General features: G+C 41.5%; 1 protein-coding gene across 1 annotated transcript; it reads right to left on the reverse strand.

The window, feature by feature from the left end:
- Positions 1 to 4,516: 4,516 nt before the first annotated feature.
- On the reverse strand, positions 4,517 to 56,908 carry LOC141013546 (GDNF family receptor alpha-4-like). Its single transcript, XM_073487300.1, has 9 exons — positions 56,853 to 56,908; positions 55,584 to 55,894; positions 29,102 to 29,398; positions 24,970 to 25,041; positions 22,981 to 23,335; positions 21,276 to 21,385; positions 14,966 to 15,100; positions 12,344 to 12,480; positions 4,517 to 4,998 (listed from the first exon to the last, which is right to left on the reverse strand). The coding sequence occupies exons 1-9, from the start codon at positions 56,906 to 56,908 to the stop codon at positions 4,780 to 4,782; spliced, it is 1,692 nt and encodes a 563-aa protein (XP_073343401.1). The 3' UTR covers positions 4,517 to 4,779.
- Between the last annotated feature and the right edge of the window lie 6,208 nt (positions 56,909 to 63,116).

A 63,116-nucleotide genomic window follows, 5' to 3' on the forward strand; every position in this document is an offset into this window, starting at 1 on the left:
TTGATGGCAGAGGGTGCCATGCAAGGTGCCAACTGCTCATCAGGAGCAATTTGGGGTTCAGTATCTTGCTCAAGGATACTTCGCCATGCAGCTGGAGGAGCCAGGGATTCGAACCAGCAACCTTCCGATTACTAGACGACCCGCTCTAGCCTACAGTGTGTGTGAGAGACTCACTGTTTTTAATAGTTTCTGAACAACATGAACTCTGGCACAGAGGAAGAAGACACACTGATCAACCACAACATTAAAACCACTGACAGGTGAAGTGATTAACATTGATCGTCTTGCTACAATGCAGTGGTCTCCTGGGAAACCTTGGGTCCTGGCATTCATGTGAATGCTACTTGACACACACCACCCAGCCAACATCAATGTAGACCACGTAAACAGTGGAACCTGCTCAATAAAAGCAGGTGGTGTAAATGTTGTGGCTGATCGGTGTATATCAGGCTTTGATACACACACAATACTTGGAGAGACCTTCACTGTCAACATGTTCTCACTCCTAACTCGTCAAATCCAGCAGCTTGGTCAGTGGCCTTAAGCGTTAAACTATGACGCTCTACCTACCCCTCTAGTGCCACTTTTACACATGAAAGGCTCCAAGGTCAAGTTAGCAATAATACATAACATACAACATCCTGTCTGGTCAAAAGAAAGCTTGCCAACAAACAGTTAATATGACCTATGACTTCTGGACTGTTATCAACGTTGCGGTTTGGTTAGGTTTAGAAAAAGATCATATGTTAGGTTACAAAAACTACATTCAGTCTAACTGCATAAGTTGCATAAGTGGCCTAACTCACGTATGTTATGTCATTAACGTATTTTATCTTATTTACACTATATAAAATAAAAACAAATCACTTCTGGTCGCCAATACGACATGAACCACAGTCTCCAGAGGGAAAGTCATAAAGTCCTGTGAGCAACCCATCCAACGACCCCCTGACTTAGACTTCCCTCCCTCTTTACACTACTGCAGAGGGGCGCTGCAAGAGGTGACACTACAGCCTCAAAGTTAGAAGCCTGGTGCCGCTGACCAGGCTGCTGTAATGTGCTTTGGCAGCGAGAACGGGCTGCATTGTTGGCTTGGATCTTTTAACAGGATTTATTGACAGACTAATAATATAGAATTTCATCTTATCATTTTATGAGGAAAATGACTGAAGACAGATGTTTTCAGGTGATTCTTTAACCTTTACAAGGTTGTCAGGTCCTGCATCTATGCTTCCCTGTGAAGATTTATGAAAACACTTCATGGAATCGTTTGCAATCATTACAATGATTGAATTTTCATTGTAATACAGATTACTGATCCGTAACACTGATTGCTGTTTATGACTCTGAGTGAATGCTTTGTCAGACTCCTGACAGAACCTCCGTTTTTACTGTTCAGCCTGCTACATGTTTAAAGAAGTATCTCAGGTGAGCCAACAGAGCCTTACGCTGCCTCTTATCGCTGCTCACTGATTGACAGATGCTTTGTCTGAGGGGTGTGTTCAAACAGAACGCCCTTTGAGTGTGTGTGTGTGTGTGTGTGTGTGTGTGTGTGTGTGTGTGTGTGTGTGTGTGTGTGTGTGTGTGTGTGTGTGTGTTTCTTAGCAGACGCATGCAGTGCCCGAGGAAAGAGGAAGAGAGGTTAAAGTACACTGCAGACCTGTCACCTGGCTCTATCTCCTTCTTTTATTCCTGTTGTACTTTGTTTCCTCAGTGGCTTCACAAAGCAAACCTCTTCTTCCTCCTTGACTCTTCCTTTTCCTCTCTGCATACCCTCTTCTCTTTCCTTCTCCTTCTTTATTTCTATCTCCAACCCTTCCCCTCATTTTTTCTGCATGTCCCCCTTTTCATCTTCTAACCCTCTTTCCTTCATCCTGTTTTATCTATGCTTCTTTCTGTCTCCATAATCTCTTATCTCCACCTCATCTTCTCTCTTTTCATTCTCTCAGTTGCTTTCATTCCCTTCACTTCCACTTTGTGTCCTTCTATATTTTTCCTTTTTTTCTGATTTCTCCATATCTCCTCTTTCCCGTTTTTTGGTTCTGCCTCTATTCTGTCTCTTTTCGGCTTCCTCTCTTTTGTGCCTTTCCTCCCTTGCTCCCTTCTTCTGCTCTCTTTTCCTGCTTTCTTCACTATTTCCTTCTTTTTTCACCTCTCTTTTCATCTTTCCTCCTCTTCTCACACACTGTATTCTCTCTTTCCTGATCTTTTCCCTCCATTCCCTCTATACCTCCTCTGTCTCCTTGCCCTCCGCCATCACTGGCGCCCCTGCAGATGGAAGTTAATTTTACACGCTCTGAAGAAATAGGAAAGGAATGAGGAAAAAAAATTAGTGTCAGCAAAAGATTTATAAGACATAGAAAATCAAGAGCCGGCGATTCTCTCTGCTATGTTTGTGCTCCAGGGTCCTTTCTGTTCCCGCTATAGCACACTATTTCTATCACCCCACTAACACACGCACACACACACACACACACGCACACTCGCGCGCGCACACACACACACAAACTCCTTCCCCCCAGGAGCCTGTCAGATGATAAAGAGATGTTGTCAGGGACTGATTATCAGCCTCCCAACTAAAAACAAGTAAAACATCAAACGCACAAAGACCACACAGGGACTTGGCCTTATTTTTTTTCTTAATGTTCTCCTCCATACGTCTCTCTCTCCCACTCGTTTTCAAACTCTTTTCATTTTGTCTCTGTGTCGGTGTCAGACGTAGCGTGTGTTTTTCGCCTGCTGGGGAGCTATTTGATTTGTTCTGCCGTTTTAGAGCTCATATTGTTTCTGGTGTGTTGTTTTTATTATGACGGCTTTATTCATATCGGTGCCTGTGGCAGCTCAGGTCCCGGTCCTCAGTCACCGGGGAGGGAGATAGGGACGGGGATAGAGCAATAAAGCAAGAAAGAGCTGCATCGGCTCAAAACATGGCAGGCAGTATGTGTGCAAATGTATTTGTGTGTGTATGTGCGAGTCTATACAGTATGTGTGGTCATGCTGACGTGGGTGGGAACGATGAAGTGCAAGACTCAAATTATAACAAAAAGCTTTTACCCAATTTTCCTTTGCAATCTCTCCGCCTGATCCCTGCATGTGCACGCACAGACACACACATCACACACTTGGCACTTGATGTTCATTAAACAATGAGAGACAAGTGTGTAATTTGTCATTCACCATGGCTGTAGAACAGGGACAGCGGCACGGAGGAGAGGATCACTCCATTCATCACCGTGATAAAGTCTGACTGACGCATCGTATATCAACGCCCCTTCCCCCTTCAGTGATTGTTAGGGTGACCCATAGACAGGTAAGTCGCAACCAGGGGGACAAATTATCATCCATCAACAAGTAAAAAAAAAACAAAACAAAAAAACAACAAGGTCTGACAGCAGCCGTGGGGCATTTCTCTGTATGTCTTCATGTCAAAGCACCCAGTTTGTTATACCACTCACATCCTTTGTCCTGTTTTCTGGCCCTCACTCAACAAACAGTCTTTCAGATGTGCTATCCATTTCTCCACTTTCTTAAAATGAAATTCAAATGAAATCACCATGAGCCAAATGAAAGAGTTTGTGTATCTGGAGCTGCTATTGGTTTACTTTTAGAGTAGCTTTAAATAAAACAAGAAAAGAAGACGATGTTCAGTGTCTGTACACGGTATCATTATCAACTTAACTAGCTAAGTTCATTGGCATGCTAAAAAGCTTGTTTGCACCTTGGAAAACATCACATGGATTAACTTTTTCTGATACTGTTGTAAAGTTTCAGGTCAAATGAAAGACAGCCTATAGCCAGTAAGCTAATTATGCTGCTAGCTCAGGTTTAATCGTCAGCTTGGGACTGTTCATAGGCTATTTTATCCAACCCTTTAAATAAATTAAATTAAATTAAAACTGAAGAAAACGCTAAAATGCCATGTTTGTTAGCATGGTGAAGTATGCTACAGTGAAAAGTATGAGTGAACTGTATGCCACGCAGAATGGTATGGTAATGGTGATGGGAAAGCGCCTCATTGTTATGTCTTGGGACCTTATTCTAAAATGATCAGCCTGCCTCCGCTAGCCTTGTAGGCTCACCAGATAAATGAAAATGTAGCCTAGATATAGTTTATATTGGTACATTTGTAGCATCTTGCTTTTTACAAGTTAAAGCAAACATTAACTGTGTATTGTGAGTATCTTATTTATGTTGAACTACCATCAGTGGTGGCTTTGCACCCATTTTGGCACCAGTTTGTTCATTCTTTTCACCGACTGAGAATGTACTACTGATGATTAAAAATTAGGCTGACACGAACAGTTTTTACGACTCAACTGCTCACAGTTACTGTATCTTCAATATACCTTTAAGCCAATATCCTGCTGACACACCTTGGCTGACTAATATTTGTATGTTTACAACCGAGCAAACCACTCACACTCACAGATTTATTCTGGACCTTAGGACAGGAACAGCTGCATTATGCTCATTGGTTGATGGCAGCATGTGAACATCCTACCATGACTAGCTCTCCTGTGCTTTCAGGTCATTACAACACTGCAGCTGCAGTCAGACCGTGTTGAACAAAGTGCCATTTTTAATGGAGGAAAGGAAGGACAGAAGTGAGGAATCAATGGGATGCTACTGACAAAATGCGAAGTCCATTTCTTCAATATGCTTCCAACAATTTCACAGCCATCAGTCCAGGATTGTAGGTCCATTAAATGTGATTGTGTGCATGTGCATGTGTATGTGTGTGTGTGTGTGTGTGTGTGTGTGTTCTCTTTATTTTCTGTTCTACCCCCAGCTGAGGGAGGCAGACAGAAGCAGAAGGAGCAGTAGGATGGCTTTGGGAGCGCCAGTGGTGAGGGATGCAGCCCCGCCTGTGCCGGGGGAGCCCAGGTTGGAGACGGTGGCCCTCTCTGAGTATAGTGGGATGACATCGAACTGGCCACCTTCATCCTCCTCCTCCATCTCTGTCTGTGTCAGCTCCTCCTCTTCCTCACTCTCCACCACCTGACAGGGAGGAGACAGCATCGGCAGCTTAGATGTTTTTACATTTTATGATGTTTAAAAGCATCAGCATTATTCAACAGTAGGAAGTGTTCACCTAAATTCTCACATGATAACATGAGTTTGATTTGGTGATGAATTATCTTACAGGTCCGCAAATTTCATGTTAAATAGGTGGTAATTACCAAGCAAAGTATTAGAAATATATTTGAATTTACCCTCAAATTACTACAATAATTACTTCCATTACCCCAACATGATTTAATAATAATATTAATTATATATATTATATTAACAAGCAGTTCATAAATAGCTGCTAATTACTTAAATACATTTCCAGGAAACTTCTACTTTCTGCTGAACTTCTGCTGATCAGTAAATTGAAGTAGACGTAAGTAAAAATCAGGTGTTTCGTGGTGCGCTCTACAGACAGGCATCACTGTGTGCTTGTAAATCCCAAAGAAGAAATTGGAAAGTCTTATTTTGTATTTTAGAATTTGAATGTTATTTGTATGTTGGGTTGTGGAGAATGAATGTGATCAAACAGAATTCATTCTTCCATAATCTGAATTTCAAATTGACTTTGATCCAAACACATAATGAAAACATCAATTAATTAAAATGTAGGTGGTGTAAGGCAACTCAAATTCATCTTTCTGAGACACTGCACTGACGGACTTATAAAGAATAAACAAGCACAGAGTCAACCAATTCAGCCTACATTTTTAATACCACATGAAAGCGATGTATGGGGCATAGTCTGAGGCCGTGTTTTATGGCCGTTCACAAGATGTTTGGGGCCATGGGCAGAAAACAAAGACCAGTGATCACTACTAAGCAGTGTAATATTCATGAAAAGTGCATTATGATTCAAGTTAAAGAACCTGTTAAAGACCTTTTGAATTTGTTTGTGGGCCGACATTGAGTTACCTTGTATTTCAAACCATGTCAGATTTTTTGCTACAGCCCAGTCTAGTATAACTTGGCATTATGTTCTTGTTTAAATGATGTTAATATTTGATGATTCCACATGATTGACATGCCAACATTCAGTGCCAATGCAGGAATTGACCATTGACCAGATTTGGTGGAAAAGGCTCAGCTCTGCTGAAGAATCTGAGCAGCTATAAGCTAAAACAAGTTAAATCAACAATACCAAACGTTGAACCTAACTATTAAGTTGTCACTCACATAAAAATTATGTATTTGTCAACACAGATTTAGCAATGTAATTTGGAGGACATGTAGCTGCCATGCACAAATATTCTAAAGAGCCTATTTAAAATAAATAAATAAATAAATAGTATTTTTGAATTTTAGAAATGTCTTTGAATGAAATTTTGGGGTCTGGCACAATTGTCCTTTATTGATGTTCTGTCTGGCAAGAGTGTTGATGTTTAGGGGTGGGATGAGATATTGATACAACAATATATCGTATTGCTTTCTCTTTCAATACACTGTAAATCATTTTGGGCTGTGTCAACTTTACTTTATTTAGGTTGAATACTTTGTTTAACATCTTGTAAGTTTTCTTTTTGTGAAACACAATTTAAAGTTGAACTGAACTTGAGAATACATGTTCTACAAACTTAAGATATTATTATTATTTATAACTTGAATCTACAACAGTTGACATTGACAATCATTAGTCAGTTCTTCATTTCACTCAAAGTGTAGCAGCAGTAACTCCTTTTGAAGTTGACTGTCACAGGATCAGCATAGAGACATTACATGAAGCAACTTGCAGCTGTTTGATGAGAATTGCAAAAGTGTGATGGGCTAAAGACTGAATTCAATACTAACCTCTATCATGGTTAGAATTTTTTTGTTATTGTAAAAAAAAAAGCAACCATTTTTTCCAACCATGATGTATCTTAACACACAGCAAGTTTCCATAACGGATTTTTTCTTTAAACTGTAAAAAAAAGAAGGGTCTCGGGAGAGTTTTACCTCTCAAACAATGCATACTGGGAAGTCTGACAATATGCTGATCATGTTTCTTTACAAACTTGATTTTATGAGTTGATTGAACTCATCAACATTACATTCATCCAACAGTCAAAAGACTTCAAGTTAAAAGAACTCATGTTTATAAGTTTGGAAGTGGTCTGAAAAATATAAACTATAAACTTTAAGCAACTTGAAACAACTAAAACTTACATATTTATGATAAGTTCATTAGAAAAGTTGATTCCACTTAATTCTGAAATGACTTTTTACAGTGTATGATTATCAATACATTGGCACCAAATATTGACAATTTTATTTAAAAAAAGATGCAGGTGCTCTAAACAGATTCCCCTAATAATTTCTGTAAAACTGACACCACAATGCAGTGAACAAATACATAATTCCTACACTTTGGGTATTGAGTATCATTAGATGATCGTCTTACAATGTATTGATTATCGCAGAATTGCAGATACCATGGTTATCGTGGGCAACATATTGTGAATCCAACACATTCTCTCTCCCAATTTGTCAAATACAGCAGCTTGGTCAGTGACCTTAAGCTTCACACTTTGAGCTCTACCTACCCTACCTACCTACCAATAATATGTAATACTTAACGTCCGGTTAGACTTTCAAAATAAAAGCTCCATGGTCAAGTTAGCATATTGAGTTATATACAACGTTCAGTTACACTTTGAATCAAACACACAACACATATTATAACGTATTATAACTTTTGGACTGTTATTAATGTTGTCAAACGGTCGTGGTTTGGTTGCGTCACGCACCAAAACTAAAGTAGATGTAACTCACGTCATGTCCGTACATAACATGATAACGTGAATCAGGTTACAAAAGTGGCGTAAGTCACGTCATTTATGTATGTTAACATTGTTACGTAACATATCTAAAAAAAAAGAAATAACTCTTGACTCTTTGTCACAAATGGGACGCAACCCCTGCTCTCCGGGGAGAAAGTCCAGTGTACAGTAAGACCCATCCAACTCTTTTCTGTGGCTATCTTTGGCTGTAGCTACTAACTGCTGTGAACACTGCTGGATTGGGACTGAACACAGCCTACAAGACTGTACGGATACAGTATGGAGGTGATTTACAGCAGCTCTGACCAGGACTATGACTCTGGGTATCAAAGTACAGCAGTGGGGACAGGAGAGGAATAAAGTGGAGGAGCTTGTGAAAGGCAAACTCATCGCTCACATACATCTCCCAGCTGTAACTACAGGGCTATCACACTATCAACTGTTGAGGTACAAAGTGGTATTAGTAGACAGGAGGGGCCGGGCTAGATCGTTACCAACTTCAGTAGACATCTCTGTAACACAGAACAGAGACGTCTTTGACAGAACGTCCACACTCTTGTTTCTTCACACTTTCTGAAAGTTTTAAATTAAAATTCTGGCCGTATCCTTTACATTAAATATATCATGTGTGTTCTGTGTTCTTCACTTTGATCCAGATAAGTTTTTATTTAAAACTCTAAAGCTGTTGATGAATATGATTCACTGCAGTGTTATTGGTGTTGAGGACACACAGATGTTCATTCTCAATGATATGCACCAACATCTGGGGGAGCCCAAGGCTGATGCTAGGTTATTGTTTTCCTACTGATAATAATGAGCTTCTTTGTCATTCCATTGAAATACTGCCTCGCTTTTGTCATGATGTTCTGATTTTTTTCTGTCAATCTGAACTTTTCATCATGTAATCTGACAGCTGCAGAAGCTGTAAACAAGGCCGTCATCCAGCTCTCCTTCAGGGCACAGAAATGGATCATGGTTAGGTTGTTCTCTCTTTTATAATTCAAATGACAATCATTTTGTTTATTAGTCGTGAAATCGATTCCAAATGTGGACAATCATCAGACGGGATGTGGGAAATATTCAGCCTGACCTGCAGAGAGAGCACCTTCTTTCCAAGCTTGAACTTGTCTGCACAGTTATTCTTAGTCACTGTCTTTCATTGAGAGACTTGTGACATTTCCTTTGATCTGCTGCTTTTATAACACATTGGTGAGGGACAGAAAAAGCCTGAAGAACATTGTTAATATTTCTTTGAAGATAATTGGAGTGAAGACAGCCTTGGGTTCTTTTTAGGACCAGCACGTGTCTAGGGAACATACACATATATTTATTACATACAGTGTTGTTACAGTATGTTTAATATTGCTGCTTGTTGGGAGTTTTCATGTTCAGTTGCTGTTTATTATCGTATGACATTATCGTCCTGATTTCGATCTGTATCTGGATATCTTACATGTATAAACAAGATGCATGTTAATTCAGGTATAAATGCACACAGAACACATTGCAATATGGATGTGCCTGCATCAGACTACATATTGAGACTTCAGCTGTGATCCAATCTCAGTCAGATGTACATGCAGTTTGTACAGTGTGGCCACATTTTTATCCGCTCAACAAGTTGAATGATCACACGGCTTCTCCTCTTACAGCGATCTCAAACTTCCTATCAAAAAGCTACAGATGAGCCTTTTCTCTTGCGTTTTTCTTTTAATTTGGTTAAATGTCTAAATAATATGTATCGTTAATATATATCATACAATACAGTCTGTATCTACTGATAATGACATTTTCCAGAATATTCTTTTGAATGATGACTGGATTTCCCCCTGCCTTACACTCTATACTATACATTGTGTAATGTTCAGATGTTCTCCAGCTGGCTGGAAAGCACACTGTTTACTGACAGCTTTTAGCTTCATCAAATTAAAAAATGAATGTATCTACAAATGAGTAAATCAACAGGCTACTGGTCTTCAAAATCACATTCAAATCCATTTCACTACATATTTGATTGGATTCCTTGTGGAAATGTAACATTTAAAACAAAGAGCAGCAATCTATGTTTCTAACTGTGACATTTTTTCCACTGCTGGAGCAAATACTCAGCTTTTTGAAGTGAAACCTTTCAAATTCTGGAAAAATCACTTTAGAGAAACAAGCTAAAGCTCCTCAGAAAGACAAGACAAGCAGCTGAGTGACGGACAGATGAGGAGATTTGGAGCAGGTATAGATGGAGGGGGGAGGGGTACAGTGAAGGCTGGAGGATGCACGACTGAATAAATGGAGAACAAAAAGAAAAGAGTGAACGAGTAAAACAAAAAAAGGAAGGGTGGAGGAAGTTAAGAAAGGACAGAAGGAAGGAAAGAAGGAGGGAAGAGGGGGATTTGGGGAAGGAAGAGAAAGAAGGGGGAGACATATGGGCATGAATAAATTCATACTAATGAAGCCTGACTGATGCACCGCTTCCACCCAACACCTCATCTAATCCGCTCACTGGGAGAGAGACACAGACGGACACAGAGAGGCAGAGAGAGAGCGAGTGGAGGAGGGCATCTGAGGAGGAGAGAGAGTTGGAATCCCCTCTTGTCTGGCGGCCCAGATTATCTCTGGCAGTGAGGCATGCTGGGAGCCAGGGAGCCACAGCCACAGCATATTGTGGTCTGGCCAAGGTTACAGTAGCCAGGACCGCGATTGAATTGGACCACATTTAATGGTCAGTATTGGACAAGGGCAGCCAGGAGTGGTGAGAGGAGGAACTCTCAGAACATATGTGTTCACAGCACATTTCAGCATGTCTGTGTGTGTCTTACTGTCTGCACATCATGAGCTGGCACACTCACACTTCATCCAACAGGACTGAAATCAAAACACTTCAGGCCAAGACTTGTGCGTGTGCCACAGACTGTGTGAAGCCTGATGGGTTGGGACAGACAAATTAAACGGACACAGTCAGGACAGTTTAAACAATTGTTTGGTTGTAGTTGACAGCCACCTGCTAAGCACCAAATAACAGGAAAATGTATGTTGTGAATAACCCAAAGATATCATTTTTCTATTAGCATTATCTATACAATAAATTAATATATTGCCCTTATAAATTTATACATCCATGGTTACTTGCTCGTCTGACTTTTTAACTAGCGCCATCAGCAGGTCAACGTTTTAATTTATGCGATACTTTGGTTCATGACCAAAAATCTGCAAAACTAATGACAGTCCCATCATTCTCACCGAGCTACTTGCATGAAGTCTTTTGAGGCCAACGTACCTACAACAAAGTTTCACCCTCAGGGCCACCATACACCACCCCAACTGAAAGTCACAAACTGTGAAAATGTCAAAAGTCTTCTATGGTTAATTTAAAAGGAATCTCAGTATAAAAAATTAAAAAACTGACTAACATGATGAACAGGTGTTTGTTGATGTTATGTCAAAGAGGTCTATGTACTGTGTTACAGAGACGTCTACTGAAGTTAGCATCAGCTTATGACACCACCTCGAGAGATGTTGCCCCTGTAGTTTCAGCTGGGAGATAAATACAGAGGCGAGTTTACTACATTTCACAAACTCTTAACTTTTAGTGTTATAAATGACCAAACTAAACTCACAAAGTGTCAAGAAATTAAACACCCTTACCCCTTTTATTCTTACTAAACAGAAAAATACAAGCGTACACTGTCTGAATTCAAATTTGATTCTATAACTAACCTAAGACGAGCTTAATCACCTCGTAAACTCGTCATAAAACACACTTCATTCAAACTGGACATTAACCAAATCAATCTCAACTAAACAGTCTCGGTGTGTCTTTCCACAATCTCTTCAAACTGGCATCTGTCTGTCTCAGAGGCTGTGTTCAGTCCCAGTTCGGTGTCCAGCTGTGTTCACTGGGAGGCTGCTGAACCCGGTCGAGCTGAGCCCCGTCGAGCTGAGCCCCATGGCGGCGACTCTCCGCGTGATTCAGCCAATAGGGCCACTTATTTTCACAGCTTACTGAGCAACTAAGAGCAGCTAGCTACAGCCAAAGACAGCTCAAGCAGTTTGTGGTCCTACTGCCCCCTGGATGTCCGGAGATACCTTTGAAAGGTTGCATTATCTTACAACTTACACCTTTAAAATTTGACCAAACCATTTGTGGATAATCTATCTTTAAATCTCCTCCAATAAGCCTTTTTTTTTTTTTGCATATATATGTATATACAAAAAAAGGTTTTCAAATATCATAGCTAGATTTCATGTGGTAGAATGAATCCACTTATCCTGAAATTGTAAAGATTTGACGACTATGTCTGTAAATATAAAGTCAATCTCATGTTGTCACAATCCAAAAGGAGCGAGGGAATATCAGGTTTAGTGCTTTCAAAAATCACACGGGGAAACAGTAAAAATGATAAAAGAGATAAAAAGCTCCAGCAATGGAGATAAAACAAATACCATAAATAAACAACATAGTGTGTGACAGTGACAGGATGAGCTCAAACCAAAGATAATGGAAAAGGCCTTGGGTTAAAATTCTGAAAGGTAATTTAAAATGTGAAGGCGATGCGTGTGATGAGCTGAAGTGTACTCACGATGTTGTTGTGTTCAGGCAGGTGGTTGTTGCTCAGCAGCTCGTCCTCCTGAACAAGCGGGGAGGGTCTGGGAGCAGGAGGCTTGGTGGTGTCCACAGGCAGGGAGCCGGGACTCCCCATCCAAGTGATAGAGTTACCTGCATGGAGACACAGCCACATCACTGCCTCTGTGTGTGTGTGTGTGTGTGTGTGTGTCTGTGTGTGTGTGTGTGTGTGTGTGTGTTCTCTGGCCTGGCCCGCGTGCTGCGATGCTGCAGCTGAGTGGGCGTGAACCTACATATCTATTTGGCAGCTTTATTGTTTGAGCTGTCGGCAGCTTGATAAATCACCGAGCTTTATGGGAAGAGCATTGATGCATCGATCCAGGCTTTAGTGTTTGGACATACAGGCTCAGTGTGTATCGACAGCCTTATTGACGGCTGCTGTGATTGAGTGACGCCTGGAGGGCTTTACCCTCCGGCTGCAGACGCCTATTGCTGCAGATAGACACTGTAAGACTCTTCTGAATGCTGCGGCTGTAGCATGTGGCTGACATATAAAGAGATAGAGTTCAGTTCATGCTGTGAACATCGCTGTGGGAGTCAGCCACCCAGACAGATTCAGCAGACATCTTCTTCGACATTTTTTTCATTTATTCCCTTTGACTTGTTCCCCAGAGTATCTTTGATGGTGACATATTAATTCTGTTTTCATAATTCGGCTCCTAAGATACATTATTTAAAACAGGATTTCTAAAAACAATCTTTTGAATGTGACTATTTTCCAAACAATGCCCAAGTACTCAAGTGCCTTCTGGGTGAAAAGTTTCTGAAACAGCATCAGAGTCAAGAGACATGTGTCATTAAACCATAAGAAATCATTCCCTTATAGTTTTTAGGACATTTTAATCAGAAAATTAGCTTAAGATATGTCCTTAGGAAATATCTTTAAATAAATAAGATCCTACTTGCAGTGAGGCTCGAAAGAATTCATTTGACCCCATTTCCCAAATGTCCTTAACAGCAAAAATGAGGGAAATATTTTGAATAATTGAGAATAATTCTCTTTCTTTTAAAGAGTGAAGTGAGATGGAAGATTGATACAAATCTCAAGTCTGTGTTAAGTACAGACCTGGAGGACGTAGTTATCTTAGCATAGCTCAGCATAAAGACTGGAGCCTGGCCTGTTCCACAGCCTCCCACAGCTCTAAAGCTTACTGATTAACATCTTTATCTCTTTTGTCTGTATACACAAAGAAATGTCAACAAGCAAACTTTTACTGAAACCATTTATTGACAAACTACAATGGCATTCAGTAGAGCACATACCTCTGCCAAGGCCCAAAAGTGTCCCCTTTAATTCATTCAAGTCGAATCAAATATCAAACTGTATAGCCCTGTTTCACCACCTTAACTGCTGAACCATAACTTAAGATCACCAGATCTAGGATTCCCATCAAATTGTACTCACTCATAGATAGCAGTCACCTAAACGTGCCTGATCCATGCAGTATTCCCATAGAAATGAACAAAAATGTCAGAAAGCATCCTATCTCACAATGTGAAAGAAAGAGAGGACAGATTCCTGGAACCGTCTCTTTATTCGCGTCCACACCAAAAGGTAATGGGGTCTATTCTGGGCTGAGACACATCCTCCATCCAAGTTTAGAAATCTGTTCTGTCACATACAGTAAGTCCCCCTAACATCACAAACTCATTTTCACATTTCAGTCTGAGTACAGACTCAAAATGTTTTTAAAGTTGTAGTATATTTCAGAACTTTGGACAGACCTTCCAGTGTTTATCCTAAGCTAGGCTAACTGCATCCTGACTGCAGCTCTGTACTTGATACACAAACACAAGAGAGACATCAATCTAGTCATTTCTCTATCAGAAATACAATAAAAGAAAAAAGCGTTTTTCTTGAAAATTATTTTCAGGCACCTTAACAGCATGCCATCTCAACTAAGTGTTTTAATTGACAACCAGGATGAAGATGTGTCAGTCTTGTCCAGTATTTCTGGCCACATGTGTTGTTTAAGACCAAAACCTTTCTCTTTCTAATTGTATCTACTGTGTGGCATCTACACCACCTCCTGCGTCCAGTTGGCACTTTCTGTCTGTTTTTCTCCAGACATTTTAATAACCTCACTATGAAAACAACAACAATAACCAGGACTGGGCTAAAATGAGTGAAAGAGCTGAGAGCCTTCACTGGACCTCCATCCTTTATTCTCTATGCGAGTTAGTGTACATGTACATCAAGTGCACTGCATAGAGGTCCTGACACCAGCAGTTCTCTCCTGATATACTACCTGGCTGCAGGTTTGCCAAGTTATTTTGTGGTAATTTGATATTAATGTTAAACATGTTAACTGACACATCCCAACTAGATGCACTATGAACCAAGAGCTCTGGTTGTCCCTGTGGAGCTGGGGCCCTGGGGGTATTTGCCCACTTTGTAACCAAGCTTTGTCGGACTAGAGTAAGGATCTGTTTTACCTGAGTAAGAAAGGTATAATTTCCTTGCTGAGAAGTGAATAAATACATTTCATAAAATGTGTTATGCAGCCAACAATTCAACTCCTAATACTACTGATTGCAAACAAAAAAGTAATAAATTGTGTGAAATGTAGTCACTCACGCAGGCAGGTGTTGTGGGTGAACATGCGCTGCAGTCTCAGACAGTCCTGCCACTGGTTTCCACTGCCTTCACAGTTGCACCACAGTGACACATCTGCAGAGCTGTTACTGATGTAGTTGGGGGTCATGATGGTACCTGCAGGTCAGAGGGGGCAAAGGGGGTGAATATTAGCTTCGGACAAGTCAAGGAACCTACATGTTTTGCTTTAATATAATAAACATACTGTGTATCAATCAGTAACTCACAGATGGAAATACAATCACCAGACACAATATATGCCAAAGAGACTGAAAGCCTCGACTGGCTTCTGCACTGTTTTACTTTGAGCAGTTTGTTGGCACAAAACAGACACAGGACACCGTTCTTGTACTTCAAACAAAGCTAAATAGCCTGTAGAGAAACGTGGTGTAGACTCTTTCGCTTTTCCTACGGGAGCTGAAGCCTGCAGTTAGTGTTTTTTTCTGCTAAATGCCATCTTGGCGATTTTTAGATCCAGAAAGCCAAAATTTTGATAATAAGCTGAGGTAGCAAACGCCACAGCTGCGCGTGTGACACACACTCCCAAAACATACCACCTTTTTATGAACAGGTTGAACACTTCAACAGTGATGCGGTCAACACAGGTTTTTTATACTGCAGGTGACACTTTAAGTTTCTGTCAACAGTAGTACGCTAGCTAATGTTAGCTTCAAGGGCTACAAAGTTTACTGTTGCTTGGCAGCACCATCGGCGGCTCCGGGATGCGTCTCTCATTGGTTGTTGTGGTCCGGCTCAGAAAGCACCAATGTAATCATCCAGATTTTTATTTTGTAAAAATGAAACATGTTTGATATAATTGTTACTACAGCAAGTTGTTGCACCACGCTAATCTCCATTTTGTTTACGTCTGCTTCCCCATGAGATCAATGAGAGGTATCACATGTGATGTCCAGCTTCAGTCTGCAGAGCCATGAAGCCATAGCGCTGAAGCCACGCCCCCACGCCCCCCACTGCTGCACAGTGCACTGTGTCCACTGTTTATTCCAAATGTATTAATATTGCAACAGCAACAAATGTGCCCAGTGTGAAGTAGATAGAGTAGTCAACATTCACCTCATCATCAATGATAGTGAGTCTCATTCTTTTGTGTTAAAATGTGATATGTAATAAAAAGCTCCAGTGCTCTGCACATTGCTTGGTTATACCTAGCAGCTCTCCTTTGGTAATAATGTGGATTCTGCTGGTTGTGCCTTTAAGAACACTTTATAAAAAAGTCATCCATCATTGTCAGAGAGAGCAGAGAGCCACTCAACACTTCTCTATCCACATCTCTTGTCAGCTGTCATACGTCCTCACTTTCTATGTTGCTGCTTCTTGGACTCCTTCTTCTGCTCTGTCTGATCACTTCATTCACACACTCTCCACCTGTCCACCCTTTACTATCCTGTTACAGCCACTTTATTGTGAGATTATATATTATTTGTATTCAACATGTCTTTTAAGTGTGTGTCTACCATGTAGCTGAAACTAATGAGGACAAATTTCGGTTTAACCCCAACTTCATTTTTCTTTTTGCTTCATTTGAGTCCCTCGCTTGGTGCTAGCAGCATGCCTGATGTGTCTTCCAACAACAGTTATTACAGACCACCTGATGGTAAGGGCTTTCATTTATGGAAGTTTAATAATAACAGTGAAAAAAAATCAAGTTTTAATCAGTCTCTCTGTCTCAGTACACTAAATAACAAGTTAACTTTTCATGTTGTACTATTGTATGGAGCCCCTAAAGGGACAAAGTGAAGAAAGTATCTCGTGAGCACGAGAAATGTTTAAGTTTTTTTCTTCACGTGCCCAAATTATGTGCGACAATCAGTGGTATCCCTCAGCCTGCGATATGTTTGAAAATGGAAGTTTGATACATGAACACTATTTATTCATTGAAGTGCAGTTACGGTGAACCTTGCTTTTGATAATAACCAATTAACTGCTTTCACCTTTTTTAAAAATTTTTATTACTATATAAATTGGTCAACAATCTGCCTTTTGTTTGGAAATTTTCTAGCACCATTCATCCTTTTCACTTATTTTTTTCAGATATATTTAGTATTTACTGTGAATCACACCTACATTATTCCACATAAGACAATTTTGGAATCAATTGTGGAATCATCAGGATTCAAGCACTGCACCTAGCTTTTCAAGTGCAGCCCCCCCTTTTACCGCTGCTGCATCACTGCGGTAACGCAGCAGCAAACAGGTCATATGAAAGGAAAAATATCTATATGTAGATGACACTGGACAAACACCACCCATCCAAACACCGTTGTGAAGTACACCCCCTCATGGCCAAGGTACTCACAGATGGCAGTTCCCCCCCCAGCAGGACAATGTGCCCTGACACACCACAAGAACTGCCCAGGAACGGCTTGAGGAACACAACCAAGAGCTCAAGGCATCAACCGGGTAGCGCTGCCACTGATGCTCCCTGACCTCCTTTGAATACTGCGAAGTTCTTAACCTTCACTAACGCTGCATACAAAACGTTCCCATTTACACCCTAAAAAAAAAAACAGGCTCGGAGAGGCAAAGGACAGTAGCTTTCTGTCTTCCTGCCAACCTTCTGGATCTGCCGCCAACCTCAGCACTGGGAAAAGTGGAGGCTCCTCTCCCCTTGCTTGACTGAAGGAGCCCAGTGCTGATGGAGACAGCGAGCCCAGCACCTGCCCTTTCATCCTCTCCAGAATTCTCAGAGATTTCACACCTGACTCCTCTGACAGGTGCTGCTGTGTCTTCCAGTCCAGCCCATCCGTCCATCTCAGGTGGCCCAGTGTCACAATGTCAGCCATAAAAAAACAGCTCTGCTGGGTCCCAAAGTGGGTGCCGCCAAGTTGGATCAATGGTTTGTGGAAGATGTGCTCCTCCCATCCCCATGGTCCTGGCCCCACTCCCCCTTCTCGAACATGTCTGAGCATCCACCAGTTCTTTAGAACAGCAACAGTCCCATGCTGTCCACAGCCCCCAGATTCAAAAGGAAGAACTGCGAGTCCAGCCCAGTGCCACTAGCCCTTTGCAACACTGCCCTTGCTGGGTCTCCCAAGCAAATATTTGTGCAATACAGCAACCTTTAGGCCACTTGGAGACTGAAGGCCACCACTCTGCTTTCCAAGTCAACCAGTCCTTGGCCATGTCATGTACCTGCAGATACAGCACAGCAGCTCTGAGCCACTGATGACCGGACCAGAAAAAAAACCCACCAGAGTCCTCTGTAGCTTCCCCAACAGGCCTGCAGGTGGATTAAGAATGCTAGCTTGTGTCGTATTGAAGAAGCCATCAAATTGTTGATTATCAGTGTCAGACCTCAGTAGGAGACCTGAGACAGGATCCACCTCCACTTTGCCAGCCTGGTGGTTATGGCTGACAAGGTCCCCTCCCAGTTCCTACTGATCGAGCCCTGTTCCACTCCATACCCCCTGGTAGCTGTGGAACCTCCAACTGCTTAAACAGGTACCAAATGGTTACAGTGTATTATTGTCTCTAAGTGTCTCTTCAACCGGTTTGCCAGACTCTTGGAAAAAATCTTAATATCAACAAAGAGCAGGGCCACCGGACACCAGTTCTTCAAGTCACTTAGATCCCCAGTCTGAGGTAGCTGGTAGCTGTAAGGACTGCCCTGTGAAAGCTAAGTGATAGCTTTCCTACACAAAGGAACGCCATCACAACCTCATACCAGTTTGGGCCCAGTACTGACCAGAAGAAGCTTTTAGGGAACTCAGCCGGCAGACCATCCATACCTGGGCAAAGCCCAAACGGTATCTGTGCCACTGTCTTGCTCAACTCCTGAAAGCTGACAGGGGAGTCCAGAGTCCTTTGGGTTGAGGAGTTTCGGCAAACCCTCCAGTAGTTCCTCAACACAAGCTGGATCACAGTCCTCTGCTGCATACAGTCTCTTATAAAAGTCCACAGCCTACTCCCTCATTTTCAGACAGTTCATGTGTAACCCATCAAGCAGACACAAGCAGTGCATGTGTCAATCCTCTCCCTGTCATTTTTCCTGTCCAAAGAAAAAGGGGGTAGGAGGATTTCATTTACCACTGGGGATTTTAAATATTTTATTATTATTATTTTTGACATTCAGACATTTCAGAGAGAAATATTGTACTTTCTACTCTACTACTTTTATTTAACAGCATTAGTTACTAGTTACTTAAAATTAAGATTTTACACAGTGGATAATGTAACAAGCTTTTAAAATGTAACACTTTGTGCACCAAATAGTGAATTTCCGCTCAAAACTTCAGTAAATGTTTAAATGATCCAATATCTCACCAAAAACCAAAGGTTAGAGAAAAAGTCCAAAAATTAAAAACAGATCAGAACTTTGTTTTTTCTTTTCCCTCTCCCATTAATCCTCTGACGACCCCTCAGATTCATCTGATGTCCCTGTACATAGAACTATAGAACTGCAGATTAAGTAGTTCAAACTAGCTCCGCCTCCAACAGCGACAACGGACAAGAATAATAATAATCTTATTATGTCATATATAATAATATATCAGTCAGAGGGGCAAAACCAGTATTTTAATTAAGTAAAGGATCTGAATACTTCTTCCACCACTGCCTATAATGTGGCTTAGGTTCTATTATTGGCTGGTTTCACCATCAGCAGCTTTATTTATTAATGTAATGTAACACCCAGCGGTCACATATACTCCTCTGCTTTCTTCAGATGCATTTTGAAATATTTTTTCTTTATTTAAATAATCTTGAACTGTGTGTGGTTGAGGTGATTTTGCAGAGGCTGGCAGTGGCTTTCCTCGTAGCTGGAGCTCCTCTTCCTCACACACCTGCAGCTCATCTACTCATCAGTCTCAGCTTAAGAACACCGGTCTTCTCTCCATTCTCCACAACCACAACCAGCACCACCGCCGCCCAGCCTCCTCCACCTCAGCCTCAAGGCATACACCTCTGCAGATCAAGCTCCACTCTCCAGTGCCATGAGCCCACCAGCAGTACCACCATAATAATTTTGTTCCCATGCCTGTGGATCCTCGGCCACCTGCTGACACCTCCACCCCAGCGCCTTCCAGCGATGTAGCAGCAAGCGCTCCTGTCCCCCTCACCTCAGACAAGACCAACGATGCAGCATCAGCTTCTACTGTCCCTTCCATGTCAGCACAGCTGGGCTCAAACCCATTAAAACCTATCTGAGATCTTCTATGGGGCAAGAACGTCTCAGTGGACTTTTCATCATTAGAGTAAATCATGTGGTCTCTCAACAGATGTCTGCATTATACATATTGCAATGTGTTTCCTGTAATATAGTTTTTTTTGTGCAATAGTCGTATTTATATTGTATTTATATTTCGTTTTATGCTATAGTTTCTTTAATACTGTGTTATTTCTACAATAAAGAAAATCGACATAAAGTAATGCATTTTCTGTGTGAGTGTATGAACGTGATTGGTGTGTGATGGCACCGGCTAAAATCTTGCCTTGGGCACCAAATTGGTCAGGGTTGTTTATCTGAAATGCTGTAAGCTATACAGGCAACAGATGTAGGTAGTAGGCCTAGAATTGATAGCGCAATTCAAAATATTGATTTATTGTGCACGCGCCTGAATATTTATTTATTTATTTGTTTATTTATTTATTTATCCAAATAACCCTGCCTAGGGTCTTGGAGATAAATGAAAAGCCTGCTGTGAGGTGCTCTGGGGTCGGACAGGATGTTGCTTTGCTTTCAGGTCAGAGGCAGCAGTGACTGCTCTGCTGGCAGGTTGGATTTGAGACGATTTGACAGGTCATAGAGGAAGCCCTTACATCAGCTGTGTTCATTGTTCTGTCCTCTCTTGCTCTTCTTCTGTGCTCCAAATCTGTCCTTGCATGCTCTGAAATCTTAACTTTCACGTAAGTAACCAGTTTTTCTTTTGTTTGTTTGTTTTGTTTAGATTTGTTTGTGCTTGCTAGGCAATTTTCCACTTAATCAAATTCCATAAGCTTTAAATACGTTTTTTAATTCTTTCTCTCTATAATTCAAAAACAGTTGGAATGAATTTGGCTACCTGGTAGATGCAATTTTTTTATGGTGCCTAGTTTTTAAATGTTGACCAGAAATCTAAATCACTAGTCAGTAATCTATAAGTTCTTTTAAGGCCTCTCTATGGGCCAAATTTCAGGGAAATCTGTATTCAGATTTCTAAAATATCCTAGACACAAACTTGATAACATGCAAAAACATCCTATCCTGGAAGTTGTGAAGGTTTAATACTGCCTTCTTTTTTATGTAATTCAACTACTCATCTTTACCCATCCCCCTCCCCCCTGCATCCCGTACCGATGAGTCCAGCGTAGGCTCGGAGGCACAGGCCTGCTGAGTCTTTCAGACAGCCGCTGGCCGTCAGAGGAGATGGCTGGCAGTTATTAAGGAAATCAGCCAGTCTGGACCTGGCAACAACACAAATAACAACACAACATCAAACACAAGAAGTGGGCAGGAAATCTGGATGTGAACGTTGGAGTTTAAGTCCAATACCAATGTTTTTTAATAAAAATTTGTTTTGGTGCTTTTTAGTACTTTAATTATTACTTTCTTCTTGATCTTTTGCTCTGGACCCACTTCAGCCTTCTCCACCATCATTTAAATTAGCAACGTTCTGGCAAAATATATTCATTGCAACGCAATATTTATCGCAATGCAAAAATCTATTCTCTTCGTTCAGCTTTGGCACATTAATTTATTAATTGGACCGAAAGCAAACCAGTCCTCACAGTGCAGCTCTCTGAGGAAACTATGTCACAGTGGGCATTCAGTCATAAGACAGGAGACTAAGTTTAATATTTTCAGCTACTGTGGCTGGCTAGCATGTTCCTCTCTAGATAGCATGTTTCTGGTTACAGAGCTTTCACATCAGAAGCACAAGTTAGACATGGAGAAGGCCATTATTTCCAATGAAGAGTGTGGCTTTTTGGGGAAGCTTCCTGAGCCATTATGCTGCTCCTTATGTTGATTTTCTTGCAGCCACAGTTCAGCTAAATTTAACTTTGACCTTTTTTTACGCTGACCTTCGACACACATGCGGATGTGATTCTGGCATTGAGTCATAATTACAATCTGTCACAGTTATAACCTGAGCTTTGTGGGGGTCTATAAAATAAGCAACATCAGGGGTGGAGATAAATAAATAATTGTCTAACAGGTGTGAGAGAGAGAAAACAGCCCCTGCGAGACCCTGCTTTTTTGAGGAACTGTCCAAGTGTTCAGTGGCCCCCAATCAGCAGCATCAGGTCTGCTAGCAGAACATGTTGTTCTTACCTGTGTTATTTGTGTCTTTAACGTAAATAATACTCATGTAAGCTATTTTTTTTGGGTGACCTGTACTGTAATGGTCTGGATATATTTAAGTTCCTCTTATATGCTTTTACACAGTTTACACTGGTATATCCGAGACTCTTATTTTGAAGGGCAAAGGTCCGGAAATGTTCTGTATGTGATGCGCTGCACTTGACACGTAAGCAGAATAAAAAGTTGACCCCACACATGTTCCCACAATGAAACAGTATTTTATTTTGTTTGTTCTTTGGAGAACAAAGTGGAAAAAGTCACCATAGTCCCTGAAAAAACATTCAGTTTTGAGACTTGTTGCGTCCAGAGACACTGTTTGAACTTTGAGAAAAGCTCTATACAATACTTCATTTGTCAAATGTTATACATGAAGATATTTCTTTCTTTGTGTAAAAATATTTGAATATACAGCAAAGAAGTGAAGTGAGATCCTGCCACTCGAGACACATTTAATGCCAGGTGTAAATTGACAGGCTCTCTCTCTCTCTCTCTCTCTCTCTCTCTCTCTCTCTCTCTCTCTCTCTCTCTCTCTCTCTCTCACGCATTTGGCTATTATCCTACTCTCTATCCCCGCCCTAATGTTAGTTAAGGTTGGGGTTAGGTATTTTTAGAACCCCCACTGGAACCTTGTGTATAGTGTATAGTTCATTTTGTGCACCTCTATATTCCAGAGTTATAACTACCCTTCATGTCTTACCTGCAGAGGTCATCTCGGCGGCAGAAGCTCTGTTGATGGAGACAGTTAGGTTGCAGACCCTCCATGTCCTGGTAGGAGCAGGAGGGTACAATGGTTTTCCTCCTCCTCTCACCACACAGTGTGTTGGTGCAGGGGCAGAACAGGACACCCAGGCTGTACTCCTCAGGCACTCGCTCCAGGAAGCGCCGCAGGGCCCGGTGGCACTTGTGCTGGTTGCATCTGTCGGTCCCGGGCACCCGTTTGGTGCAGGCCAGCACATACTCTGATCGCAGAGAACCACACTTCTCGTACAGGCCGCAGTCCTGTGCTGCCTTCAGGCACTGGTTCTCACCATCCAGCTGCATGAAAGACGAGGCTGAGGAACGATAAAAGTTGAATTAGCCAAACACCTGTGAGTGTGCAGAGAAATGGACAAATGGAAGCCAATCTTCGTATTATATTTGCTCAAAAAACTACATCTCTTCTATTAATCTGTGAATTGCAGCAGGAGGAAAGGATGATAGGTTTTATGCGTACACAGCGAGTACAAAAAAGGGAAAGGCAGAAAATGTATTTCCATACAGTCAGGGGTCAAAGTTCACAAACTCTGAGTTTAGGTAACACTTGTTTTTACAGGTCTGGACATTTTATGATAAGTAGGTGGTATTAACCAAGTCACTTATTTGAAATGACCACAATAATGACCTCAAAATGCATAGAAAATTAACCTAACATGATTTAATCATAATATTCTGCTATTTTCCAACAAGCAGTTCATAAATAGCTGCTGATTATGACATTTGAATTCACAACAAGACTCTAACTTCCCCTCAGCAGGACACTTAATTGAAGTGATTTATTGCAGCTTATTTGGCAACTAGTTTCCGTCTCATCTCAGCAGATCAGTCCAATTTTGGAATATTTCTTTACTAAATGTAATTTCTTTTTACACGTAACTATAAACACATAGGTGTGTGTTGTAAATTAAAATGTCATGAACAGCAGAAGTTCTACAGAAACCAGTTGGAAGTTTCCTTGAAATTTTTTAAAGAACTTAGCTATTTATCGACTGCTTGTTCGAAAATAGCAGAATATTATTATATAATCATGTTGAGGTAATTATTGATTTTATATTGGGAGTAATTTCAAAGAATTCCATTCTTCTCTGGCCCAACAACTAAAAAAACAAGCAAGCTAACAAATCATAAACTTTAGAACGAAATGAAACAGCATGTCTAGTAGACCTTGCTAATCTGGCCCAGGTTATCCACCACCAGCAATATGAAAATAGGTAAATAGGTTCTGAGACAGAAAGAAAAGTAAAATGAAATGAAAATGAAAAGAGCTGGTCACTACAGAGCAGCACCGTGGCACAGTGGTTGGCACTGTTCCCTCAGAGCAAGATGTCCAGGGTTTGGATCCAGGCCAGGCAGGGTCTTTCTGTGCACTGTATTGCATGTTCTCCCCTTGTTTGCATGGCTATGCTCCAGGTGCTCCAGTTCCCCCAGAGCTGACTGTCATTGGATACTGCAGTGAGGGACACTGACCTTAACTACCAGGGCCATAGCCAGAATTTTAGAAATACTGAGGTCCTGCCCCCCACCCCCGCCAATACGTCGAGAAAAGTTTGAGGACTATAGTATAAATCTATGCATCTATGCACAAATATGGGCAATTTTGACTTAAATGTATCAAACTTATTTAAACTTATTCATGTGCTAAAAATAAGATAGATAGATAGATAGATAGATAGATAGATAGATAGATAGATAGATAGATAGATAGATAGATAGATAGATAGATAGATAGATAGATAGATAGATAGATAGATAGATAGATAGATAGATAGATAGATAGATAGATAGATAGATAGATAGATAGATAGATAGATAGGACAAGACCCAGAGAAAAATACAGAGGATATGACCTCAGTGGCCTCAATGGTAGCTACGGCCTTGTTAACTACCTAATCATAACAAATGATTGTGTGTGTGTCAGAGTGTGTTTTACCTGCCACTAAGGAGGCCATGCGAGTATCCATTAGTGTGTCATCATAGGGAGATATTTCCAGCTCATCCTCCCCTGGACAAAAGGAACAAAAAAATTGACCAACAAATGAGTGACCCACAGTAAAGTGGAAGGAACAAATTAAATGAAGTAACCATAGATGGTGACAGTGAAAAGAGATAAGACAGTGGTGGAAAATCCGCCAATGATGAGAAGAACATGGCTGTAAACATGAGTCATCTGAGTTGTAAACATGTACAGTATGTTCCGATCTCCCAAAACAATCATGCAGTCATAAATCAGTACTTGACTCATTGTCAAGCTGCTCTGTGTGCAAAGTGAACCACTCAGTGAAATATGTTATTCTATCTCTAAATTAAGTTGAGCGGTGGATTTTCTGACAGTTCACTCTACTGAATTGACATTTGCTTCACAAAAACTAATTAGAAGAACAAAGGCGTCCCCCTGCGTTCCCAGCGGTGCACAGAGGTCCCTGAGGTAAAACAGCCCTTTGTTGATTAAGGATGTTAGCCTCCACGTGTCTTCTTTAGTGCAGAGAGTGCTTCTACTGTGGTTGAGTCTTCTATGTAGTTAATAGTGTATTGTAGTATTGTATAGTAGTGTTTATCGTGATTTTTTCTGACTTTGTGGTGCTGTAGAGCCCGAGTCTGCACCGGGTGTTTTATACAGAAAATTGACCGGATGCACTATGCCGTTCCGCTGTCTGACTTCCTGCCTGGTTTCAATGTGCTCTGTGCTGATTGACGTGGCTGCAGTCCGCTTACATCAAAAATAGACTGTGCATATTCTCTACAGAGCAGAGAAGCAGAGAGTGGCTTCTGGGACGCTGCTGAAATGTGCGGTGGAAACAGGAACATCTAAAACGGCCACGATCGACTCCAGCTCGGTTACAGCCTTTAGATAAAGTACATACAGGTGTTTGTTAATATAGGTGTATGTTTACTTCTTAACTTTACCTGAGAAAGACCTTCTGTGGTCGAAATAAGGCCACTGACCAGACTGCTGTATTTGATGTGTTGGTAGTGAGAAAGGGCTGTCTGGGAAGAATGAATGTCTGTACCATGTTTTATTAATCTAGTAGATGTTAACATATTTTACCAGCTAAGTGAAAACTTAAACCTGCTGTGATAAAATGTAAAAAGTCTCATTGTAGTGATTAGGATTCCTCCTGTCAGGAACATCTGTGGACAAAATTGGCATCAGATTTCATGGCAGTCCATAAAATATTTGTTGAGACAAGATGTCAATCTCGTGGTGGAACTAAATTAAAAAGTCAAGGAATCACCAAAGTCATTGGGATTTATCCTCTGGGGTCAGTGAATGTCTGAACCACAACTGCCATCAATGCAGCTAAAAACAGTCCGAGTGGTTCAGCTTGCCCAGATTGGACAAGTGCACACATTGATTGGTGGTTGTCTCTGTCATTTCACAGACAGTCTCTGTGATCTGTCACCCTCAGCGTCTCACATCTGATGAGAACCAACTGAATTGTACAGGAAGGCTATGAAATTAACACATTTTATGCTTATCAATTAAATATAACTTCAGTGATGGTGGTAAGTTTTATAATAGCATAGCAGCATGTGTTCTCACTGTCGTGCCTTTGTGGTATGTGTTATGTTAATGGAAAAGTTTCATACATTTCTCAGTGCTAACACAAAGGTCTGTAATAACTGCAGCCCTGAAGATTTTCACCACACCAATGACAAACGTTTGTTTTTACATTTCAAGACGTAGTTCAACACTTTTGGAAATTCATGTACTTCTTTTCTTCAGAAGAATGAAATGAGAAGATTGACATCAATCACCAGCGTCAGAACATGGATGAGTGTGCTAGCCTGTGTTACAGTCCCTCTGTCATTTAAATCTCATTAACGTGGCCAACATGAGGATAAGATAAGCGAGACAGGAGGGCAAACCCAAAGTCACCATGAGCTCATGTTATTGAAGACAGCTTTTGTTCAGTTGTGAAAGCCATTAGCAGAGCCTTGATTGACTAGTGGATGAGGCGTTTGTTCCTGCAAATTATCTAAACACACTCCAAAGTACAAACTCAATCAAGAATGTAATGGCATGTAAAGTGTTTATGTATGTAAATCCTATTCGAGGCTATATATTTATGGTAATGACACGCTAGAGCAGCCTAGCAGCGTTAGGAACTGAAGAGTGTGTAATTACACTAATGCTCCGCTGACTAATAGGCCACAGGGGAGGAGGTGTCCGCTGGCTAGTGTTAGCTCACTTACTGATGCACGTTTCACACCAGCACTCCGGATATGCTTCTGTTACTCTGCGTGTGTGTGTGTGAGCAGAAACAGGTATTTTTAACTGGACCTGACTTCCACATGAGGCTGGTTTGGGATTCTGATCAATTTTATGGTTACAGTAGAAATTTACCAGATTTGTGTAAAAGTAGTAAGATGGTAAGATGATGAGGGTTATTGAGTAGACATACAGTTGTTTCTAGAAAGTCTCATGTTTTTGACATAGACATCACACTGACCACGGTCTGGTTTTCTCATCACCTTCAGGATGTTTCACTGGATGTCTGTCCTCATCTGTAAACGGCACCAAACACTGAAGCTCCTCAGTACACCTGTGCATATTTTTATATAAGGTGCACAAGGGGTGTTCTACAGCCATCAAATGATTCATTTCAAATGATGGCACACAAAATATCTTCAGTAGCTTTAAGTGTTATTTTACGTTATCTAAACTGTTTGAAATAATAGGCTACATTACCTTATCTCTAGTTATGGTTATTGCTCGATTCAGCATTTCAAATATACTCTGTAGACTGTCGTCAGCAGTGTTATGAGTTTTATAAAGTTGCCAAACACAAAACTCCTGTGTGCAGGGACCATCTACAAAGTGTCGCACCAAAAAACAAAAACATTAAGAAACGTTCACCAAAATGACTTCACACAGCCTCCATTGGTTTTACTACAGAATTTGGGAGATTAAAACTTTGTTGAATTATTGTGCACTTGCCCGACCATCAGCTGCATATAACAACCTTTGGTTGCTCCTGACCTTCTCTGTCATCACTTTGAACATCAGTATAGCTGATGTCATTGCACAGCTGTTGGCTGCTGTTCAACATGTTATGAGTCGCAAATATCGTCACCCTCTTAAAATAATGGCCTAAGTCATATTTTCAAGTTTTTTAAAAACAGAAAAAACTGAACCAAATATAGAGTATATGATATTTATTAATCATTTCACACAGAAAGGTTATGACAATAGATGACTATTTACATAGTCCCTTGGGGTAAAGATATGTCTTGAAAAGCTAAAGCTAAAATTGCCTACGTCACTCTGTCTTGTGACTTGGGCAAAATAAAACGACCTTTGACATAGGCCATTATACTACGGGGTAGGATCGCATGATCTGTTCAACTGAGGATGTAGGGGATTTTACTAGAGGTGGCCAGCATCATGAGGAGACAGTTTAGGCAAAAAAATCATTTTGGCCAAAAAGTGACTTAGGCCATTATTTTAGGAAGGTGACGATATGCCAAATGTACTTCTATACTTTAATATAATATATATATATATATATATATATATAGAGAGAGAGAGAGAGAGAGAATAGAAAAAAATATGTAATTCCAATTTTGATATTGTAGTGGGCTGCCAAAAATAAATGAATGTATGAGAAAACCTGTAGCCGTCGGTATGCATTTTTAGTGACATAACAATATATTGTGCACTTCTCCTTTGTTAAAAAAACAAACAAAAATGGATATCCCAATCTGATATAAAAAAAAAATATCCAATGAACAAACATCTGAACAGTCAAATATTCTGATCCAGCCCTACGTACAACAGACAAAAGCCTGTCACATACTACTGAACCAACAACAGTAAAGTCGTGAGCCATCACAGCAAAACAGTGAGCTGAAAGAAACTAACTGGCAGAGCAGGTAATTCTCTATGGGTTCGTCACTAGACACAGCCATTTGAACCTTTGAGTATATGAATATAAACTGGCAACCTGTCCAGACCGTACCTTAATAGAATAATGAATAGAAAGAAGGAGACCCAGTTAAATGCACCATCATACTTGCATGCATTTCCCTCACACCCCAGCCCCGACAGAGGCCTGACTGACCTGGCAGCAGGCGAACCCTCCAATATATGCGCAGACACTGCTCCTCCTTGCGGAAACCGCGCTGACACTTACAGGATGACAGAGAGGGGTGTTTGGTCAGCAAAGCATCCTGTCTCTCCAGACACTCAGCAGCCGCCTGATCCCCAAGTGGGGACATCTCTGCATCAGCCGCACACAGCTCCAAGCCTCGGTACAGTGCCTCACACCGGGGGTCAGCGGAGCACACCCGATGAGCTTCAACACAGTCAGTGGGGGAGGGAGGGAAGGAGAAGATGGATGCTGAGGATGGCAACACACCTAAGAGAGGACAAAAGAGGGAAAGATGCGGTGTAAAGGTCAGTTATATCACATTACTGTTTTTAGTGAATATAGTAACCAGGTACAAAAGCAGAAAGCTTCATGCCATAAGGAACCCAACACTTCATCAACCAGGAAACACATCTAGACAACAATGTGTTAAAGGGGAATTCCAGTATTTCTAAACCTGGGGCCCATATCTACATACAAAGTTTGAGAATTGGTCCAGCAGATCGCCTCGGCTGGAAAGCTGCGACACGGCTGCAATGTCTGCAACATTATCCTTTTGGGGCAACTTGTTACCAATAACAGAGAAGTCTCGCTCAGAAAGTTTGTCAAAATCAGTTAAATATTCAGTCATGACTTTTGAAATACATTTTTTCTGGCAGTTCCTCGAAGTAAACTCCAAATTTCCTCTCTCCAAACCTGACTCACGTTTCCACCGTCGTCTTCCTCACCTCAACAACAACTCACCTATTGTGTTTCTGGTATCAAAACAGATCTTCTCATTGAACAAAAATGTCTCTCTCTGTAGGAAACTTTTCAGTAATGTTGTCAGACTCTTAGAATTACAACCTCAGCCTGTCGGTGACAAAAACAAGCACATTTGGTGGACATAACTTTGAAGGTGGGACCTTTTCAAGTCCAACCACAAATTCTCTATTGGATTGATATTGGGCTTTGACTCGGCCACTCCAGAACATTCACCTTGTTGTCTTTAAACCATTTCTGTGTAGCTTTCGCTGTATGCTTCAGGTCATTGTCTTGCTGGAAAATAAATCTTCTCCCAAGTCGAGTTATCTTGCAGACTGAATCAGGTTGTCCTCCAGGATTTCCCTATATTTTGCTGCATTCATTTCACCATCTACCTTTACAAGCCTTCCTGAGAAGCAGAGAGTCGGCAATGAGGAGGACGCCAACACCATCCTGACGGAAATGTTGAAAAATCAAGAAGGCATCACAAAAAAAGGAAATGAAAATTACATTTGATGACATGGAGAACGGGAGCAGCCACTTCAATCTCCACTTCCATGGCTTCCCAGAGAGCTATGGGACCCCGGGGATGGAGAGTTTCCTGGAGGAAATTTTACCAGAGATGCTGGGTCAAGATAAACGTCTCAATCAGCCCATGACAGAATGCATGTCCCATATCAGACCACTAGCAGAGAAGGGTTGTAAGCCAAGAAGTGTCATCATCACATTACTCAACTACCGGGAGAAGGATAATAATCTTTTGTTGATGAGAGTTACAAGGGTGTAAATTTGATAAGGATATATCAGATAAGATAGCTCCCACCTGTACAGAGGTGCAGGAGAATCATGCAGGAGACTTCAGAAGGGTTGGGAATGGGGAGTTGGGGGATTGTGTTTCATGTTATGTGTTTTGCATCATGTTAGGGCCAGCTTCATTTTATTTATGCAACTTATATTTGCATTTCTACTCTTAACTCTCACCTGGCAAAGTAAAGTATAGGTCACCAATGAAGGATTTCAGATTTGCGACATGGATTGTCCCAGGGATCAATCAGCTGGGACACACCTCAAAAACCAAGAGCAAGAAACTTGAACTTGAGTGGGGAGGGATGACATTTTTTGGGATGGCAAAAAGACTTCTTCAGTAAACTTTTCAGCCTGTGTGTGTGTGTGTGTGTGTGTGTGTGTGTGTGTGTGTGTGTGTGTGTGTGTGTGTGTGTGTGTGTGTAGTTACACAGAATGACATTGTACAATATTTATTATGTCTTAAAGTATTTACAAAACAACAAATCAAATTCTGGTTATTTTCTCCACAATTCATGGGAAGGAATGATTTATCCCAACTCCAACACTGTGATACTACACAGCAGTTTAGGTTGTGTTGTATAATAGCCTTGCTGAGCTCCTTAACAGTAACTCATCAAATAGTCAGAATGAAGAAAATTACTTGTAATTCTGATCCACTTTGTGTTCACACTGTCTTATTCCAAATGAACCAAGAAGTGTGAACATGACAGATAGCTCATTCATTCGACTGTCATCCTGCATTGCCCACACTACATGGACCTACAAGCTGTAAATCAAATTCTCGTGACTGACAGCAGGTAATGCTATACGTTCCTGTGCAAAAAATGAAAAAAACACATAGTTTATGCATTTTTCTGATATCTTGAAGATCTAGACTGGTACCCTGTTTTCCAGTCTAGATGTTGGAACCGAGGTACCGAGGCTACACTTAGACTCATATGGTATTAAACATTCATTGATGTTCTCAGGGGCCAGTTCCATCTGGGCCTTGAAAGTGATGATTAAAATCAAAAAATCTATTATGAAACTTTCAGCTATTCAGTGTAATGAAGCTAAAACGGGTTATATGCACTTTTTTGTTTGAATTTGTGAGGAGTGTGGCAGCAGTGTTTTGAATTAACTTAGGCTTTGTTAGCGTAAGCATGAGTAGAGTGACTCACAGTAGTCCAAACGGGATGTGATGAATGCATGAATAACAGTTTTCAGGCTCTTGGGAGACAGATCTTAGAGATTCTGCATAACTGGAGAAGTATCTTAACATGCTGATTGAATCTGGGATTATTATCATAAATTACACCAGGATTTCTACAGCTAGAGGTGATACTGGTAGAGAATGAACCACCTTGTGGTGAGATGTGATTGCTTTTGGTGTCTGGACCTATGACAAGGACTTCAGATTTGTCTGTATTAAATTGAAGGAAATTATTCTACAGCCAGATTTGGACTTTATTTAAGCATGCCCTGAGAGAGAGTAATTGGTTGTTACTGGTGGGGTGGAAAGAGAAATAAAACTGTGTGTCATTGGATACACAATATTGAAAACTAATGTATCTGCAGATTAAGTGTCCTAGTGGAAACATATTAAATGGAGATAAGCAGGAGGCCAACGACTGACCCCTGAGGTACACCACAAAACAAAGATTCTGAAGAAGATCTGCAATTACCCATAGCAACAATAAAAGTCCTATTTCTGAGGTAATGATAAAACCAGTCGAATACAGTGCCAGCTAGAGAATGTAAATAGGGCATCCTGTACTGTAATATGATCATGAAGAATAGGTCCCTAACATACATCAGAAATGGCTTTCTCAACAGTTCCCATGCTTAGAAATAGATTGTATTAATTAAATGTGATAGAGCTTCAAAGTAGTTTGGTCCACAGTTTTGATTTAAAAGAAACTGCACCAAACGAGCAAACTTAACAGTTTGTTTAAATTGCTTCAAGGTGTGAAAGCACCCTAACAGGCCAAAGACACTGTGGACCAGGCATCATGACAATAGTCACGGACAAAGCACACAAGTGATTCCACTCCAATCTAACTTTCAATGGGGAACATCCTATTTTCTCTCTCCTCTCAACAGAGACCTCTCTCTGTTTCCTTTTCTTTTGTAGATAGACATTGGCAGACATTAAAATGACATTTTTATTTATGACAGACACCATTTGGGTTGTGTGCAACCCAAAGTTTTTCCAAGAGGAACTGTTGTTTTCTCAAGTGTGGCTGCTTCGATTTGCAATAGCAAAAAGGAGAGGCTCCCCTGGTAAAATCGAATAGCTGATATGCACAAGGGAAGTGTAGAGAAGTTGTCTGAGGACAGCAGGAATGTCATATGGGGAGGAGAAATAGGGGAACGGAAAGATAGATGGAAAAAGGGAGAGGTGGGCGCGAAGGAGGGAGTGAGAGAGATAGAGACAGAGACAGAGAGCGAGCGTGCCAATGTGAACCTTGATAGGTTGGACACGCGCACAGTATGAGGCACAATCAGCATGCACCACCGAAAATGATGTTCTTAGAATCACACAAAGATGCACACATATGCACACACACACACACACACATACACACACACACACACACAATCACAAAAAACAACACATACAGGATGGCTGCCCAGAGAAGGACCCGTTTATGTGTGTGTCCTGCTGGGAGGGAGACTGGGAGGCACAGAACCCATCATTACGACCAGAACACAATACTGCACAACCACAGGGGAGGGGGCGGAGGGGGCAAAGCAATCTGTCTAAGACACACACACGCACATAGTTTTCCACACACACATCTCTGTGTCAGAATAAAGTGGCTGAGAGAGCATAAACAGCTTAACATTCAGTGCCGGATCAGTAGACAGTATGTAAATTGAATACTGAGTGTGCTGATGAAAGACTAACCACATACATAAAACATTGTTGGTTGAACAAACAGCCTTTGTGGACTGCCGCATCCCGACACTCTGCCACAACTCACTTTGTCCACACATCAGACTAACCGTCAGCTGGAGCAGCTTGATCCTGACCAGACACTGTCCTGTCTCATGCCAGCGTCTCATCATCAAACTTCCACAAACAAATCTGTTTGCATCTCTGCTGCACAGGAAACACTGCTTTGTCCCTTTAAAACTCGATGTCCTCCGATGTTTGCAGCTCCCTATGGAGTCATGAAACACTCAGTTCAAACGCATACCGTCTGCCAGTAGCACACACACAACAGTGCAGAGAGTTTGTCTGACGTACTTGTCCTCAGTTCTGACCAACTAAATCTCAAAGCTGCATGTGGTCTTATTTTTATGAGTAGGGTTAATTCTGCCATTTAGGTAGTTACCAGGCCAGTTTAAAATACAACTACAATGGTACTCAGTAAAGTGCATACCTCTACCAAGGCCCAACAGTCCCCTTTAATTCAATCAAGTCAAATCTTAAATCAAACTGTAAAGTCCTGTACCACTCTAAATTTGAAACCACCCATAACTGCTGAACCATAATTTAAGTTCAGCAGATGTGTAGCAGCCAACCAGAGGACAACAAAACACTGCAGATGGAGTCATAATCTCCACTGGGCTGTGGAAGAATAACAGGTTGAACAGGTTCAGTGTTTCTGTGGGTGGGCCTCACAGATCACTGTACAAAAACACTCATTTAGAACTTTATTCACTGATTTGGGTGAAACTGGATCAAATTTTATGGAGACAGTGAATGTTTCCTGGTTTTCCCTCTAATGTCCTCCAGCTGCTCTGCCTGAACCCTCAGTGATTTACGGAGTTTCCTGATCAACAGATGCTTTACTTGTTGCTATAGTAACTGCTAACAACGGCTAACTGTACCGGGCTCCACGTGAACACGGCCGGTGTTGGGACCAAACACGAACTCTGAGACCAACTGCAGCCAGTTCGATGACAGGGAATCCAGAACTGAGGTGGTTTACAGAGTTTGGCTGCTGTTAGACAGTTATCGCCTGCTTGTTAAGTCTTGCAGCTAACGTTAGCGGTCCTATTACCTGACTAACATTAGGTCTCAGGTTGCCAGGAGACAAACCCAGAAAGAAAACCACCTCCATACTGTATTCTCTGTCCTTAAATTGGTAACCATCGGTCTCAGATGCTGTGTTTGATCCCACTACTGATACTTTGACATGTAGTTGCATAGTGGCAGCGTGATTCACATTTAGCGCTACAGCTATTGGCTACTATAAATGCCAATCAATATCCTCATCAAGTCCCTCCCTATGTAGAAGCGAATATCACTCCGCCTTCTATTTCATGGGGACCTTGAATGAAGAAAAGTAACAAAAAGTTCCTGGCCCGTCCCTTTATCTGGATCCACACCAAAAGTTAATGGAGTCTATTCCGGGCAGAGACCCATCCTCCATCCAAGTTTGATTGAAATCTGTTCTGTACAAACCAACCAACCAACAAACAAATGGACTCCACTGAAAACATCCCTCCCTTGGCGGAGGTAACAATACACTGCTTCACGATTTCAGATGCAGCAAAGGTCACATAATTTCACAAAAAAGAGTTCAATGCATTCACTTCGGTGTGGTAAATATACATATTCACTTTTTTGCACAGTTAGCTAAGCTTAGCATGAAGTCTGGAAATGGGAAACAGCTAGCCAACAGGCAACAAATTCAACAGCTTTTGTTTAACCAACTCCTGACACAATAAAAGAAATACACAAAAGTATTCATCTCAAACACAGAGATGACAGATAAATCTAACCAAGTGGAGAAAAGACATGTGAAGCCAACTTCATGTCATTCATTCATGGATCTTTTTCCTCAATAGATCATTTGATATGTCATTTTCTATATTGTGATACTGATCAAAACTGCTTTATTCAACACTGCACAGCTGCGTGAATCCAGCATAAACAGACCACTTTGGCTGTGTGTCAGTGCTCCAGACAGCCTAATACCTCATCAAAAACACTGTGCTGTATGCTGGCCTTTACTCAGCTCTCTGCTGGAATAGACAGACGACAGAACAAAGACATGTAAGGGACTCCCTCTACAGAACATTCACTGCAGAAAACTGTTGCCCAGATCAAGAAAATCATAAATGATGTAATTCTAAGTGCTCTATCGTAGGCAACCAACTTTTTTCAGTTTTCTGCCATGTGATACTTGTTAGAACTACACTCTTAACCCACATTAGTTGACTTTAAAAATTACGAGGGAACCCATTGCCTTCAACTGTTTAGTTTTTACACAAGCTGAAACTAAACATGTCTACTTGTGTTAACTATAATCAAGAACCATATTTGCCATCAAAATCATCAGTTCACATAAATTATTTCTTTTCTGGAGTCGAAGTTGTATGAAATGACTGTTTTAAGTTAAACATACAATACATGAAATCATTTTTATAGTAATGTCTTCATTATTGTAAAAACAAACAACCATGACTTATATTAACGTGTACTAAACACACAGCAGGTTTCCTCATATAAGTTTTCTTCAAACTATAAAAAAGACAGGTCTCAGTGCAAATAATGCGTGCTGGGAAGTCATAATGAGAATATTTAACGTGATCATTGCACTGCATACTTCATCTGACAAGCGCAAACAACTACAGCAAGTTAAAATGTGAAATAGCTCATTGATCAGGTGACATTAGTTGATTTGAAATGATGTTTGCTAATGTCAATGAATACAGAAATATCAGTGACCCACATAAAATGCTGTTGTGTGCAGTCATTAATTTGCATCATTTCACATGTCAATGTGATTCTGAATGAGGGTTTCTGAACCAAAAAGCTATGGTTTCACACTATATGGTTTTCTTCTCCATTCAGTGCTGGTGAAGTAAAAGGCATATTAATACTACAGTCACAGACACAGTGCCAACGAGAGCAGGAACCAACTTTTTTTTCCTACTACTCTGTTCTGTGATGGGGCCCTGCACTGAACCCAAGTACGTCCCACTGAAATGAATAAGGTAGCCAGTGTTTTTGTTGCCTTGTTATTGTAGTGGCAGGCCACTTTCTCAAGAGGTGTTCCCACAGGAAGTCCAAGCCACACTGTGTACATTGCCAAGCTAGAAGGGCCAGTCTGACTACAAAGAAGGCCAGCATGGAAGTGAAACTGTTTAGCTAACCCTCGCTTTGGCAGTAAGTCTTTTTCCTCTCAAATGTTCAGAGGAAGAAGCTCTTCACTCATTTATCTTCACTGGAGGAGAACAACGAGTACATGTGGATAAATAAATGTATGTGCCACCATTTTGGTTGGATCCCCAAAACCTGTTTGTCACCAGTAGACAGCAGAAGGCAAGATTAAAGTTTTGTTGCCACACAGTGACTGCAGGCAGCATGCAGCACTCTCCATCAGTGCTGCTGGAGTTTATCTCTGTTTTCCCACTGAAAACAATGAACATCCAATACGCCATCTGCTGCACACAGGCACTGTGTGAATACACAGAAGAGTCTGAGAAGCTGCTTCCAGTAAGACATGTGTGTCACAGTCACGAGTATTTTGAGTATTTCGGTATTTTGAGTATTCTGCCAGGTCTTCATACAGTCATGGTCAAAAGTTTCCATCCACTCATAAAGAACATGTATATCATGGCAGTCTTCACTTCCAATGATTTCTACAGCTCTCATGTTTCTGTGATGGAATGAGAGGCACACAAACTACTTTGTCACAAAAACGTTCATGTACATGTCTCAGTAATGAATTTATTATAGGTCTTCTGAAAATGTGACCAAACCTGCTGGATCAAAAATAATAAACATACAGTAATTCTAATATTTGGTTAAATGTCTCTTGGCCATTTTCATCTCAGTTAGCTGCTTTTGATAGCCTACACAAGCTTCTGTTAGTCCTCTGGCTGAATCTTTAACCACTCCTCTTGACAGAATCGCCATTCCTTTACCACTTTTGATGTGTGTTTGGGATCACTGTGTCATAGTTTGAGTTTGTGGTTCTGTTATTTCCTGTTTTATTTTGAAGTTCTGCCCTCACGTGTGATGTTTTGCTTTTCATTTCCTCCCTTTGTGTGATTTCCCGCCCTTTTTCTGTGTTCACCTGTGTCCTGTTAGTAAATCAGCCCTTGTGTGTATAGTCTGTGTGCTCTCTGCTGTCTTTAGCCCTTTCCACAGAGACTCTGCATTATCGGTGCAGCGAAGGCTCGCCTTTTCTATGCCTTTGTTTGTTCACACTGAACCAAGCAGCGTCGGCGTAAAGCTGCACCAGTGTGTCAATTCAAACAGCACGCCGACGCTGCAGAACCAAAAGAGGCTTGATGGTATACATCATGATGTTGACATCTGTGTGTTAACCCTAACCCTAACGCTTTTAACGTGTTTCCCCGGTGTCCGGCTGTTAGTCTTAACATGTATCTGACTGTTTATAATGATATAGATGCTGTTATAATGTGTTGTAATTGAGATCCTGACCCACCATGCATCAAGGAAAGTGACAAAGTTACGCTTTTCGCTCTAAATTACATAATTACATAATCACCATCAGTAAACAGCGGACGCTGTCTGACTCTATCACTTGTGGGGAGGGGTGCTGTTTTCTGGGGGAAAGTTCACTGAAGTCTCGTCAGGAGGGCTGACCATCACAATGATTTTTTTCAATACAAGTTGCCAGAGACAGTAACTACACCAACACAAGAGTGGAAGGAGACAAAGACGTGTGAGTTAAAGTTTTTTACTCTAAATATCGTCACATAATCACCTCCATTCAACTGCAGCAGCTGCCTGGCTTTGCTGCCGGGGACAGATGCTGTTTTTCAGGCTGAAGAGTCAGTAGGACAGACAGGATGACAGAGACATTTCCACCTATGGATGCTGTATTTTTTTTCCTCATATAAGTTGCCAAAGACACTACCACTCACCACATTACTGTTGTTTGGTCCTGTAACATTGCTTTGTGGGTTGAAGTGTGGGACATTTCTCTTTTATTTGATGAGTGAAGGATCTGTTTAGCTGTCAGACTGAACACCATCAGACCAACACACTCCTGATCAGCACCTCCGGCTTTTCCATTCACACAGATTCTGTCTCGCGTCTGCTGCGGCTCTGATACTACCTCCGGAGGCGGATCAGAGCCGGAGCGAAACTGTCCCCCCTCTCCGCATCTGTAACTTTCACACAGACGGCGAGGCGGAGTGTTGACACCTGATTCCTGCACTGAAAGGGCAGTGTGAATGGGGCTATTGTCAGTTCATCTGTTTTGTTCCCCTGAGCATGTTCCGTGTCTTCGTGTCCCTTCCCCCATGTTTGTTTCTGGCTTTTATTCCTCGTGTTTTTCGTGTTTTGAACTTCGTTTCGCTTTTGTGTTTCGTCTTTGTATTTTTATATTTTGTATTTTTTGGACTTGTATTTGCATGCACCTGCTCCTCCTGTTTTTGGTTGCCTTTTGTATTTGTTTTTTGGATTTAGACCACAGCTTTGTTTTTAAAGCTTGCCTTTTGTTCCTTACCCTGCCTGCCTCCTGAGTGTCTTGCGTTTGGGTCCTCACTTTTTTTGCACCACGGAACACATTTTCCTGTTGGAACACCTGGAACTGCACCTCAGACCCAATCGTCTGGCTGATGATTTTAGGTTTTCCTGAAGGATTTGGAGATAATCCTCCTTCATTATTCCTTTTTGACTGTGGACACTGACACCTGTCTTCAAGCACCTTCTTATTCATTGCAGACTTGCCTTTTGGTGGTTTTTGGTTGACTCTTGTCATCCTGACCAGTTTTCTGTCAGCAGCAGGTGATAGTTTGTGTTTTCTTCCTGATCATGGCAGTGACACTGTGCCGTGCACTTTATACTTACAAACAGTTGCTTGTACAGTTGATCTTGGGACCTGTAACTGCTTTGAAATGGCTCCAAGTGACTTTCTTGACTTGTTCAAATCAATAATGTGCTCTTTCAGATCAATGCTGAGCTCCAGTGCTAGACTTTCCCATTGTAGTGTTTGTGGCTGAGTCTAATGGGTGTATCAAACAAGCCCTATTAAAATGGGTCCAGAAAAGTAACCAGCTGTTATCAATCAGAATCACTCAGAAGAAGTTAAGAGGCCATGCTCCAAAGAACATTTGATTCACACAACTTTCTATAATCACCTAAATTGATTGTTCAAGTTGCTGTATGTATATTTTTGATCCAGCAGGTTTGGTTGCATTTTCAGAAGACCTGTAATAAATTCATTACTGAAACAAACTTCATGAATGTTTTCATGACAAAGTAGAGTGTGTCCCACTCATTCATCACAGAAAAATAAGAAATCATTGGAAGTGAAGACTGCCATCATATACATGTTCTTTATGAGTGGATGGAAACTTTTGAACATGACTGTATGTCTCTCTCGTTTGACTGATTGAAAAAATCAATCAGTTTCAAAACCATGCACAATACAGTCACAAAACTTCACAGGTTCAGATCAGATCAAAATTAAGGTTTGTTGCATTGTGGACAGAACACATGGATTTTACAGGCAGGTATGTTTACCTTCAATCAATTCTTTAATCAAGGTCTGTGTGGGATCAGATCCTCATAAAAAAAAGTGAGAACAAATAACTCTTATGATCTCTGTCTTTATTTTAAGTCCCCATGGGGACGTTTCCTTTGCCGCTAGGCCACATCATGTTAAAGGCAATATGTATCAGTTTAGAAAAGTTGACGATTTGGCATCCAGTGATTAGAAACAAAAAAAAACACTAACTAAATGGACTGAAATCGATACACAAAGAGCACTAATTTAAACCATTTGCTTAATTTTTTTTACAAAGAAACAAAATTGCGTTCATGGGGGCTGTGTGCCAGGCCGTTTGTTGGCTGGGTGCCTGACAAGCTCACAGTGAGAAGACTCCAGAAAGTCACTGCTCCCTGCCAAGATACAGTCTGACACATACACCTCCATCAAACCACAAGTTGTCTTTTTTAAATCTCAACAAAAAAGATATATGACATGTTAATGAATGAGGAATCCACATTAAGGCAAGATGTGAGCGGCAGTGCAACTGAAGTGTCCACTTTGTTCAGTCCACAGCGACTCCCACCTCCACTCGTCCGTCTTTCTCTTCAGAACCAGGTGACTGTCAGCAGCAGGTCCTGAGGTGCTGGAAGGACAGTAGCTGCTCAAACAGTCTTCAGCAGGCTGATCAGTAGAAATTTGATGGACAAAAATATTTTTCAAGTTGGCTTTATGGGAAGAAATCAGCATTGTTTTGGTTTATTGATTAGATTGAGATTGGGAATCAGCCAGTTGTGAAACTGAGCACATGGTACCAATTACATCTACCAACGATAATTACACATTATATAAATATTAAGATATTTGTGATTTAAACAGCTGTCTTTGGAGACTTCTGTACACTAGAACAGAAGAAAAAAAATAGACATGGAATATTTCAAATGAAACACAGGGTGACATGCACCTCACATGTGTAGAGTCAGTGTGGACCGAGTTTTCTTTTATATAAAATGGAAGCAGATCTGTTCCGTGAGACGGGTGAGAAATGGATGTCAAAAACCCTTTCAGTGTGGATTGTCCTTTAAGCTGCTGTTAAGCAGATTTTGTTACCTTTGAACAGAGCCAGGCTACTGTTAGCCTCCCCCCCCCTGTTTCCAGTCTCTGTGGTAAGCTAAGCTAACTGGCTGCTGTCTGCATGTGTTCATAGACTGAACAGACACATATGAGAGTCTTATCTTACTTTTGGATCGGACAAAAAAAAAGGAATAAGTGTGATTCTCAAAATGTCTGGTACTCCTTTCGAATTTTGAAGGTATTTCAGACTGAGCTTGAACTTTATTGTGGAGGGATGCATATCCAATTTGCACTAATGGCTGTATAACCAAAATAAAGCTCTGAAAGAAGTGGGAATTCTGGTGTGTTTTGAGATCAGTCTGAGGCTTAGCTGCCAACACGCTGTAGCTCACACTCTACACACACATACACACAGTCAGTGCATGTCCTGCTAGCTAGTCTGTACAGCTGCTAGATTAGCAAATAAAAAAGGACCGCCAGAAAACAGTCTCTCACTTCTCACAAAAAATACAAGGTTAAAATTTGCTCAGTGTCACTAAAATACATAGCTGATGATAGTAATATGCCAAATTTTGGGGGAACTGGCCATTGATCTGACAGCCTTTAATTCCGAAACCGCAACAGTCAAAAAAATGTTCCACTAGACAGAGGGCACATTTGTCCAACAGCTTGTTGTGTGTACAGCTGCCATGTCTTGTCATGTCTTAAAGTCATGTTTTTGGTTTTCCCCTTTCAGTTCTGTTTCCTGCTTAATTTTGGTGTCTAACTCTCCCTTCGTTTCAGATCCTTTCCTGCCCTTGAGTGATTGTCTGCCCCTCCCTGATGTGTTTCACCTGTGTGTTATTATCCCTACCTTCCTTGTGTCTTCCTTTACCAGTTCGTCTTCGCCCTTCGTAGCATGTGCTCCAGCATTCTACCCAGTGTATTTGCCTCCTAGTGTTCTTGACTCTGTTTTTTGACCTTACCTTGCCTCTGCCTAGCCCTTTGTGATTTGTTTGCCCACGCTGACTGATTTCCTGTGTACTGAACCAGCCCTCAGTACAGACTGCTTTTTGGGAAACCTGAACTGTCTGGCATTTAACTAAAAACCAATACAAAAAGAAAACCCATTGACATCGAGGCGAGCTGACCAGAAGCGCCAAAATGCTAACTGATATCTGGGTTAAATTACTCACTCCTGTACTGTACTGGGGTTTCACGTTAATGGCTCATCAGAACAAGCCCCCTCTTTGTGTCAGTGCAACTCTGAAATAAACAATATATAATAAATTATAAAGAATATCCTTTGGTGTGGTCAGAATTCTCTTAGTTTTTTTGATGTTTGGTAGTGAAGGTCAAATGAACACACAAACCAATCAATCAGCAGCCACCCTGTGGCAATGAAGTGTGATACTTACAATGACCACCTGAGGCTATTTAACCTATGACAGGTAGCAGCTCACACACCAGCTCATCATCTATTAATGATGCACTTTAACATCAGCACTGAGATGGTAATATAAGTGCACAATATCTCCGACTCACCTGGTAAGAATATACTGGCTGTTAGATATCAGCTCTCATCCATCTCTCTGTACATTTGTCTCCCTCTTACACTGGAGACTCAGAGCTAGCTGTGGTGAAGCAGGGAAAAGAAGTATTTCTCTGGGTGAACGTATTCCCACCACTGTGATGAGAAGTGGAAGTGATGCGTTTCACATTTCTAGTTTGTTTGGAACAAAGAGAGGAATTGGTTGAGTAAAATGAGGAATAATGGCAACCACAGCCGAGTGAACAAACAAAGAAAAGAGAGCCATCTATAAAAGCCCAAAGTTAAATTGAGCATTAAAGAGTGAGGTCATCAGTAAATGAACAGGAAGTTTAATTATTCATTAGTCTTACATAGCCAGACCTCACCACAGCCCCACAGTGCTGTGTCAGCGAAGGAGAAATCTGGCTGCACCAATTCTTATTCTGGTATAGTGGAAAAATGCTCTTGCTTGTTTGTATTACTTTAAACCAATCACAGTTATCTTCTCAGGATGAAGTGACAGTGCCCCATATTGTCAGGGTCAACTTATTTTGCATGTGGGGAGGCCAGCCCTGGCATTAAGGCAGCTAAATCCCTGCAAAAGGCAAAAAGGTAACAGCTGCTAGCTTGTTTAGGTTGATACCGTTTGCGACCAGGTTAGTGTTAGAGTAACTTCCCAATTATAGCATGAAGGTTGCTAGCTCTGAGGTTGTTGCTGTTTCCTGTAGCAACGGGGATTTTAAAAACACAGATAGACGAAGGGAGGAGAAAGCCAACCGATATAGTGTAATAATGGCTGGCTATATACTGTCAGTCTACATCTGCTGAGTAAGACTAATTATTCATTAGTACTTCACTGTGCTGTAGAGCTGAGGTACAGCTGTGTACATCAGGAGTGTACAGTGAGTCCTACTACAACAATGCAAAAGTGTGGTATCCAACAATTTTCTGTTCTTTTTGTCACTATAAAAAACTGTATTTGAAGTTTAAAATGTGAGCTACCATTTGAACTAGAAGAAAGTTAAATATCTGATCAAATTCTAAAGTGTAAGTGTGACAGACCATGGCTTACTGTTCAGCGGGGGCTTACTTTTTCAGGGCTGATACCCATTATTAGTAATGGATACGACTGATAACCAGTATTTTTAACCGATATGCATTTACAATAAAAATAAAAATCTTGGTGTCAAAACTCAGAAATTTGATATACCACTAACTCCAACACAAAGCCTAGCTGAAATACATTTAATCACATGTTTGATTCAAATAGAGCTTATAGTTTATATAATTTAATTTCTAAAACATAAAAGTGCACTTTAGAATAATACACTACTGGAATATAAATACTAATGCATTCATGTGTTCATCACTTTAACTAGTAACTAAAGTTATCAAATAAATGTAGTGAAGTAAAAAGTCTAATATTTGCCTCCATCATGTGAAGAGTAGAAGTATAAAGTATCAGAAAATGCAAATAATCAACTAAAGTACCAATCAAGCATCTCAAAATTGTACTGGTACAGTACTTACTCAAGTAAATGTACTTAAGTATTTCACCGCTGGGATTAACAGAGACCTGCAGTTAACTTGTTGACAGTATGACCGGCGCTGGTAAGAGCAAGAAGAAACATTAAAGCCAACATTGTTTTGCTGATCAACAGACTAAATAATGAAACAGTCAGTGAACTTGTTGATGTTCGCCAACGCTGTCAAATAAGCTCTAAGAGACTTGACAGCAGCATACGTTATTATGGGCTAACATTACATGTAGCATGTGAACACACCAACTCATACAGGCGAGCTGACGCTTTCAGACAGGCTATCGACAGGCCAGCGTTATCACTGGTGGTACAACTAAGTGCATTGTTGGCGCGTTATCAGCGGTGTAACAGGGAAACTGGGCAAACAGGTGAACAGGTCACAGGATTGTGATGTTTTTGAAACTTTGGAAACACCTGCTACCTTACCTCTGTAATGCAGCTCCACCAACTTTTCCCTTATCTCTGCCATGTCTCTGCTCAGCCTTCAGTGTTGATTGGCTATTATAGTGTGACGTGAAACCAATCAGATAGTATTGTGGATGAAGCATTAAATTGAGACCACAGAGGTGAATACAGACAGAGAGGCAGAGGCTGCAGCAGAGCCACTTTGAAATTAATCAATTTTCATCTACATAAAATACAGATACAGATAATGGGCAAAATGGAAAAACATCAAAATTTCAGAGCCGATAATCAGTCAGGCCAATAATCATTCACCCCCTAGTGGAAATACCTTGGAACTCAAGGTCCACGTAAAAGCTTTTTCTGTCTATCACGCTTTACGTTTCCCTTTATGTTTTATGACTTCTATTAAACAGCACTCAACAACACTTAGCAGCCAACTCTCGGGGACCTTCTTATAGCAAGTAACATGTCACACTGAGACTATGAACGGGGGATCTCATCTGAAAATATTAAATGGCAGATGGTAGAAAATGGTTCCTGGTGGATTTTTTTTACACTAAGATTTCTTTTGTTTATTTCAACTAGTGCAGTGTCCGTTCAAAGCATGCTATCCAGCACAGAGTATGTGGTAATGTGAGGGGTTTACAGATGCAGTCTGATGCCTCCTGAACTGCTCACAGACTCATCAGGACCGCCCCGATAATATCAAACATTGATCTTTATGATTTAAAATCTGAATGATTACATCAGTATTTTCTGAGCCGGACCACAGCAACCAATGAGAGAGGCATCCCGGAGCAGCTGACGGTGCTGCCAAGCAACAGTAAACATTGTTAGCTAGCATACCAATGTTGACAGTGTCACCTCCAGTACTGTCTGAAGGATAGAAAACCTGTGCTGAACTCGTCTCCCCGTTCATCCAGACTCGTTCAACCTTCTGCTTTTGTTTTTTTTGTTACTACAGCAAGTTGCTGCACCACGCTAATCTCCATTTTGTTTATGTCTGCTTCCCCATGCGATCAATGGGAGGTATCACATGTGATGTCCAGCTTCAGTCTGCAGAGCCATAAAGCCAAGGGCTGAAGCCACGCCCCACAGCTGCACAGAGTGGTGCTCACTGTGTCTGTCAAAATGTATTAATATGGAACCTGCCGTGTTTTCAAACTGCAACAAATTCCACACTGCACAAACTCGTGTCCTCAGCAACAAACCTGCCAAGTGTGAAGTAGATCAGATAGACAGTTCTCTTTGTCATTTTCCACAATACATTTGCATATATTTACATTTACATTGAGGGCATTAAGCAGATGCTTTTGTCCAAAGCGACTTACAATAAGTACATCTGTCACAAGAAAGAAACCACAACATATCACTGTCAATAAAGTAAGAATGAAAAAATAGAAACAATTTTCAAGCCCTCATCTGAGCAGAGCAGCTGCTATTTATAAAGGACACCTTAAGTGCTATGATTTAAGTGCTATGTAAGTGCTATATAATACATTGAGAAGTTTTTTGCTCTAAATGACATCATCACATGACCCTGTCTGACTCTCACTCCCAGAGACTGAGGCTGTTTTCCGGGAATCGTTCACCGAAGATTTTTTTCTACGTCAGTTTCCAGAGACAGTAACTACAACAACACAACAGTGAAGGACACAAAGACATGGTGGGTTAAGGTTTTTTGCTCTAAATCTCATCACATAATCACCTCCAGTAAACAGCAGGAGCTCAGAGGACAGACAGGATGAGAGACACTTTTCCTCATATAAATTCTGTATTTCTTTCCTCATGTAAGACGCTGAAGACACGACCTGCTACCACATTACTGTTGTTTGGTCCTGTAACGTTGCTTTGTGGGTTGAAGTGTTGTGGACATTTCTCTCTTATTTGACGAGTGAAGGATCTGTTTAGTTGTCAGACTGAACACCATCAGATTGTCACACTCCTGTACTGTGCTGCCTGCTTACCCTGACACACAGATGTTGTCTCTCCTCTGGTACTACCTCCACTGGAGAATAAGAACTACTCGTGTCTGATGGCCGAAGTTTGAAGGGCTCATGCTGGAGAGACAGACTGGAACAGGGTGAAGTCAGACTGTTTACAGCCTGTGATTAGAGGACATCTAAGGGTCGCTGCATCGACTTTGGCTCCCTATTCTGTGCTTCCTTAGTAAAAGCTTAAGTTGAGAGCCAATAATTGGAGTCTGAGTGACCTTTTAACAGAGCAAAAACTTCATCATATTGGTCAAATTAGTTCTGCAGCACCAGGGTAGGTCAACCAATCCAATAATAAAAAAATTGTGGGAGCAAGAGCATGTGGAGCAGTTTGCAGGAAATCAACAATATGAGCTGAGCTCTGTTCCCCTCTCTGCCACTTTATGCCAGCAGCCCAGCACTCTTGCCTCTCCTACATTTACCAGAATCATTCGTACAGAAGTCAGTGTGTCACCTGCACATTCCTAATCACATTTCACAGACACTCAGACTCTAAATCACTAAGCCACAACATTTCTTTCTCATCCTTGTTTATGAAAACCTGAGGTAATAGAGGAGCTATAATTAGTGTAATTGTCATCAAAGAGAAAATAATGGATAATGCCGGGGTGGTAGCGAAGGTCTCAGACAGTGATGAATGCCTCCCATTTTTCTTTACTTTTGCAAAGAACTCCTGCCGTGTCATCGTGTGGTAAAGGAGGTACCACCTACAGTTTTTTTCTCAGAGAAACATTAGTCAGGTGAGGCGTACAGGATAACTGTTGGAGGGGGGATACAGGGCTCACATACAACATACATTAACCCTAACCCTAACCTAACCTGTGCAGTGGCGACACAACAGGACGCCAGTTGTCGTGAAATAAACCTGAAAAAACATGCTGGCCACACCCAGCACTGCTCAAAGACTCAAAAGGCAGAAACACATTTGATTCAGTGCGTTTCCAAACATATTTGAGATTTAAGGACCCAAACTAAATGTCTGGCAGAGGTTCCTCCCAGCCAACAGCCACAGATCTGAAGCCAGTCTCTGACACATCTGTCATCATGATAGCAGATGGGCCTGAGGTCAGGCCGCGGCTGACCTGGGATCAGCCCAGGCCCTGACCACAGAGAGCAGCGGTACCTTCAGGGACCACTAACTCCAGTTGGACACTGAGTTTGAGTAAGGACACACCAACATACACATGCACACACACAGCACTCAATCTAACGCCTGTTCACACACTTGACACACACACACACAGTCACGGAAGCAGAAGCCAACACACCATCTGCCGGCCCTGTGTTTGAGTTCCAAATCCCAGTTATCAACAAAACACACAGAAGACCTCCAAACTACCCCCTTGGATACACCATTCCCTTTGAGAAGAACGCTATCACACACACACACACACACACACACACACACACACTGACCAATGCGCACACCACACACACACACCTCCGAACCCTGATCAGATGGAACGAGGTGGATGGAGGCCAGGTAAGTTGCTCATTTTTCATTAAATGTGACTGAAGAAGGAAGATGGATTTCCTTACTTCATCCACCCAGTTAATTTACCTCTCTCTCACACACACACACACACACACACACCTAATCCTCATCTCTCTCTCTGTGTGTCTCTCTCCCTCTGTCTCTCTCTCTCTGTGTCTCTCTATGTCTCTCTCTGTGGCTGTCTCTCTGTCTCTCTGTCACTGTCTCTCTGTCTCCGTGTCTCTTCTGACAGGGGATGATGACCATTCCTATTTCCAGCAGCTTTTTACACTTATCATCAAAGTAGGTTTATGATGCTCATTTCTCTGGCCTCATTGCTCTTCATAGATATCATCGTCAGTCACTGGAGATCAATACAGATAAGACGTTCTCTCTCTGTCTCGCTCTACCTACTGGAAGGACCCCTGTTGTTCAAAGCACACACCCCTGCAGTGCTGTGCAACCTTCAGTAATGGGTGTGTTGGCACGGTGAGACACTTTGAAACACCTGACACCTGTGCGTGTGTGTGTGTGTGTGCTATAAGTGGAGGTGGGGTGTTTAGCTGTGGTAGTGTCTAAAGTTAGACCATGCATTACTTACATACTTATACTCAAAGGGTCATTTAATTGTCATTTTACAACTCAGGGTTGGATAATCAAATGTAGCTTGTTGTCCCTTTATGCTAATCAAGAAAAACATTTTATGGTGGAGTGTTGAGGATGAGTTCAGGAGTCTCACAGTCTGATGAATGAAGCTGCTCTGTAGTCTGGTGGTACGGCAGCAGATACTTCTGTATGTGTTGTCAGAGGGCAGCAGGGTGAACAGACTGGGGCTGGGTGGGTGTTGTCTTTTAGTATCCTTTATCAATAAATATATTTTTGTCAGCGTTTAACTTTTATTTATTTTCAATTCATTTTTGACTTGAAGGTTATTTCAGTGGTCATGTTGAATGCCTGAAGTCTAAAGACATGGTCACTCCAGCATTTCAAACTGAGATTTTATGACAAATTCGATCATTCCAAAGGAATCGCCACAGTTCGTGGAATATAATTAGTAAATCTGCCCACATTTTTTCACAGCTTTTTTCCACAATGTTACAAACCACAGACATGTTCAAATCTGTACTTGTCATAAACACATACCATATTGATATGTCTACAAAACGTGTCGCATCATGTTCACAGTACATGCTCATTACCTGACTTCCATGACATTTGTAAGGAGACCTGGGTTAGGGGACCTGTGGTTTTGCAGAAACACACTATGCCAACATTTATTCTGGCGACTGGCAATTGGAACTTGACCGCAGTTGACCAATAGCAAGTTATCTTGACAGTGCTAACCTATGCCAGAATGGGCAGCCAAAGACTCCAAAAAGAAGGAAGCTATCATAGCTTATTAGCTGTGTTCAACCAATGCTTTTTTTTAACCTCCTCTGTCGGGTTATATACTGTTCTACAAAAGAGCAGTGTTTTTTTAGAGCGTTATGAGACAGGAGTCAATACAAATACGTCTATTAAATATTCTTATTGTTCGTGGTTAGCTACTGAACAAAGCAAAGGTTTATTTTCCCCTCTGAATAACTTTTTATTGAATTAAAAAGGTTGACAATGGTGAACAAAGTGCCATGGCGGAGTAAATCAAGCTTCCAATGTCAAATACTTTGTGAAGAGCTGTCAATTAACTTTGCAGTGCCACGTTCTGTTGTAACCAGGCCTTACAAAAATAATAATATTCATTCTCTTAATTTGGTCTCGGAGACTTACATTTCTGACAGAAAGTTCTAATGATGGTGCCACTGAAAACCTAGTTTTAAAACCTCTTAACTTTTATTTTCTACAGAAGCCCATAACGGCCATAGGTGCAATTATTTTTTAGTTGCTGTTATCTTGAGATTACCAGTATAATTTTCTTCTGATAATGAATTAATTTATCTTGTTATCCCGAGATAAATTAACTGTGGCAGCTGCTCCTCACAAGTGTCTCGCTCTGTGCTTTCTGTGTGGAAACAAGCACTGCACTATAGTGTAAAACTTAACAATTAATAATATATTATCATACATGTGTTACATCTATCCCTACAGTAGCCATAATGTAAATACTCTCCTATCAAATCCAAAGGTAAAACATTCAAATGGCTGAAGTTCACAAAACTTCATGGGGTTTGCTTTGAAACTCCCAAACCCGCCTCACAGAACAGTGTGTGTGAATTTAATGGTCGACTCTCACGAATCTTACAAAGTCGTATTGTCATGATAAATGATCACAACATTTGTTAATCCGTGATTTTGACATAAATAACTTGTGACCTGGAGACAACAAATAACATTTCACTCATTTACACAGGAAAACTGAAGAAATAATATGTTTGACCCATGGCTGTTTAGGGATTAAAGGGGAATGACTAAATAAGCTACAATCAGATTTAAACTGAGGCCTAGACTATTTTGAAGCACATAACGCTCAAAAAGTCAGCTAATCTACTTTATCTCGACTGTGTGAGTGTTTTTCCACAAGTGATTCAAATGTAGCTTAACTTTATTTGGTGCCTACATGACACAACAAATCCAGACATTTCAAACCAGTGAGCAGCCTGTTAAAATGTCCATGTAAAATGTATTATGTGGGCAAAACAGAACGGGAGCTAAAAAGCAGAATCTGTGAGCATAAGCGTTCTATTCGTAGCTTCGATGTTAAATCATCAGTAGCCAGGCACTTTGACAGTCATAACCACAGTTTAAGTGAACTACATTACATGGGCGTTGAGGCAGTGAGAATGCCTCGGAGAGGCGGTAACAGGGACAGAATGCTCCTCCAGAGAGAAGCCTATTAGATACACTTCCTCGACGCTCTGATTCCAAAGGGACTGAACGAGGAGATTTCATTTACTTGTTTCCTGTGATACAAACATGTGCTATGTTGTTTCTGTGATACAGTTAGGTGCTTTTCTGTTGTGAGATTTTGTTTTGTTTGTATGAAACCCTGCGTGGTCCTTTGCTCTCCTTCAAAAGCATACAGCTCCCCCTATTGGGGTATATCTGTTGTGCAGTTTTAGATAACCTATAATTAGCACACCTGTGTAGTTACTGTGATTTTGCCAGAATATAGCTGAAGAAGGGCGTCTTGCCAGAAACGTCCGTGTGGCAAGAATAAACGGTTTGATTGGAGTGCTGTCCTTTATTTTTCTTTTGTTTTAACCAGTGAGAAGAACACCACAAAACACCACGGACAAATTTCTCTCAATTTAAATACCAAGCCTGTTGGAACTTTGGCAGGAAATAGTGTACTGATCTGTAGGAGCCCAGCACTCACAAACAAGCTTTAAAGGCCTTGACAGGGAACTGAAAGGAAAAAAGACGCAAGTTAAGGGGTTATGATCTAAAAGAGCAGGTAAATATCCCCAGTGGGCAACTTCACTCCCAAAGTATCGGTATCAGTATCCCTTCAGAAACCCACTCGTGGCGTCTAAGCAGAATGAGTCCTTTCACTCTCCCTCCCACCCCTAAAAACACACACCAACATGCACACCTGCCTGCACACCGATAAGACGTCAACCACCGCCGCTCCAAATGTGTTTGCACACCGGCGTCGGTTGACTGCACTTCCTCATTGAACGACTTGAACAATTTATTCTGACGCGTCGCTGAATCCAAGGGGGAATTTAGATTGAGATTGAAAAAAAGTCAAATCAGACACGACCTGAAAGCCTTGGGGGAGGGGGGGTAAACCTGAGGCCAAGAGACAGGGAGATATATGAGCCTGTCACTCAACATTACAGTGTCACTACAAGCTGGACAGTCATTAACACGGCTAATGAACACAGCGGGGCTGTGCAGCAGCACAGACCACGCTCACATAAAACCACTGTGGGGGAATTTCATTAGTCCTGCTACAGCACTCATATAATCCACTGATTCCCAACCAGGGGTCTCTTCTGCTGTCACCAGGGGTACTTGGCAGGGATGCAGATTGGCTTAGCTAATTCAGAAAATAGAAAAAGGTAGAAATAATGATTTGATATAACAGATCCACATACGTGTTTAGGAGGAAAATAAACCGACAAATATGCTTTCATGTCAGTGTGAGGCTGATCTATAGTATATTTACTGTCACAATAATCTACTCACTACGGCTGTCTGACTGCATTAGACACACCTCAGTCTTACACCGGCCTGAGCCATATGTAACACCTGCCGATGAGAGTGCATGAAAAGTTGCTAAAAAATGACAATGGTATACCTCTGCCTTTTGTACTCACTCATAGACACCAGCCATCTCAACACACCTGATTTTTTTAAAATCCAGGTCCATGCATTATTCTCTGAGGAATCAGCGTCAATGTCAAAAACACCCTATCTCACAATGTTAAAGAAAGTAGGAAAAAAAAATCCTGGAGCTGCCATTAATCCAGGTCTGTACCAAAAGTTAATGAGGTCTAATCTGGGTAGAGGCCCATCCTCTATCCGAGTCTGATGGAAATCTGTTCGGTGCTTTTTGTGTAATCCTGCTGACAAACCAACCAACCAACTGACACAGGTGAAGACATAAAAACTAAACATCAACGAATGCAGCACCTCTATGTCTTGTGGAATCACATACAGCTGAAATCAACCAGAACCTTTGAGATGATATACTGTTGAACTCCTGATGAGGCTGCAGGGGTTTGTCTCACCAAAAAGGTTGTGAACCACTGATATAATCTTCATCCAACAGGTGTAACTACAACAACACAAAGACTGAGATTTCTTTTACCAGCAGAGAGCTTAAAATGATTTGCAGATATCCACTATACAGATTTAACATCATGTATGGTGTACATTAGTAAAAAAAAAAAAAAAAACAATGAGTACAATTGAGTGGTAATAAAAGAGAGTGAGCGAAGGCTGATTTGGCATGACAATTCCAACAGAAACTAAAAGTGATTGGTCATCCTGCAGCTTTTAAGGACCACCAGGTGACTTCCCAGTGTGCTCCATCAGCTTCTGTCTTGTTTGCCAGACGTAAACTATGACGAACATCCAACGACAGGCAGATATCGCCGTGTCCTGTTAAAGTGCGCTCTCACCTTCTGAGGTGCTCTTGTGACCACACAACCAGCTAAGAAAAGCACAACATTTAGATTTAACACTCATATTTGTGTTTCATGCTTCCCAGTCTCTCCCTGTGTACTCCCTGTGTAAACTTTAAAGATTAAATCACTTCCATACTTTTGTCTCTAACGAACTTTGGTATTTACCCAGAATGTGTAGAATCAATGTGTTGGCAAATCTCCTGCTGTTGTCTAATCTTCAGGCCTTCCAAGGATTTGCTTCACCTCATTATTGTAGGTGACAGGAGAGGTTTTTGGCCCACTGACCTGGGCCTGTCATACCTACTGTATGTCTCCACATTTATTGACCCTTCTGATTTTCTCTTGCAAGTACGCAGCAGTATTTTCCTCTCTGTTAAGATAAGATAAGATAAGATAAGCCTTTATTGTCTCCCTTAGGAGAAATTTGTCTTGGGCATTCGAGAGGACACAGGTGACGCAGCAGCACACAGTCTCTCCACATACACACAATGTGCACGTATACATATACAATCAAACTACAGTTAACATTCAGTGACACACATATCCATATAAACACAAAAAATATTGCATGATGCCCTACACAAAAATAATACACAGCCAAGATATTGCACATTACCCCCAATAAAGCCAATAAAAGCCAGTTCAGTCATGGTCACTGCCAGAGACAGAGAACACATTTTGATTCCTTGTCCAGCGTTGGTAGATCTTTCCCTCTGTACACTGACCCACATACAGAATGTATATAATAAAGTATGTCATATAAAAACCATGGACGGTGACTTGAATCGTGTTTTTTTCGGTCTGTTGTTTTTTAGTTTAAGACTCCTCTTTAGCTCTTCAGCTAACACTGCCTTCTCACCTGTCTGTGAGTCTCTGCGCCGTATAACTCTACAAAATGGTTGTTTCAGGCTGAATCACAATCCACTACTGTGCCATGAACAACCCTTTCAGAGAAGTTCCCTACGTGTATGTTTACGGCGCTGTAAAGTCGCCAGTTTTCTTTCAGTTTTATATTCATTTACAAGCTTTTAGTGCCCACACACAGACTCCTGCACACATATAAAACACACAAAGAAATAAAGAAATAGACGTAACAGGGTCATCAGCAAGACAATACCTCGCTCACACCAACAGCAAGTTCTTCAGTTATAAAGTGAACATCAAAAAGCTTCATTATTATGAGGCTGTGTATTCAGCCCGAGCAAAAGCTCTCTATTTAACAAAAAACAAGTAAAAGCATGTCTGCTGCAGTTAAGAGGTGTACGTACAGGGTCAAGTGCCCACACACAGACTCCTGCACACATATAAAACACACAAAGAAATAAAGAAATAGACGTAACAGAGTCAAAAATCTCTTAAAAATCCCTTAAAAATCCCTTAAAAATCCCTTAAAAATCTTTAAAATGCCTTAAATAAATGCCTTTTTGTGTATAATAATGAATCTTTTTCTTACTGTGTCGAAGAACAAGCTGCAGAAAAACATCTGGAATAAAGTAGCTCTTCACCTTAATCATTAGTGAGGGCTTCACGGTGCTCTATGGAGGATCACATCCTGCTGTAGCCAATATATTTGTATGAGACATTTGAATATAATAAAAAAAATGAAGGCAGTCTGTTGTTCCTCTGATTTATTTTATATTTATCATGAACATTCTTCTTCTGTATTTTTTTTTAACCTATGTCTTATTAAATGTTGTCCTTTTAATGCCCTTTCTCATCTGCAAGTAGCGCAATTTCAAAACATTTTTAAAACGTTGCTTAAAATGCCAAATGTTATTTTAGTATTTTATTATAACAAATCAGAGAACTCTCTGAGCGTCTGTATCCACACATAAATCAATCATTCCTGGTTTGTCCCAAACAATGAAAACCAGAGGGCATTGCCGGCTGTCAGTCAGTCAGTCACCGTGTTTCTGGGCTCACTCATCATTTAAAGTTTCAGCTCGGGGCTCGGAGCTTGAAGGGCGTAGCCTAGTGGCGTCTGGGACCAAGACACAGCGGACACATTTATTGTCTTGCTTGAACTGAGCGCACAGCCAAAATACTGAATTATTGGGACAAAAACGATATCTAAGAATTTAAATCACCAGTAACAGCCATGCGAAACATTTTACTCTGCAGAAAAGTTGGGAGAAGAAAGGTTCACTTATTTACATCCCCGTGGCTGCAACACCGTGAAATTGAGCAAACGAGCCAAAAAAAAAAAAAAACTGAACCTGGGAGTAGATAAGAAGAAGAGGCAGAATATCTCTTCACTTTGGAATAAAATGTGAGGCCACAAATGAAGTGTGACTTTCCACTCTCCATCCTCATCTCCATCTAACTTGCGAGTCGAAGAGCGTGTAGACAAAGACTGTGATGCTTGTTCCAAAGCTTCACCGAAAACATTTCTCCCCTTAACGCTGAGACACAAAGGAGCGCACGTACCTGAGCAGAAAAGAGCGAGCACAGTCCCGAGGAGAATCATCTTCGCTGTGTCCGGGACACCGGAGGGGGGGGAGGAACGAGGATGTGGGACGGGACTTGGTGCGTTCTCGGCTGGTCCAGCAGCACCGCTGTGCGCCCCGCAGACAGACACCCAGCCTGCCGCTACATTCACCGCACCGACACTGTCCGTCAGTCCGCCTTTTGTTCTCTGCCTGCGACGGTAAAGTCCCTCAAGTTTCAAATCCCCAGAAGGAAGGAAGGAGAAGCCTCGGAGGAGCGTGTCGGAGCGAAGTGCGCACCAGAGAAGCAGCCTGTGAGTGTGAGTGTGAGTGAGTGAGCGTGTGTGGATGATTGTGCCAAGGCTCCAGCTTCCCACCGCGCTGCTTGGAGAAATCAACTACTGAATGGAGGAAATGTCAAGCGTCACCGGGCTGCAGCTGTGCCCGCGGACAGTCATCACGACGCGGCTCCGCTGGTGAAGGGGTCCCGGTACATTCTGCGATCATGACGCTGACAGCAGGAGGCTGAGGTTATTAGCCTACTGGTGATATCCCTCCCCCTCCTCTCCCTCCTCCTCCTCTTCCTCAGATCATCATCATCATCATCATCATCACCTTCAGGGACGGAGGGATGAAAAGCTTTAATGTTGGAATTAATTCACATTCTTGTAATCCCGAAAGACTCCAGCTTTGCATTTGTTTCAATTCCACATGGCTGTTGAAATCTGCAACCAAGCGCAAACATGACTCTCACTTTTACAAATGAACTATTTTGTATTTCTAAACTAGTTTGTTGATTAACTGAATGCCGTTAACCCAAAGATTACATGGATTTTTGGAATGGTCTGACAGCCTCCAGCAGACTGCTGGAATAGTGTGTTTAATGGTTTGGACACTATAGAATGTTTCTACACCACAACTAAACCATGACGTGTCAAGATGTCTTGTGGTTCCTCGAGTCTCCAAAAGTAGAATGGGAGGCAGAGCATTCAGCCATCAAGCTCCTCTCCTGTGGAACCATCTTCCAGTGTTGGTTCAGGAGGCAGACACCCTCTCTACGTTTAAGAGAAGACTTAAAGCTTTCCTTTTTGATAAAGCTTATAGTTAGGGCCTGCACAGGCTCTTAGCTATGCTGCCATAGGTTTAGACTGCCAGGGGAATCTCCCATGATGCACTGAGCTCCTCTCCCTTTCTCTCTATCTGTACACGTCTCATTAATACATGTTACTGACTCGGCTTCTTACCGAGTCTCTGTGCTCTCTAGTCTCACAGGTTCCTCTGGATGGCGGCTGGTCCTGCTGCTGTGGTCCTGCTCGACTCATTCATATCTCAATTAGTAACGCAGTTATTCCTGCTGTGGCTGCTGTATCTCCCTCTCCTCCCGTCTCTCCCACAGCTTCTCCCCCCTCCACCCCGCCCCCCATTCTCTCCCTCTCCCTCTCCCTCTCTCTCTCTGTCTCTCAACCCAACCGGTCGAGGCAGATGGTCGGCCACCATTGTGTCCGGTTTCTGCTCGAGGTTTCTGCCTCTTAGAAGGCAGTTTTTTTCTCACCACTGTCACCAAGTGCTTGCTCATGGGGGAAATGTTGGATCTCTGTAAATAAATCAATCAAGGAGTATGGTTTAGACCTGCTCAATTGGGAAAGTGTCATGAGATGACTTCTGATTGATTGATTGATTGAAGATGAGCCAAACAGTATCTTAATGAGCCTTTAGACAGAACCATTCAATTAAATGCTTTTTTTGTATTATCTAGCATCTTCCTCCTTTCACTTCACTACAGACATATGGCTTTGATGTTATGCACAGAACCTTCTGAACAACTGTTGGTTTTACACAGCTGAACTGTGGTTGCATAGAAACTGGTTGTTTTGGCAGCAAGTGAGTATTGTTCTTTCATTAAATGAGTATTAGCCAACACATCCTCATACCCACATCATACCCACATCCTCTAAACTGAATAGGTCGATTTTCCGCGTGTATCCAAACTACATGAATGTTGCAGCGTAGCAGTGGCACAAGTACTGGGCCTTTGTCATACAGTTGCAGTTGTAGGTTAAGGCAACCAAACTACTTGGTCAGGTTTCGGAAAATATTGTGGTTTGATTTAAAATCACTTATATACCTACAAAAAGTACATTTCCTAAATGACTTACCCTACCTCATGAATGTGATGTCGCATTAAAAGAACTCAGCGTTGTCTTCTGGTGTCACACTGGACATGAACAGCGGTCTCCTGAATGAAAGTCCTGTGATTGCTTAACCCAACCGTCCATCCCCAACCTTCTCCCTGTACTGACAATTCACTCTTTATATTTATTATATGGACAACCTAGCACATTGAAATATGACGTTACTTACTCACTTATTCTGCAAAAGTACACGGTGTGCATTCAGCAGCTTGATGCATCATGTAGCATTCTCACCACATATATGAAATGTTAAGGACTCATTAGAAGGGGCAGCACATCCAGTCATTAATTAATCAATTGATTATAAATTAGGAAGAAAGTTGTAAATTCTGATTACATTGACCTCCATCTCTGTCATAGAGGAAAACACAACGACTTCATTCAAGATATTTATTGAACTACTGAGGGACATGGATGATGAATGAGGACCACTAAACATATATGTAAACACAGTATATACAACTACAGTGGATGAATGAAAAGGCATGATGAATTATAAATGTAGTTATTAAAATTTTGCAGACAGAGCAAATGGATAATTGAATGAATGTTATCAAAAACTATTCAAAAATGCAAAAGGGTGAATACTTCACTAAGATCAATGGAAGCAAAAATCATTTAAAGTGTAACTCTCGCCAAAATGCAACCTAGGCTTTTTTTGAATGTACCTGAGTCAAACCTTTGTGTAAAAGCATAATTACGACGAAAAAGCCTCTTTTAAGATTTACCGTAGTTTCATTTTCGGGTCAAAATCATTTGCAATTGCGTGCTAGGGGCAACTTTACGGTAGCATCAAAATCGCTATTTTTACAACACTAAGAAGACTACACACAACATGAAACTTTGCTCGTAGCATCACCAGGGTCTCTTCACATGAACACGAGCATTGAGAACATTGTTTGTGTACCCAGAGTTTACTAAGAAGCTTTTTGAACAACTCACGTTAGCAGTAGCTTGCTCCGCTCGCCACCGTCCTGCCAGTCGAGATGCATTGATCCCCGAATGCAGCGTAACATGGAGGAGAAAGCTCCATGTTACGCTGCACTCGGGGATCAACGCATCTCGACTGGCAGGACGGCTACTGCTACTGCTAACGTGAATTGTTCAAAAACCTTCTTTTTAGCACACAATGGAAATGATTTTGACCCGAAAACGAAACTACGGTAAATCTTAAAAGTGGCTTTTTCGTCGTAATTATCCAAAAAAGATTATTTGATACTTTTTTGTGATGATGAATGCTGATGATGAGGGAAATTCCCCCAGAAAGGGGCAAGCATGGCAAGCGGACTCGGCGACGCTTGGTCGCCAGGACACAGCCAGATGATAATCGCTGTACAGTAGGTTCAATTAATCAATCAATCAATCAGTCAATCTTTATTTGTATAGTGCCAATTCAAAACAAAAGTCATCTCATGACACTTTCCAAACTGAGCAGCCACAGCAGTAATAACAGCTTAACTAACAGTTCAGTGAAGCAGCTGGTCTCACTTCTTCAGGATGATAAGTCCAGGCTCAGACAAGGCCTATCCTAGGCCACAGAGGAGACACAGCATGAGTTCTCCGGTTTTGTTGCATTCAGTGACAGGTTGCAGAGTTGAGATACATGAAGCCAAAAAGTCTTTTAAAAGTCATAAAGTTAATTACATAAAAAAGGAGGGTTGCAAAATGAATAGTTATTCATATAGCAAATGGTGGGCTTTGCTTGTAGCTTTTAAGAATCTTTGCAGTCTTTCTCAGTTCAGAATTCATTCTGGAGCTTTCTTCAGCTCTCAGTAAAAACTGATGAACAAAAGACAGCATCCATTAATGCCTGTTGGCCACATGGCCAAGCAGGGGGGCTTCACCAATGTGAGCCCAAAAAGGGTGATAAGTCAAGAGTCAGGACAAGAGGATGAGCTGAAAGAGCCCGAAAGAGAGAGAGAGAGCAGAACGTGCTGAAAAGTTTTGTCATCTAAGGGCGTGTTTTGGAAGAAAGAGCATCCCTGGTGCTCTTTTACTGATTAATAATTAATTACTTTGTTTTGAAATAGAACTGGCCTCCACTTAAAGGGTAGTAATTGAATTGATTTGACTACTTAAAATTTGAATTATACGCACTGGCAAATTGGAAACTCACTCGTCCTTTAGTCAATATATGCAACATGTAAGAACCAATGCAAGCACTAAGAGCTTGTAAGATGAATTGATCAAATCACAGTGTAACAAGTTACATAACAAAAAAAACATTTAATTTATTTAATTTTATTTTAGGATTATATAACAGTGAAGCATATCTAAAATAATAAATGATAATATCATAAGTCGAATCATAAGTAAGTTAGTTATTACCAAAACTCATCAGTGTGGTATCCTCTAAATTAGCAGAGTTTGAGTTTCATAATATCAAAATGATTACATGATCTGAAACACAAGATCTATATAATCACACATTCAAGTAATTCACGTAGATAGTTCTGACCACTTTCAGTCATTTTCACACAGATTCCGCAATTTCGCTGTAACGAAGGCTTGCCTCTACGCCACCTTTGTTCATTCACACTGAAACAAGTAGCACAAAGCCGCTTAAAGCCGCGCCAGTGTTTTAACGTGTTTCCACCTGTAAATCTAAACATGTATCTGCTGATGGTTATATGATGTTATAATGTGTTGTGATTGAGATCTTGACCCACCATGCATTGTGGGACATTTGTCTTTTATTTGATGAGTGAAGGATCTGTTGTCAGACTGAATGCCAACAGACTGACACACCCCTGTCCCGCGCTACTGGCTTACACTTTCACACAGAGGTCGTCTTTCATCTGCTGCTGCTCTGTTACTACCTCCACTGAAGGATCAGAGGGGGAATGAAACTGTCCCCCCATTCCTCGACCGTAACTTTCATATAGACAGCGAGGCGGAATATCAGTGCAAGATTCCCACCTTGAAAAGGCAGTGTGAATGGGGCTTATGACTCTTGATAGGTTTAACACACAAAGATGAGGATGCAAAATCTGTGGTTGGTGGGAAAAGGCATGGTTTCTCATTTCTGTTCCTCATCTTTCTTGACATCCTTCCTCCTTGAGATCAGAGGTCATTGGGTCTGTATGTGTCACTCCAGCATAGGTACAGAGATCCTTTCGATTAAAGCATGAAAATATTCATGAAAGAATTTAAGTTCTTCATGTGTTTAGGCCGTGACAATCATAAAAACCAAAAATAAGAAATCAACTAAGTCTAAGTATAAGGAGCTACTGTTGGCTCTCACGGACACTGTCCCTTCATGAAAATCTAGTGCATGACCACAGATTTATAATAAAGTAGAAACCAGTCCAAAAAACTTCTTTGTTTACTTCCTGGTTGTCCAGCCCACTGAACAGTTGAGTTTCTCATGTTATAATGGGTCCCACTGCATTTCTTGTAAGACTGGCCTTACTCTACCTCTGATTGGTTGCTTTCTCTACACTTGACACAAACTGTTAACAACTATGGTTTATGAGCTGTAGTTTCTCTGGTTAACCCACTGACCTCTTCCGCCCCTTTATTGGTCATCTGCTGTTCCTCTTGTGGTCACTCATCCTCCGGAGCCACTCTTCGCTGCCAGAGTGTCTGAGTTAGGATGGACAGGCTGGGTGTCCATAGGGCACACTGCTGGCTGTTTGTTTGATAAGCCAACTGCGAAGAGAACACAAGCACAACCCATTAACACTAGAGAGCCATTGGACATGCAGTTAGGAATGTGCATGCTAGCTAGTTATTTCTTGTCTTATTCTTATGGTGACAATAAACAGTAAATTCATCATGGCCACTGACCTCCCTCCCTCCCTCCCTCCCTCCCTCTGGTTGTCCTGCAGACCACCAGGGCCACGAAAACCTGTCAGATTTATTCTGTCATGGTTTGGGTCTTAGTTTTGTGATTTCCTGTTTCCTGTCAACTATCATTGGTTAGCTTGGAAGCCTCATATTTTCCAGCTTCCCCTCCAGTTCTTTTGCACTGGTGCTAATAACAGGGATTGTCACCTATAGTTTCCCCAGTTTCCTACACTCATTGGCTGTTGCAGTCCCTCCTGACAGGCCGGCTGCTGCTCTTTCTGGATGTCCTCTGGACCCTCTCTTCACTGCCAGAGAGTGTCTGGGCAAGAGAGAGTGGACAGGCTGGATGTCCCTCAACAAGCAGCCTGTGCTTGCCACCAGGCTAACCGTAGGTTACGGCGTATAGCCTGCGTGCAACAAGGGGCGGGTTGGGGGGAGCTAGTTGTGGAGGGCTTTGTGAGTGAGGAGGAGGATTTTGAATTGGATCCGTTGTAGGACAGGGAGCCAGTGGAGTTTCTGGAGGACGGGGGTGATGTGGTCACGGGAGCGGCTCAGCAGGCAAGCAGCAGAGTTCTGGATGTATTGGAGTTTATTTAAGAGTTTGGCTGGTGTGCCGTAGAGGGAATCTGTTGCAATAGTCAATTCTGGACATGATGAAGGTGTGGATCACGGTTTCTGCAGCGGAGAATGATGGGCGGAGACTGGCTATGTTATTTAGGTTGAAGAAGGCAGTTCTGGTGATTTGATTAATGTGTTGTTGAAAGGAGAGGTTGTTGTCAAAGATGACACCGAGGTTGTGACTGTGTGGGGAGGGAGACGGTGTGGAGTTTTCAATGGTGAGGCAGAAGTTGTGAGTGGTTTTGATGAGGGATTTGGGGCCGTTGATGACCATGTCCAATTTGTCAAAGTTTAGTTGGAGGAAGTTAGATTACATCCAGGATTTTATATCAGTGAGGCAGTTGTTAAGTGTGGAGTGAGTAGCAGTGGTGATGGATTTGGTGGAGATGTAGAGTTGGACGTCATCAGCATAATAGTGGAAGCGGAGACCATGAATGCATATGATGTTGCCAAGGGGAAGCATGTAGAGGATGAAGAGAAGTGGACCAAGCAGCGAACTCTGGGGGACGCCTTGGGACAGAGGAGCGGTGGAGGAGGTATAGTTGTTGATATGGATGAACTGTTGTCTTTTCTGTGAGACATGATTTTAACCAGGAGAGGGCAGTGCTGGTGATGTTCAGGGAGGATTCAAGGTGGGAGAGAAGAATGGAGTGGTTGATGGTGTCAAAAGCTGCAGTGAGGTCCAGGAGGATGGGGATGCTGAGTTAGCCGGAGTCTGCGGAGAAGAGGAGGTCGTTAGTGACTTTAAGGAGAGCTGTTTCTGTGCTATAATAAGAAAGGAAGCTGGATTGAAAGGGTCGAACAGGTCGGTGGAGATGAGGCGGGTTTTAAGTTGAGTGACAACGGTGCGTACAGTCAAGTATACAGTCCAAGTGTGCAATTACCATCATTTAATAAAAATGTAACGAGCATTAACTTTGAATGAAATGGTGATA

The sequence above is a fragment of the Pagrus major genome, chromosome 18 (genome assembly GCF_040436345.1).
Source record: "Pagrus major chromosome 18, Pma_NU_1.0".
In the NCBI taxonomy this organism is placed as follows: domain Eukaryota; kingdom Metazoa; phylum Chordata; class Actinopteri; order Spariformes; family Sparidae; genus Pagrus; species Pagrus major.

Excerpts from the sequence above, each read along its gene's own strand:
- LOC141013546 (XM_073487300.1), bottom strand. The coding sequence starts at position 56,908 with ATGAATGAGTCGAGCAGGACCACAGCAGCAGGACCAGCCGCCATCCAG. Across the intron at positions 15,101-21,275 it reads AGCCTACGCTGGACTCATCG|GTACCATCATGACCCCCAAC; the intron begins GTACGGGATGCA and ends TCTGACCTGCAG. Across the intron at positions 12,481-14,965 it reads CACCCACAACACCTGCCTGC|GTAACTCTATCACTTGGATG; the intron begins GTGAGTGACTAC and ends GTCTCCATGCAG.